Below are 70,163 nucleotides of genomic sequence, written 5' to 3' on the forward strand. Positions count from 1 at the left end.
TGGTCTTGAACTCCTGGGTTCAAGTGATCCACCGTCTTGGTCTCTCAAAGTGTTGGAATTGCAGGTGTGAGCTGCCTCGCCTGGCCATTATTATCTCTTTTTTTAAAATTTTTTTTGTTTTTTTTGAGACGGAGTCGCACTCTGTCACCCACGCTGGAGTGTAGTGGTGCGAACTCGGCTCACTGCAAGTTCCGCCTTCCCCAGTCCACACCACTCTCCTGCCTCAGCCTCCCAAGTAGCTGGGACTACAGACACCCACCACCACGCCCGGCTAATTTTTTGTATTTTTAGTAGAGACGGGGTTTCACCGTGTTAGCCAGGATGGTCTCGATCTCCTGACCTTGTGATCCGCCTGCCTCAGCCTCCCAAAGTGCTGGGATTGCAGGCATGAGCCACCGCGCCCGGCCATTATCATCTTATTAACAAGTATTGTCTAACCTCTCTGGTTCTTGTAAAAGCATAATGACAATATGCATCTCATAGCAAGGATCAAATGAGGTCACGGGCTGGAAAATGCATTTTGTGCTGGGTTTGGTGGCTCATAGCTGCAATCCCAGCACTTTGGGAGGTCAAGGTGGGAGGATTGCTTGATTGCCCAGGAGTTTGAGACCAGCCTGTGCAACATAGTGAAACCCCATATCTACAAAATACTTAAAAAAGTAGCTGGGTGCAGTGGTGCATGTAGTCCCAGCTACTTGGGAGGCTGAGGTGGAAGGATTGTTTAAGCCCAGGGTGTGGAGGCTGCAGGGAGCCGTGATTGTGTCACTGCACTCCAGCCTGGGTGACAGAGTGAGACCCTGTCTTAGACAAAAAATTAATGGAAAGTTCATTTCAAAATGCAAAATCCTACAGAAATGTGTTAGGTAATAGTCCCTAATAACATTAATCATGGAAAGTCCTTGTAAGCAAGGAAATGTGTCCTTTCAGGGGAGGCCACAAGCGGGCACCCCTCCCCCTGCCAGGGCCATGCCTCCTCACCCACTCCTCCAGGAGGGCCTGGTCCACACCTCCCTGTAAGTAAAAGGAGGTACAGCCCCTCCATCTGGGAAGAGCCTGGGCCTGAGGCTCTGTCCTGGGGACTTTTCGCTGGACTAGTCACATGGGGTGCCTAGTCCTTCTCTATAGAATGGAGGCCCATGGGATGGCATTGAGGGATGTGGTTGAAAGTGTTACTACTTGTAGAGCTGTGCTCAGAAATGGTCTCAACCCTGCATTTCTCCAAGTGGGGTGCAGGATCTCATATTTACATGCGATGATGGAGTTTCTTCTCTAACACAGGAGTTCTCTGGCTGTTTTTTTCACAGCTGTCTCTCCAGCCTCAAGCACAGGTAGGCACGCAGTAAGTGCTTGAGTGGCACTGGGTGAGTAAAGAGGCTACTCCTTTACATGGATATTTGCCATTATTCGTGTCCACTCCCAACCCCGAGACCCCCAGGAACCTCAAACCATGGTGTGCTACCTGTCTGTGGGAGTCGAGAAGCCCCATCTGACTTGGCGATCCATTCCCCAGGTGTGTGGAAAGGGAGTTCTAGAAGGAACCATGGCAAGGACAAGGACTGTGAGCTTTGAGAAAGCCCCAGTGTCTGGTTGGGTCCTGTTTTGAAAGCTGAAAAAGGAAGAGGTGCAGCGGCCGGTGGATGGCGCCTGGAGCGCCCTGGTCTGTCCCTGTACTCCCTCCCTAGGCTCCTTCGTGGCCTGTGGCCTTGTGGAATCTCAGGCCCCTCAGTAGGGAAGTGCTGCTACCCAGGCCTCCTCTCAGCAACTTCTGGGATGCACAAGAGAGATGCAGGGACGCCCTTTGCATCAGGTGACAGGCAGTTGATATGATTTGCCTCTGTGTCCCCACACAAATCTCATCTTGAATTGTAATCCCCAGGTGTCAAGGGAGGGGCCTGGTGGGAGGTGATTGGATCATGGGAGCAATTTCCTCCATGCTGTTCTCATGGTAGTGAGTGAGTTCTCATGAGAGCTGATGGTTTTAAAGTATGGCACTTCCTCGCTGTCTCTCCCTTCTGCCGCCATGTAAGACGTGCCTTGCTTTCCCTTCCCCTACTGCCATGACTGTAAGTTTCCTGAGGCCTCCCCAGCCATGCAGAACTGTGAGTCAATTAAACCTCCTTTCTTTATAAATTAGCCAGTCTCAGGTGGTATTCTTTATAGCAGTGTGAAAACAGACTAACACAGTGGTTTTTCAGGTGGTGGTTTTTTTTTAACTCCTCAAAATATGGCAGAGTTTGGAGGATCACGCCAAGGCAGATAACCATGTGAAAAGTGTCCTCATGTACTGGTCCCACTGCCTATGGCACAGCTAATGTCCAGTGTTACTGCAGGGCCTGGCTAATGTCCAGAGGCCACTGTGAATCCAAACACCTGTGTGAGGTGTGAACTGGCCTCACATTTCACACTCTGTCTTTCCTTTTTGACCTGGTCAATCACACCATTGTGACTGACAGAGAGGGTTTGCCACATGGCTAGACCCCAAGTGCCCCTTAACCCTCACCGCGCTTCAAGGGACACTCTCCGTCCCCTAACCCTCCACACCAGGGAAGCATCCCCAGACATGGCTGCTCCCTGGGGCCTCCAGCTGCCAGGATGTGGGTCCTGACTACTATCTGTGCGGCCTCTGAAAGTGTCTGGCAGCGCGGAGGCACTTGGGGATGCTTCAGCTGGGCCTGTCAGGTTCTTCCCCTGCCTTCTCCTCCTCCCGCCTTCCCCAAATTCCCAGAAAGAAACAGGACAGGAGCCAAGGGCCAGGACTTTATTATTGTCACAGAGCACAGGAGAGACCACTTGGGTCTCAGTGAAGGTTTGCTTTTCCTCTTCTTCAGGGGAAGCTACTGTGAGAAGGGCCACCAGCCAGGCTAGGTCAAATGGGGTTGGGGCCACAACATGATAGTTAAACCCATAAACACAGACTTGATTTGATCCCAGCTTCACAACTTCTTAGCTGTGTGACCTTAGGTAAGTCTGTTAACCTCTTTCAGCCTTGGCTTTGTGGAGTGGAGTGAATGGCAGGGCCTGCTTCACCGAGGTGGAATGGATCAGGATGGAGGGGTTCAAGGCCTATGAAAGTGTTTAGCACAGCGCCTGGCAGATCGTGACCAGTCACTGAGTGGAAGCTATCATGACCAAATCTGATTTCTCCATGGTCTGGCCAGCCCTGTCGCTGCAGATGAGGAAGAGGGGGTCTCATTTCATAAATGTCTTCAATGCGGCCTGTGAGAAAGATGGCTTGGGATACCTGTGGGAGCTGCCTGGTCCCTGGCAATGTGGGAGTTGGACCCAAACATGAGGGTTCTGGGGCTTTGGCATTTACTACCATTTCTACAACCCCATGAAAAGCCCTAGCCAAGAGTTCAGGGAAAGTTCTAATTTTATTTTATTTTTTGAGATGGAGTTTCGCTCTTGTCACCCAGGCTGGAGTGCAGTGGTGTGATCTCAGCTCACTGCAACATCTGAGTGGTGTGATCTCAGCTCACCTCAACCTCTGCCTCCTGGGTCCAAGCAATTCTCCTGTCTCAGCCTCCTGAGTAGCTGAGATTACAGGCGCCCCCCACCATGCCTGGCTAATTTTTTGTATTTTTAGTAGAGACTGGGTTTTGCCATGTTGGGCAGGCTGGTCTTGAACTCCTGACCTCATGATCCACCCACCTTGGCCTCCCAAAGTGCTGGGATTACAGGCGTGAGCCACTGCGCCTGGCCGGAAAGTTCGGATTTTGTACCTGGATTACGTTAGGTCTTTTGTCATTCAGTCAGTTAGCATTCTCTACAGGCAGTCAGAGAGGCTGAGTTTTAAAATTATTTATGTATTTTTTAGAGACAGGGTCTCCCTGTGTTGCCCAGGCTGGAGTGCATTGGCTATTCACAGGCACAATAATAGCTCTCTGCAGCTAAGAACTCCCAAGATCAAGTGGTCCTCCCCGTCAGCCTCCTCAGTACCTGGGACTGTAGGCACTCACCACCGTGCCTGGCTTTTTATTTTTGTAGCTTTTGCTTTTGGCTAAGAAATTGCCATAGGCCATTGGACTTGAAATCAGAGCTGGCGCTGCCTTTTGCTGTCTGGGCAACCTTGGGCTGGCCACTTTACCTCTCTGAGCCTCACTGATCCCATGGATCTATATAAGGAGGGCTTTGAGGATGAACCAGCCTGTGGAAGCAAACGAAAGGAAGTGATGGGGGCACTGCTGGTGGTGCAGCGATGGAGAGGGTTTCATTAGTCGCTGACTCAAAAGTGAGGGGGCAAAATGAACCTCAGTGTGTGTGTGTGTGTGTCCAACGTCTTGTAGCAAGGTTACAGATCACCGTTTGTAGGGGAAGAGCCATAGTGTTCCTGGGGGTGGCTAGAGGCGCCACAAGAGGGCGTTCTGAGTTTTTATATTCTCTACCTTGAAAAATTTTCCATTTGTTCTCTGGCTGCACTCCAAATCGAACGAAGACTTATGGTTTTTAGTTTACCTAACTGATTGAATACGCTTTTAAAATGAGTTCATGTGTGTTTACTAGTTTATCAGTCATGTGGATGCAATACGGCGGCCCCTGTCTCAAGGCACATTGGGAAGTGGGTTTAGGGTGTGGTGGAGACAAGAAACGCATGCCTGATGGTGTCCTGGTTCAACCGCTGCTCAACTGGGTGGCCTTGGACAAATTTCCCAAGAGCACGGCAGTGCTGAAGTTCCCACATCCAGCCTCACAGGGATGTTACGAAATAGACAAGATGGAAAGAAAAGCAATGCAAAGGTTTGGAACATGGTTCATAAGCCCTCTTACCTCCAGGGACAGCCTTCTTCTTGAACCCTCATCCTGTGCTCCAGCCGAGGCCCCCATGGGAGTTGGCGGGGGCAACTCTGGGGTGGGAAGGAGGCGAATCCAGCTGTGAAACCATGACCTCAAGAACAGTATTTCCAGGAATCCCCATCTTAGCATTTAAGGGATTCCTGGGAAAACTGGACCGTGAGGACAAGGTGGGAGTGCGTGACCTTCAGCACCAAGGCCGCCGTGTCCCTAAGGACCAGCTGTAGTTCTCTTCTGCATCCAGGCCCATCTGTAGCAGCCAGTGTGGGGTGCCACACGTTGCCGGATGTGGCTCATTGCTCTGGGGGGAGTAGTGACTGGAACTTCAATTGCCCTGGAAAGTACCAGAAACCCTCTGGCGCCCCCGCCCCCAGGACTGCCCTCTGCTCTCTGCCTGGCTCATGTGTATTCCCCAGTCTCCTGCTAGAGGGGTGAATTTAAACCAACCATTCAGTTCCTAGGCTGGGTTTGGCAATTTCCTCTCTGATGACCTCCAGTAAGTCACTTAACCCCTGAGCCTTGGCCTTCTTTAATTATAAAATGCATGAGTCTAGGACCTACTGGAGAGGTGAGATGAATAAGATTAGGGGGAAGAGGGGAGGAGGAAGGAAGCCTGTAGTATTAATGGCAAGTGTCCGGGTCTGTCTTTGCTAAAAGTGACCTGAGATGTAAACACAAGATGGGAGCAGGATTTGGAATGTTCTCCTCCTGCTCCCCGGTCCCAGGTTCCATAATCATGTGCAATGGGTAAACATATGGATTTGAAGGCAGATTAGGGTACAATCTCAGCTCAGCACAATCAATATGTGACCTTAGGTGAGCTGCGTAAATGGGCCTCAGTTTTTCTAATCTGTAAAATGGGGCTATAACACCACCCACTTTCCAAACTTTTGGGGAGGTTAGATGAAACTGCTTGACTCCACGACTCTCCTCTGCTGCTCATTCATTGCATGTCTGAAGCCTCTGGGAGAAGTCAGACATTTGTGAGGTGCCTGGACTGGTTTCGGCAATGCCCCAGAGCCAAGGTTAGAAACAAAGAGTGAAGACCCTGACCTAAAGGCCAGAATTTTTATCTTCAGGGCTGGAAGGGTTTTTAGGAATTGTTTGATCCACAAATGATGAATGAGTTTCAGCTGTGAATCAATAATAGTGGCTTTCCAGGGCTCATTGTTGAGGATTCTGAAGCTGCATCTGAGCGCTTCAAGAATGGATGCCTGGTGGGGCATACAGGCTCAGGCCTGTAATCCCAGCACGTTGGGAGGCCGAGGCAGGCAGATCACCTGAAGTCAGGAGTTTGAGACCAGCCTGACCAACATAGTGAAACCCCATCTCACTAAAAATACAAAAATTATCCAGGCATGGTGGCACACACCTGTAATCTCAGCTACTCGGGAGGCTGAGACACGAGAATTGCTTGACCCTGGGAGGAGGAGGTTACAGTGAGCTGAGATCATGCCACTGCACTCCAGCCTGGGTGATAGAGTGAGACTGTGTCTCAAAAGAAAGAAGGTATGCCTTTACTGATTAGCTGTGTCTGCCATGGGCTGAGAAAGAGAAAGCCGAGTCAGGGTGCTGGGGAAATGCTAACACCTCATGCTAAGATGGACACACTGGAGTACGCAGAGGAGTCAGGACAGGCCCAGACTCGTGAAACAGATTGTGGCACCAGGGGAACTTGTGTCGAGGAACTTCCCCAGCATCACAAGTGGCTGACAGTATGGAGTCTGGAAACACTCTGTCCTTCCTGGTAGGGCCCCCACAACCCCCAGCACTTACCACTTCCAGGCTGATGGCTGCAGAACAACTTCTCTCTTCCTGAGCTACAGTGCTTCATCTCAGACTCCCAACTGACCAGAGATGCAGCACTGCACCTCAGGCTGGGAGACAGGGCGCTGCGCTGCTCCACTCTGGCGACCTGTGGCGGGCTCCAACCTGGCGAGGAGAAGGGGCATTACAGGGGACCTGGGCTCCACCCCTCCAGCTCTGGTCAGGAGGCTGTTGTAATTCCCCACAGCTGTGTTTCCTGTCTGTGGCCTGCCATTTGAGCACCCAGGACCAAACCTTGACCTTTTTTTCCTTTTCTTTTCTTTTCTGTTCTTTTCTGTTCTGTTCTTTTCTTTTTTTTCCTTTTCTTTTCTTGTCCCAAACAGCTTAATTTAGGAGAACATTTAATGAGTATAATTAAGCAGTTTTTAATACATTCACAAAGAAGTTGTGCAAACAATGGCACAATAAATTTTAGCTTATTTCACCACCCAAAAAAGAAGCTCCTTATCCTTAGACAACCCCTCGTCCTGGACAGACCAGTTTCTGTCTCTATAGATCTGTCTATTCTGGATATTTCAATAAATGGAATTATTTAATATGTTGACCTACCTTTTGATGCCATGCTCCATGTTTATGCTTGGTGCATCCCAGCCAAACAACCTCATTCATGGTACTTAACATTTTATATCATCAAACAATCAATTGTCTTCAACCTATTTTTCTTCTGCCACTCCTGTCTTCCCAGCCATCTTCCCAGAATGATTTTTCAAGATGTAAATATGGTCATATCTTTTTCAAGTTTAATATCCTACAAGGGCTCCCCATTGCCCTCAGGCTGAATTCTGGAGCCCGCCCCAAAGCCTGCAAGGGCCTGCCGTATCTGGCCCCAGTGACTTCTTCCTCTTGGGCTACAGTTCATAGATGTCCTTACATTCTCGCAGGGAGCCTGTGCCTACCCACTTCAGGCTCCCCAGGACTGTGCTGCTCCCCCTCACTTTCCTTGCCCATCTCCTCCTCCTGTGCTAGGTCTCTAATCAAGTGTCCACTCTGGGAAATCCTCCTTGACGTTTTTGTTTTTTTGAGACAGTCTCCATCTGTCGCCCAGGCTGGCGTACAGTGACGCGATCTCAGCTCACTGCAACCTCTGCCTCCTCGGTTCAAGCGATTCTCATGCCTCAGCCTCCCAAGTAAGTGGGACTATAGGCGTGCACCACCATGTCTGGCTAATTTTCGTATTTTTAATAGAGACAGGGTTACACCATGCTGCCCAGGCTGGTCTAGAACTCTTGACCTCAGGTGATCCACCCACCTTGGTCTCCCAAAGTGCTGGGATTATAGGCATGAGCCACAGTGCCCAGCCCCTCCTTGACTTCTTTAGCCATCAGCACCCCCTGCTCTGTGTTCTCACCCACCCTGTTCCCTCTTTCTAACCCTTTACCATGCTGGTAATGTGGTTTTCACTTACAACCACCTCCACTTGTGGACCACGTGGCTCACCAGCGAGGGGAAGGGACCTTGTCAACTGTGCTCACTACTGAAATCAGGGACAGGTGGTGTAGATGCCACCTAAGCCCAGGTTGAATGGCTGAATCATAGTTCCCAATCTCATTATCTCTAGTATCAGTGTTATTTCTGTGTGTCTCACCTGGCTAGATCTCCACTTCCTGAGGACAGTGCCTGTGTCTTGTTAATTTGGGGGGCCCTGGCTCTGACCCATGGCTTGGTACATGATGATGGACCCAGGTATTGCCATTTGGTGGCTGATTGGATGACCATGTAGATAATTCATTTTGTTTTCTGGGCCTGGCTTGGGTGGGAACTTTCAGGTGAGCAGGCAAAGCCCCTCCTCATTCTTCCTGCCCTGCCAAGATCCCAGGGCACCCCAGAGGACCTTCTTGCATTGCTTAGTGGTCACTGTGGTGGCCTTGATGTTGGATGACATGCATTTTCAGGAATGTCTGAAGGGGATGGGTAGCCTTTCTTCAGGACTGAGAGAGAACAGAAAAAATATATCTCCTTAAAAAAACAAAAACGGACCTGGGAGCAGTGACTCACGCCTGTGATCCTAGCACTTTGGGAGGCTCAGGCAGGAGGATCGCTTGAGCCTAGATTTCAAGACTAGCCTGGGCAACATAGGGAGCCTTTGTCTCTTAAAAAAAACAAAAACAAAAACAAACAAAAACAAAAAACAAAAACGATAGGTGCAGTGGCTCACGCCTATAATCCCAACACTTTGGGAGGCCAAGGCGGGCGGATTACCTGAGGTCGGAAGATCAAGACCAGCCTGGCCAACATGGTGAAACCCCGTTTCTACCAAAAATACAAAAATTAGCCAGGCTTGGTGGCAGGGGCCTGTAATCCCAGCTACTTGGGAGGCTGAGGCAGGAGAATTGTTTGAACCTGGGGAGGTGGAGGTTGCAGTGAGCCGAGATCTTGCCATTGCACTCCAGCCTGGGTGACAGAGTGAGACTCAAAAAAAAAAAAAAAAAAAAAAAAGTCTGTCTCTTACACCTCTGGCAGAATGCTGAAGTCAGGCCTCACTCCGGGAAGAGTGGAAAGAGTATTTCCCTCTGGTCTATCATGCCGGTTAGGTCAGCAGGTCAGTTCTGACAGCCTGTGGAGAGGACAACCTCTGTCTAAGGTATTGCCAGCCAGAGACCTGCTTTCCTCTTCTGTGGAATTCTCTTGCAGGAACTCTTTTCAACTGCATTTGGTTGCTGGGCACTGTGACTCATGCCTGTAATCCCGAGCACTCCGGGAAGCTGAGGCCAGTGGATCGCTTGAGCCCAGGAGTTCAAGACCAGCCTGGGCAACACGATGAAATCCTGTCTCTATCAAAAAATACAAAAAATTAGCCAGTCTCATAGCCTGGTCTCTACACGAATAAATAAATAGATTTTTAAAAATCCTGCATTTGGCTGGGGAGTGATTCCAACATTGGACTCCTTTGGGAGTCACAGACAGCTGGTCTGCTCTACTCTCCACGGCTCCCACTGCCCCTGAGAGAGAAGAGCTTAGCATGTTCAGCAAGGAGATTTCGGTAAGAATCAGGCAGGGTTATCCTGAAAAAGAGATGATTTGCTGCCGAGAACTAAGCTGACAAGGTGTGTCCTCCGCCTTCACTTGGTGCGTGATTATTTCCAAAGCCCTTTCAGATAAACTACCTTTGGCTTCTCACGTGCAGCAGGTGGGTAAGTGATGTGGGGGGGTTTGTAGCCTCTGCTGGGAGACAGGACACAACAGAATGGAAAGCAAATTGTCAGGGAGAAATTGATCCATTCTGTTGTGGAATGGATCAGTTGCTCCCTGTCAATTTGCTTTCAGTCCTATTTTCTGTGGGGTAGAAAGCCTCAGTTTGCTGCTATCATGTCTTTGACACCTTTCTAACTCTCACTAATTGCCCAGGCTTCAGGCCCAGGGCCTTGCAAGGCAAACTATTAGGTTAAAGTATAATAACATTGTTTCATTTTTACTGTATTTATGGTTACCTTTATTTGCTAATTATGTACAGTATCAGAGTTTTCTATTTACAGTAGCTATTTCTATTTGTATTAAAAAGGACTCATCTTACATTTAAAAATATTATAATCGTTTGCAGACATAGAAGAAATAAAATAGAGGGCATCTGAATGACTGAGTTTGGGAAACAGTGTCCGATCCCATTTAATCATCAGAACGGCTGGTGCCGCTGGCAAGGGAATGTTATTGCTTCTACATGGAGGACCAGGAAGGGAAGGGGATTGTTCCAGGGTCACAGGGCCTGAGCTTGGACCAGGGGAGTTGAAGACCATTTCCACCAAGGCCATTTCCACTCCAAGATGTAGGCTAAGATTATTGCAGCAAAGATAGCATCTCCCCTGGGTTTAGAATCAGGAACTAGATGGGAGGTAGTCCCATGCTTCTGAAGGAGAAACTGATGCAGGGAGAAGGGCTAAGGCACAGACTCTGACCAGGGGAAGGTGTTTGCCTCCATTTCCTCTGTGGTCCTTGAATCTGCCCACCCCTGGCTGTTGGTGCCTCATTCTGTTCCTTTGTGTCTGGAATAATCATCATGATTATGAATCTAATAAGCATGGTCATTTGTGGAATTTTATAGTCCTGGATATTGAATGTTTTCATTACGCAAGTCCCTGTGCGTCCACAAAGCTCCCCGGGAATGGATTTTTCCAAGGGTACAGAGCTGGGAACTGAACTGGGGTTCGTAACCCAGGGCCCCCATTTTAACCTCTACACTGAATGTCTCATGCCCTGACCAATTGGCCAGACCTTAGGTTTGGGGGCAGGGTCTAATCATTTCACCTCTCCATTCAGCACACTGCCTCTTCTATGGGCCAAGGGGAAGTGGGACTGAGAAACACGCCATCCTTGACCTGGAGGACCTCAGTCAGATTGAGTAGAAGGAAAATGCCCCTCACAAGGTGAGCAGGGGACAGACTCAAGTGGGATGAGAGAGAGAGAGACAGAGAAAGAGAGAAAGAGAGAGAGTGCGTGCCCTAGAAAGGACAGCCAAGCACATTCAGAGGACAAAAAGGTTCCCACCCCTGGGGAAGCTGAGAAGGCTTCCCAGAGGAGGAGTCAGTGCAGCTGGGCTGAGAGGAGGGGCAGAGGGGCCGGGAGGGAGGGGCTTCTCCTGGCTCCAGCAGCTCTTCCCTGGAGTCTTGCACACTTAGCACTTGTCCCAACCCCTGCCTCCTTCACCTGAGGGCCTCACTGAGAAGAGGGGTCTATGGCCACCCCTCCCCCATTCCACTTACCCCACCAAAGGCTCCCTCCTACTCTGGATCCCCAGTCAGGATGAGAGCCACCGCTTGGGGGTCCCAGGTTGCACTTCTTACCAGGCCCTTCTCTCTGTGGCTGTTTCCCCTTCTGTGAAAAGCAATGTTGAGCCAGGTGGCCTCAGTTTTACCTGATGGCTCTGGGTGCTGGCTGCCGGCAGCGTTGGGGGCCGCTCCTGGGTGGATGGGCTGTTTCCGCCTCTGTGCTCCCCATGTCTTCAGGAAATGTCTCTGGGCTGTGGGGGACCTCTGTCTTCTGTCGGGAGGCTTGGGGAGGCGTGGGTGAGCTGGGGAGGAGAAAATAAACAGTGGCTGTCTGGGTTTTCTCGCCAGGCCTGAGCCAGGAGGCCTCCCTGGGCTCCTTCCCTTATATGGCCAGGCTGCTCTGGGCTGGGAGCTTGCCGCAGAGCTCCCCCACCCTCTACCAGCACTCAGAGGGCCGGGGGTCATTGCTGGTCACCCAGGACTCTGCTGTTGCAGAGGCCAGAGCAGGGCTGAAGGTGGAGGGCAGGCCCCAGGACATGTGGCAGGAATTGCCTGGACAACTTGGGCAATTGGGGAGGATTTATGTTGAGATAAGGGATGGGAGAGAGGAACACCCAGAGAAAGAGGGGACCTACCCCATACTGACTTAACCCCCAACTCATGGTGTGATCCTAACCAAGCCCTTTCCCTCTCTGGGCTTCTGTTTCTCCCCCTCTCAAATGAGGGTGTGGAAAATAAGAATTAATTCTCACAGTCACTCTGTGAGGTGGCAGCTTGTATATCCTCATTTTGCAGAAGGGAAAACCAGCTTGGAGAGGCTAAGTAATTTGACCACAGCTTTCCAGCTGAAAGAGAGCAAGGCAGGATTTGAACTCCGGGCCGTCCGACATTAAGGTCTGTGTTCTGAATTGGCTGGTTGTCAAGGCTCCCGTTGTGGGTGACAGTCCCTTCCATGTGCCTTATGGAAAAGGGATTCTGTGAAGTTGCAATCCTGGAAGACCAGGGACGCCCCAGCGCCCAGTGACCCAGCCTGAAGGAGGCTGTTCCGCGAAGGAAGGGGGACAGGGACTGTAAGTATTCACCCTGGTGTCCCTGGCACATCACACAGGGCATGGCACAGGCTCAGGGATCAGAAATGGGTGTTGTGGAATCACCAAGAAAGGAAGTTTTGGCAGTCACACCTGTCCCCTCACCCTCAGCCACATTCTGAGGATGAAAGAAAACAAGGCATGAGAAAGCACCAAGATGCCACCTTTTTTTTTTTTTTTTTTTTTTTTTTGAGACGGAGTCTCACTCTGTCGCCCAGGCTAGAGTGCAGTGGCCGGATCTTGGCTCACTGCAAGCTCCGCCTCCCGGGTTAACGCCATTCTCCTGCCTCAGCCTCCCCAGTAGCTGGGACTACAGGCGCCCGCCACCTCGCCCGGCTAGTTTTTTTTGTATTTTTTAGTAGAGACAGGGTTTCACCGGGTTAGCCAGGATGGTCTCGATCTCCTGACCTCGTGATCCGCCCGTCTCGGCCTCCCAAAGTGCTGGGATTACAGGCTTGAGCCACCGCACCCGGCAAGATGCCATCTTTAAGACCAGCATTGCCTGTTCACAAGCTCTTTCTTCCCTCTGAAGCATTCCCTGTGTCTCATCCCCAGGCCAGTGTCTTCTGAGCTGACCACTCCCCGTTCAGCCCAGCTGCAGGACTGAAAGATGAGGTGAGTCTGCTCAAGGACGGGGCTCTGGTTGAAGCCTCAGGCTGGGCCCAAGTCCCAGCCAGCAGCAGTGACCATGGGAGAGGCTGCCGGAGGGGAGGGTGAGGGGGGAAGAGGGGGTGCGTCTGGGAACTGTTCGGAAATGTGCCTCGCAAAAGCACTAACATCCTGTGCGCTGTTGAGCTAGCCCTGGAACCTCCCTCACCCCATCCATCATTGTGGCATCCTCTCGGACCCCAGCCCCCTTCCTGAGGCCCACGGGTGGGGTGAGGGAGCAAAGGACCGACTGTCAGTGTGTCCGAGAGACCACAGCTGGCAGTTCTGCAGGCCTGTTTAGTGTCAGAGCCGGGCAGTCAGCGGGAGGAGGCGCCTGCAGCCCTCCTAATCCAATTTGTTTAAACCCAGTCTCTGTGGCTTATTTGCTAGTGAGGGAGGCCTGGGTGTGTGCTGTGCTGGGGTGCACGTTTGCACACATTTGTGGGGCATGCAGAGGTGAACAGGTGGACCATGTTATGTAAGACAGGCCTGCGACTTGTCCCACATCCCTGAGCGTCAGCTCCTTTCCTAGAACCCTGCCTCCTCCTCCCTTCTCCTCTGCTCACCTCCAAATCTTCCTGCACTTTTTCCATCCGCATGAGAACTGGTGCCAGAATTCTCCTTTGCAACTGACCCTACGTGCAACTCTGAGTGAATGCTTTCACTTCCACAGGCCTCAGTTTCTCCACTTGTCTTATGGAGCTGGCATCTCGCCTCGCCCTACCTGTTCCACCATGAGCATGAAATTTAAAAATTGGCAAGTGTGGGAATAATGTGATGAATGGTAAAAACTGCTCTGTGTTCTTGAGTTTCACCATGTGCCAAGGGCCGCGCCTGGGGACACCAGCCCGACCTCACAAACCCTCTCAAAGTCCTATGAGCTGGCTCTTTATCACTAGGCTCAGAGAGGTTGAGTGACTCATCCAAGATCACACAGCCCCAGGTCTTCCTGCTTTAGGAGCTCACTTTCTGGGGAAGATTACTATTATTTTCCCACATTTCTCTCAAGTCTATTATTCACCAAATCAAGTTGAATAACAGAGGCTTTATGTCCAAATCACACAGGCTTTGCATTGCTATTTTGTAAGGAGAATGGGGTAGACCGGATTCTTGGCTCCTAGTTGGATTTCCCTTCTTGGGTTCCATTTCTTTTTACCTACAACCCAGACTCTGACAGCCCTGAATTGTCCACACTGCCACCAATCAGTGGGGAGCCTTCCTTTACCAAGGCCCATTCTGCTTCTCATCATCCTGAGGCCCGGTTTCTTGGTCATTCTGAGGTTGGGGTGGGGAGTTTATCCTGAGAGACCCAGGTTACTCCAGGAGCCGCCTGCAGGTGGGCTGGGGTGGGGAGTGGCTGTGGGTGCCGGAGGGGTGGAGGTGGGGCAGGCTCACAGTTCTGTCTCTGAGCTGCCCGCTGCTGGCCCTCCTCTGGTCCCAGGAGGCTGCTTCTCCAGAGTTCTTGCTTCTCCAACACCAGCGTGGCAGGGGTGGCTCCCACCAGTCAGTGCCCTTGCCTGAAAGAAACAAAGATCTCACCTGTCAGAAGGACACCAGGGTGCCCTTTGGCTACGGTCGTGGCCTCTGAGGGTCCTGGCCAGGCTGCCAGGCTCTGAGGGATGGAGGATGGGTCTGGGCCACTTCTGGGTACTCTTAGGCTGAACCTACTGAGATCTTCCGGGCCTCAGAGATCCTGCTCCTTGGGCCCTGAGCAACCATTATCCCTTCTTGGCCTGCCTGGCTTTTAAGGGAGAGTTTCTGAGAAACTCCAAGCTCCAAGAGCAGGAGGAGCCACCTTCCCTTCTTAGCACACCCAGGCCCCTTAACAAAAGAACTGTCCTGAAAGGAAATTTCCCAGAGGCTCCTCTGACCAATGCCCCCAACTCAGCCTCACACATAAGAAAGGAACAGGTAGGGTTTAATCAAAATCTGGGGTTAACATGATGACCAAGACCAAAGGGACAGGCTTGTGGCTGTCTTTGATGCCTCCCATGTACACAAAGCTTTCAGCCTGCAAAACACTCCCATAACTCAAGGCACATTCACTGATGTCGCCAGAGGTAGGAATAATTCTTCCCCTTTCTGAAGTTCCAGGAGCCTGTGCGATTTGCCCAGGGTCACCTGTGGGACAGCATGAGAGGCAGACTTGAACCCAGGCTCCTGATGCTCAATCCAGCTTTCTCCTGGGCGTGGGCAGTAGCTGGCTGGATGACCACAAGTCAAAGTTATCATAGCCATGGTCATCGCAGAAGCCCCTGTGCCCTTTCCTGCCTTGCTCATTTCCAAGAAACATGAGGGGCTGGGAATGGGCCACATCTGTGAGCCAGATGGCACCTTAGTGAGAAGGCTGAGGCCAGGGCTCCAGGCAAGCTCACAAACTCATGCACACACCCAGCTCTTTCTGGAGGGACCTCTTTGCTCACAGTTCCCCTTCCTCAGCTCACTCACGCCTGTGCACTTGTTACAGCCCTTGCTCTCCTTGGGCTTCAGGGCCCTAGGGTTTCCACCATATGTCTGGAAAGAAAAGACACAGGCTTTGAGTCATTGCAGAACTGCGTTTGAATCTCGTCTCTAGCACTTCCTAGCTGTGTGATCTAAAGCCGGTGTCTTCACCTCTCTGAGCCTGTTTCCGACCTCACAGTCTTGTTTGTGAAGGTCAAATGAGGCAGATGTCAAGCGTGAGCATATTTCCAGGCACATCATAAGCCCATGATAAATGGCTGCCATTTCTATTATTAGCATGGGGCTGGGGCCATAGCAAAGCCCAGTCATGGGAGGAAGAGCAGAAGCAGGGAGAGAGCAAAGGTCTGAAGAGGCATCTGGGGAAGCTGTGGGAGCCCCTGCGTGTCCCTTTCCATGTCCCCTTTGTCGCACAGCTTCCCTGGGCCTCTGTTCCCAGAGTGCCCTCCCACCCCCTTGACACCCCAGCTGAGTTCACCAGCCTCACACGCTCCGCACTTCCTCCCCAGGGAGGGTTGCTCCGGGGAGTTTTGAGCAAGCCCTGGGAACGCAGTTTGAGGCTGAAACAAGAGCATTGCAGGGAAAAGGGAAGAGAGGGGGAAAAAAAAAGACCTGCCCAGCCTAGAATCCCAAGCCTTGCCTCGAGCAGCTCAGGCCCTGGGGATGGGTGGGGCATAGACACCAGGATCCCTGTGAGTCCCTGTCACTTGGCCCTTTGGTGAGGGCAGAAACTGGGAAAAGAGTGACAAAGGTAAGAGCCATCACCTGTCCGGCTGACTGTGCACTAGGCACGTTGGGACATGCTGTAATCATAATGACAGCTAACATGTCATTGGGTGCTTCTGATGCACCCCACACTTGCTAAGTGCTTTATTTTACACAGCTTTTCTCATCTGATCCTCAAAGTGACTTATGAGTTAGGTACCAATAATTTTCTTTTCTTTCTTTTCTTTTCTTTTTTTTTTTTTAAACAGACAGGGTCTTGCTCTCCAGGATCTTCCTTTCCAGGGCAACACCTGTTGCCCAGGCTGGAGTGCAGTGGAAGAGCCAGTTCACTGTAACCTTGAACTCCTGGCTCAAGTGATCCTCCCACCTCAGCCTCCTGAGTAGCTGGGACCACAGTCATATGCCACCATGCCCGGCCAATTTTTTATTTTTTAATTTTTTGTAGAGATGGGGGTCTTGCTGTGTTGCCCAGGCTGGTCTCGAACTCTTGGCTTCAAGTGATCCTCCTGCCTTGCCCTCCTGAAGCACTGGGATTAGAGGCATGAGCCACTGTGCCTGGCTGAATTAGGTACCATTCTTTTAATTTTTTGTTTCTTTACTCAGAGATCCTTGTTTTAAAGAATTAGGTACCATTCTTATCTCTGCTTTACTGAGGCTCCAGGGGTCACAGCACTCCCTCCTGGTTACACAGTTAGTGAAGATTGGCTCCAGGCAGCCCTACATGCATTCTCACAGCTCCTTTGTAAGACCAACTACTCATATCATTTTTACAGAGTGATAACCAGAGTCAATATCTCTTGGCAATATTTCGGTGTATTGTACGTTGTTCTTTCTGGAGAGGTGTTTGTGAACAGAGAAAGCATTGTCAGTATAAGTAAGACCATCTGAGCCCTGGAAAACCATCTGTCTCCAGAAGCAAGGGGGCTTCTCCTTTTGTTGGTGGTGGTGTTCTGCCTCTTTCCCATGGCATTTCTCCCCTCTGTGCTGTTTGTTAAAAGAAATTCACATCATGTTGAAGGCATTGGTTCTCGGCGGGGCACAGTGGCTCTCACCTGTAATCCCAGCACTTTGGGAGGTCAAGGCGGGTGGATCACCTGAGGTCAGAAGTTCAAGACCAGCCTGGGCAACATGGTGAAACCCCATCTCTACTAAACATACAAAAATTAGCTGGGCACAGTAGCACATACCTGTAATCCCAGCTACTCGGGAGGCTGAGGCAGGAGAATTGCTTGAACCCCCCAGGAGGCGAAAGTTGCAGTAAGCAGAGATCACACCACTGCACTGCAGCCTGGGTGATAGAATGAGACTTTGTCTCAAAAAAAAACAAAAACAAAAACAAAAAAAAAACAAAAAAGGCATTGGTTCTCCCTCTGTCCTATAAGCTTTGCAAAGAGCATGGACCTCCAGGGTTCCAGGGGCTTCGCAGGGACTGGGCAATGCTTTCTAGACAATACAGATGTTGGTTTCTTCTGGAATGTGTTGGGTGGGAGGAGCTGCAGGCTAGGTACCAGGTTTTCTGTAGATATGCTGTGTGATGGTGGACAAGGGTATTCCCCTCTCTGAGCCTCAAGGGCCCGCATCTACATGATGTGGGGGGGATAGGACTGGACTCCAGAGTGTCCCGAGTCCTTCTAGGTCAGACACGGAGGGACGGTCTGACCCCACCCCATTCCCTGGTGTGAGTGTGCGTGTGAATGCAGGTGAATGGCCGGCATAGATCTCCATGGAGCGAGAGAGAAACTGGTGCATCTGGGAATGAGGATGGCACTCGCTCAATGCCTCCCACTCCCTTGCCCCCATCCTACCCTTTATTGCTCAGTCCCAAAGTAGGCCCCAGTGATCTGGACCAGGTGGATTTTCTGCACCAGGACTTGAAGTCTTGGAACGTCAGTGCTGGAAGCACCCTAGTCTTGCACCCATTGTTCAGATGAGGAAACTGAGGCATGGAGAGGAGAAGCAAGGAACTCAAAGTGATTCAGCCAGTCACAGGTTCAGCTGGGACTCCAGCAAATGTCCTGACCTCTTCTGCTCACTGGGGGATCCTGATCGGCCAGATGTTAAACAAAGGGGCCTCGGGAGGAAGGTGGAGAGAAGAGAGCCTTTAAGTTCCTTTTGCTTTGAAGATGGAATAATCATGACTTCCTTCTCCAAATATCTTTTGGCCCTTCCTAGAACCAGATGGCGGATGTTTGGAATTTATGTTGTAAATAGTATTTAAGAAGGGGTGGGAGTGCAGATGTGTTACTTTCTTCCACCACCAGAAAGGAGATCTGAGGGAGAGAAGTGGGGGAGGGAAGCTGACTATGAAAAGATTTTGGGAGAAGGAAGAAGTGAGGGGGAAGGAAGACAGAACAGCGATGCGGGATGGGAGGAGAGGGAGCGAAAAGGGAAGAGAGATGGATGGAGTGAGACTGAGAGCAAGACAGATAGGAAGAGAAAGGGAAGGGAGAGAGCGATGGGAGAAGAAGGAGGAGGAAGAAAGATGGGGAGGGGGCTCTCAGGGTGCAGGCGCAGAGACGCCCCATCTTGAGTTCAGGAGCAAGCCCTTGAGTTTTCTAAAAATAGCTCAGTCTTTCCCCCAGCAGGGTTGGCAGCAGGGACCAAGAGAGGCACGCTTGCCCTTTTATGGTAAGAAAAAGTCCAGATCCTTAGAGCGGGAGCTGGGCTGGGGCCTGTAGTTCTGGATGAAGTCCAGCCCCAGGGTCTGGGGTGGGACAGGGCTGAATCGGGGGGAAGACTTGGTGGGATTTCCTGGCCTCAATGGCCCTACCCTTGTGGAAGATAGGGCTGAGGTAGGTGTTGGCAGGGGCCTCCCAGGAAGGCACTGGGGTCCTGGTAGATCCTTAGTGTTATGGCAGAAAGTCTTCTAGAGACATCTGGTCCACCCTGTGTCTCTGTTTTCACTAAACCATTTTTTTTTTTTTTTGAGATGGAGTCTCACTCTGTCCCCCAGGCTAGAGTGCAGTGGCGCGATCTCAGCTCACTGCAACCTCAGCTTCCCAGGTTCAAGCAATTCTCTTGCCTCAGCCTCCTGAGTAATTGGGATTACAGGCGCCTGCCACCACGCCTGGCTAATTTTTGTATTTTTAGTACAGGCAGGGTTTCACCATGTTGGTAAGACTGGTCTTGAACTCCTAACCTCAGGTGATCCACCAGCCTTGGCCTCCCAAAGGGCTGGGATTACAAGCATGAGCCACTGCGCCTGGCTATCTCTGTTTTATAGAAGAAGAAACTGAGTCTCAGCCAGGGGAAGAGATCGTAGCTCCCTGTGTGGGGGTTTAAGCCACCAAGCTAAATCGCTGCCAGGGTCCACACAAGGACAGCTTATGTGCCTGTTATCCTGGAGAGCAGTGTGGTCAGTGGCAAGAGCACTGTTAGGAGTCAGGAAACCCAAGGCCCATTCCCAGTTTGCTGTGTGACCTTGAGTCATCTGTGGACTCTCTCTGGTCTCAGCTTTCCTCACTGGGGTGATCTTAAGGGTTTTCTTAGCTTTTTGTCTCTCTGGGAATTTCACAGCTAGAAAGCAAAGCCTGGGCATAGAAGATGCTGCTATGAGGTGAAACGGAATCCCTGAGCTGCTATTTTCTTTCTGTGCCTCACTCACTTACTGTGCCGAGCCGGGCAGGTAAAATCTGCCGATGGACCGAGACTGATGGAGAGGAGTCCTTGCAGGAGACAGGAGGCAGATCATGGCTGGAATACCCCACTGCCCAGCTGGTTGGGTCTAGCCCCTTTTTTTTTTGGAGACAGTCTTGCTCTGTCGCCCAGGCTGGAGTACAGTGGCGTGATCTTGGCTCACTGCAACCTCCACCTCCCAGGTTCAAGTGATTCTCCTGCCATAGCCTCCTGAGTAGCTGGGATTACAGGCACCCACCACCACACCCAGCTAATTTGTTGTATTTTTAGTAGAGACAGGGTTTCACCATGTTGGTCAGGCTGGTCTCAAACTCCTGACCTCATGATCTGCCTGCCTCAGCGTCCTAAAGTGGTCGGATTATACGAGTGAGTCACCGTGCCTGGCTGGGTCTAGCCTCTCACTGGACACACTGAGGCCAGAGGAAGCTGCATGCTCAAGGTCACGTTGAAGGTCATATGAAGAGTTAGGGCAGAGCCAGGAATAGAACCAAGGGTTTCCATTCCCAGCTTTGGGCTGTTTCCTCTGCAGGAGGCCAACAGCATTGGGGACCATCTCTGGCCGTTCAAAGGGACCTCCTGGGCAGAGCAGCCAGAACTCAAGATAGGCTGCCATCCTAACTATCTCTTGGACATAGCATCCTGCCTGGGCACCGCCTCTCCTCTGTCCCCTGCCCCTGATTGTGAAGAATGTACCATAGTCTCCATCTTTGGCTAGAAGGCAGAGAAGAAGCAAAGGATGTGGTCAGTCTGGCAGCATGATTTTGGGCATGTCTTTCCTTGTCACTGGGCCTCAGTTTCTGCATCTATAACACGAAGAGATAGGCCCTGATCCTCTTTAAGGTCCCTCAGCTCTAAAAGGACTATGATGCGATGAGTATGGGATTGAACACCAGGAATATTTATTAAGCATCTACCAGGGGCGCCAGAGTGAATGTGATGGATGCTGTATGACTCTGAGCTCTGCAGTCAATGTGAGGTCGGGGCACATTGCCTGAGATTCCTGGAAGCCCCATTCCCAAGATCCTTCTGTCTCTATTCTAGAAACCCCTGGGCTGACTCTCTGAACCCAACTTGAACCCAGGTTCTGGCAGCTCTGGTCTTGAGTATCTAGGGAGGGCTGCTGGCCTGGGCAATGTAGTTGCCCACTGCTCCAGGACCCTCACAGGTGCTTGGCCATGCCCTTGACTTCTAGGTCCTCTCCATCATCTCCCACGCTGCTGTCCACTTCCCCAAGCCCTGTCTGGTGGGCCACCCAATCTACTCCACACCCTCCGTCTCTCCATGCTTTTTCTGTGACTCAGCCCAAGAGGATTCTTGCTTTCCTTTCCCAGCCTCCTAGGACACCCCCTCTGACCACTGAGGGAAAGGATGGAACAGAAGAGGAAGGGGGAAAAAAAGAAAGCATCGTGGTTCTAAATTTGAAGCTTTCCTGTGACCCTCCTGGAATTTCCACGCAGACTCTCTGGAGCGTGTGAACAGGGCTCCCAGGGACCCTGGCCCCCTTTGTCTCATTCCTGCCGGGCGGAAGGCCATCAGCTGAATGTTCCCCGGGGAACTCCATCTCACAACCAGGCTCCAAGTCTCTTTGGTCAGGCCTGGTGTCCCCTGGGAAGGCAGGAGGCAGCAGTGGAAAGGAAGTGGGAGGTAGGAGGTAGGAGGTCCAAGAGGCCCTTGTGCAAAGTTAGGGCAGAACTGATGTCATGTCTGGCTGGGAATCTGACATCCAGGCTGCAGGAAGGCCCAGCTCATGATTTTCCCAAAGCAGCTAGAGCTGGCATGTGAGATCCGAGGCTGGTGGTAGGAAAGGCTATGATGCCCAACCTCTTCTGATGTTTGACTTCTCTCTATGGTGTCTCTACTAAGCTTACATACCTCTGGTGATGAGGAGCTCACTACAGATGTTCCTTAACTTATGATGGGACTACTTCCTGATAAATCCATCATCAATGGAAAGTATTGTAAGTTGAACGTGTTTTTTCTGTTTATTTTGTGAGACAGAGTTTTGCCCTGTTATCCAGGCTGGGGTGCAGTGGTGCAATCTCGATTTACTGCAACCTCTGCTTCCCAGGTTCAAGGGATTTTCATGTCTCAGTCTCCGAGTAGCTGGGATTACAGGCACGTGCCACCACACCCGGCCAATTTTTGTATTTTTTTTTTTTAGTAGAGATGGGTTTTTGCCACATTGGCCAGGCTGGTCTCGAACTCCTGAACTCCTTAACTCCTGATCTGCTCGCCTTGGCCTCCCAAAGTGCTAGGAGGACAGGTGTGAGCCACCACACTTGACCCGAATGTGTATTTTTGACTTGCGATATTTTCAATATAGAATTGGTTTATCCGAAGTAACCTTATAACCCCATCACAACTGCGTTATAAGTTGAGGGGGGTGCCACATGCATATAGCTTTCATAGCATTTTAAAAGAGAAAATTGTAACTCAGGATATGTCTGTACTTCCTAATCCCCTCACCCTCTTTGGACAGACTATTGGAGGTGTCTTCCTAGTATTCTGCTGCCATCTGCCATGTCCTCTGGGGCTGCACAGAACAAGTCCTTGCTCCCCAGGAAGCTCTGGAGTGGTCTGAAGATGGTGACTGCAGCCCTCGGGCTTCCTACCCCTCCTAGTCCCACCTGAGCTCTCTTTTCCCCATTGCCTGACATCTCAGAGTTGCCCATTATCCAAATTCCTAGGTCTCTGCCCTGCACTGGGGTTCTTGGCTGATGGTATTTTGGGGAGAGGGACAAATAGGCTAAAGAAAGGCATTCCCCGCCGGGCGCGGTGGCTCAAGCCTGTAATCCCAGCACTTTGGGAGGACGAGACGGGCGGATCACGAGGTCAGGAGATCGAGACCATCCTGGCTAACATGGTGAAACCCCGTCTCTACTAAAAAATACAAAAAACTAGCCGGGCGGGGTGGCAGGCGCCTGTAGTCCCAGCTACTCAGGAGGCTGAGGCAGGAGAATGGCGTGAACCCGGGAGGCGGAGCTTGCAGTGAGCTGAGATCCGGCCACTGCGCACCCCCCTCGGGGACAAAGGAAAAATCCCTCTTATAAAAAATAAAAAAAAAAAAAAAAAAGAAAGGCACTCCCTCCCAGGGACAGACAGAGGACAGACAGATACCAAGGAGAACTTTCCCCAAGCTCTGAGGCTTTGGTTTCTGTTGCCAAAGCTACCGCACACTCTAGGCCTTTCCTGTTTCTCCAACCTGCAGCCTCTCTGAGCTTCAGACCAACTCTCAGTTCCAGCCAACTGGGCTTCCCTACTGTTCTCTGAAAATGCCTCTGTAGTCCTGCCTCCATACCTTTGTACACAGAGCTCTCCACCTAGAATGCCGTCGTCTTCTCTGTCTATCCAGGGCGTGCCCCAGCTCCTTAGATGTTCCCTCTCTGAGAATCCAGGTGTCTACTGTCACACATGGAATGACCTCAACTGTCCCCTCTGTCCCAAACCAGGGAACATCATGGCCTGAGGCCCCAGAGGAGTAGGGCACTTACCCAGGTGTGCTGGCTGCAGAGCCAAGGCCTGGTCCTAGCCGGCCTCTTTCTCCTTCACTCCGCCTTGCTTAGCTCATCTGGGCAGATGCTGTCAGACTCATTGGGGTTGTGAGTCACCTGCCTGGTGGCTGGCAGGCTCTGGGCAGGCTGAACGGGGTCTCTGAGCCCAGCAGCCCAGCCAGGGGTGGTGTCATAGCCTCTGTGGATGCCATCCCCAGGCTAGCAGGCAGACTCCCTCCAGACACTCCACCCCCATCCTGCCTCCCTGGAGGGAGAGGAGGAGTAGAGTATATGGCAGCAGAGCAGTTTGGAGCTTTTTTTTTTTTTTTTCTTTTTGAGAGAGAGTCTTGCTCTGTCACCCAGGCTGGAGTGCAGTGGCGTGATGTCGGCTAACTGAAACCTCTGCCTCCTAGGTTCAAACAATTCTCCTGCCTCAGCCTCCAGAGTAGCTGAGACTACAGGCATGCGGCACCATGCCCAGCTAATTTTTGTAATTTTAGTAGAGATGGGATTTCACCTTGCTGACCAGGCTGGTCTCGAACTCCTGACCTCATGATCTGCCAGCCTTGGCCTCCCAAAGTGCTAGGATTGCAGATGTGAGCCACCGCGCCTGGCCTGCAGCTTTCTTATCTCCCTTGAAGCACAGCTAAGGTCAGAGGAGGAGACTTTAAGGAGGGGGCTTAGGCTTGTGGCTGGTCGGGGGTTCTTGCAGAGGAGCCATGGTGGGATGGCTTTCTCAGTCTGGACCTAGCCAACTGCCCCTTCCTCAGAACTCAAGTGGGCTGTGCAGGGCACGGGGCAGCCCAAGACTGACGAGGTCTCCAAGGTTACTCAGCCCACCCTATGGGGTGCTTCTGGGTAGAAAGGACTGTTCTGCCAGGGTCTACATTTTTGAGCCTGAGCAGCGGTGGGGGGGTCGAAGGGTCTGTCTCTTCTCTTACTGCAATCATGCCTAATCTGGAAGGAGGCTTCGGACTTCCAATGGCCTCCTCCCCCAAACACCCAATCCAATGGCCTCCTCCCCCAAACGCCCAAGCCCTACTAGGCAGGTCAGAACCAGAGCTAGTTCTGGTTCACAGACCCATTGCGGGTGGTCCTAGAGTGCAGCAGCTAAACACACGATTTTCGAATCAGTCAGAACTGAGTTTGAGTCCCAGCTTGGCCTCGTACAGGCTGTGTGACTTTGGGCAAATGACTAAACCTTTCTGAGCCTTTGTGTGCCCAGAGGGATAATGGTATTTATCTCAGAGTGCTGGGTAAAGGTCCAGGTACTTGAAAGGACTTGATAGATGGCAGGTGATATTTTTGAGGGAATAAGGGCAGTTTATCCCCCAAAGTCCAAAGAGTTGGCACCCAGAAGAGCATCTCTTTGTACTGTGAAGAAGCTGTCTTTAGTAATCATATTTTAGCAGTTATTATTATACAAATTTAATTTAAAAATTTATAGTAGAGACAGAGTCTCCCTATGTTGACCTTCAGGCTGGTCTCGAAATACTGGGCTCAAGGGATCCTTCCACCTTGGCCTCCCAGAATGCTCAGATTACAGGTGTGAGCCGCCATGCCTGGTCTTAGCAGTTATTTTTTATTGAGTACTTACTATGTGTCAGTCACTGTTCCAAGGGCTTCATGAGTTTTAGCTCATTTAGTGAGTTAATCCAGACAACTCAATAGACCAATGAGACAGGTACTCTTAAATCATCTCTATACTACAGATGAGGTCACTGAGGCATAGCGTACCTATGTAAGTCGCCTGAAGTCCTACTGCTGTTGTGAGGCAGATGCAGGATTCAAACCCAGCAGCCTGGCTCACATCTGGCACCTCTAAGTGCCAGCCTATTATATCTGAGCCCTACCCAGCCCTGCTCCAGACCCGCCTGGTACCCTCGTCACCCGGGCACGGGGACTCACTCCACATTGGAAAGGCCCCAGCCTTCGGAGTCAACTTCAGTTTCCTCATCTGAACAAACGGGGGCCTGAGTGAGTGGACCTCTGTGGACCATGAGAGTGGGTCATTCACACAGTGCATTAAGGCATGTTTCGAACTAGAGTAAAGGTTTCTGGTGGTGCAGTGTTGTTGCCAACAGCCTCTTTTGCAAGTGGGCAGGGGGCTGGCCAGGGCTCCCGCAATGTGCAGTGAAGCCCCATGGGACCTGTCTAGACAAGCTGTTAGCAGCCAGCAGCCACCTTGGGCTCTTTCCCCCAAATTCCTGCAACTCACCCTCCCAGGCGAACTTTGATTGGACCCCGGCCACTGCATACTGCTGGGCTGGGGAAGGACCACAAGGCAGTTCCCATCTCATCCCATCCCAGGGCCTTCGTAAATGTCCTGATGAGGGTGCTCTGCAACTTGTGCGTGGAGGGCAAACTTCTAGACACCTTTGTGCACAGGAGCATAGCAGCCTACAGAAGGCATACCTATGTTTTTATTTCCATGGCTTCCTTACATTTTTTATTACACAAATTTGATACATGCAAAATGAAGTGTGCAACCTATATGCTTCAAGGAATCTGATGACTTCAAGTGTGGTCAAGGAGATGGGGATGCTCAAACACTGCTGATGGGATCATTACCTGGTTCAGCCACTTTGGAAAGCAATCTTGTGCTCTCCTGTAAAGTTGATAGGCCTGCACCCCGGGACCCAGAACCCCTTCTAGGTATTAAGCTCTGGAGAAAGTCTGGCTTATGGGTACTAAGTGATGTGGACAAAAATGGTCATCATGACAATTTGAACCAGACTTCATCCACCCCATCCATGGTGCTGAGCGCCCAGGAGAGTTCAGTTGGAAAATTGCAGGAAAAGCCCAGCAGTGAGGACCTCAGAGATCACCTCCCCGAAACCCTCAGGCTCACCCAGGAATCAGACACAGTGATGGTGTGTGGTGTGGAGCCTGGATCTTTCTATTCCTCAAGCATAGGTGTTGGCTGGGTGCAGTGGCCCACGCCTGTAATCCTAGCACTTTGGGAGGGTGAGATTGGGGAAATCGCTTGAGCCCAGGAGTTTGAGGCCAGCCTGGATAAATGGCGAAACCCTGTCTCTATAAAAAATACAAAAAATTAGCCAGGTGTGGTGGCACACGTCTGTAATCCCAGCTACTTGGGAGGCTGAGGTGGAAGGATCGCTTGAGCCTGGAAGGCAGAGGTCGCAGTCAGCTGAGAAGCGTCACTGCACTCCAGCCTGGTTTATAGAGCGAGACCTCATTTCAGAAAAGGAAAAAAAAAAAAAAAGGATAGGTGTTGGGTGTCATTTTCCCCCAGAACTGGCCAGGCTGGGAAGGGGCTGATTTTGCCCAAAGGGCTGTGGCGTGGCTGGGAGGGACCAGTGATAAACTTTCTGTTGTGGGGAAGCAGCAGGGTTGCAGGGAAGAGCAGTGGCCTCAGAGCTAGAAGGCTTGGGCTCAGGCTCCGGCAGAGCCTCCCTCCTGGCCTCCGTCTCCTCTGCGAGGTGGGATTCTTCGTTACTGCCCTCAGAGGTGTTGGGGTGGGCAGCCCAAGAGTGTGCGTTCTACGGATGCATAGACTGGGTTCAAATCCCCTTGGCCACTTTTTAGTTGCGTGACATTGGGTGAGCTGCAGTGGCTTCCTTCTCTAGAAAGTGAGGGCGAGGGAACGATGCTGATTTCTGCCTCACAGGAATCCTGGGAGGATTAAATGGTAATGCAAGCTGTTCAGCACAGTGTCTGACTCCCAGAAGTCTCCCATACATATTCTGCCCCCTTCCACGAGGTCTGCTGGAGGGTCCCCAGGAAGTTTTGAGGTAGCTAAGAGGCAGGGCAGGAGGTAGGAGACTCCTGGGGGAGTTAGCACCCCCAGGGGCAGCTGGCACACACGACTTAACTACTCGTGAGCTGTGTGACCTCAGGTAAGCCGCCTAACCTCTCTTTACCTCAGGTACCTCATCTGTGGAGTGGGGATAATAATTGCCCCTTCCTCACTGGCTCTTGTGAGGAATAAATGAATTAGTTCATGTGAAGATCTTAGGTAATGCCTGGACCTCACAAGAACTCCACAAATAGTGTAATCTATTTCTCCTGATTTGTACCACCTTACGGAATCCCTGGCTGGGCAGAGACGTAGGTTCTCTTCCAGCTCTGCCATCAGCTCGCTAAATAACCTAAAGCGGTGCTTTCTCTCTGTGGCTTCCATTGCCTCGGCTGTTTGTGAGAGTCCTAGGCTGCCCTACAGCCTGGCATTTCCCAAACTTCCATGTGCATGGGAATTCGTGGGGAGCTCGTAATGCAGATTCCTAGGCCCTGCCCGGGGTCCGCTGTCAGCAGGTCAGTGCGCAGTGGTTCAGATACATTGCTCACACAATACCCGAGAAAGGCAGGAAAGGAGGCCCCCCAGTCCTTCAGGCATCTCAAGCTGATCACCTTCCTGTGTCCCACAGCCTCAGACTTTCGATTCCTCCTGCCTCTTTCCAGAGCCTGTTCCAGTGCCCCTCAGCAACTCTGGGCATTCCCTGGCTGGGTTCCATTCCCACTTCTCCCTCAACATAGCTCAGGGTATCTTGCCCGCAGGCGGTGTGGGCTCGGACTGCGATGTCACATCAGCCCCATTCATCCTGCTCTATGTGCCTGCATCCTTCACTCTTCATGACGACCATGCAATCTCAGAACTGTACCCATTTTACAGAGGAGGAAGCTGAGGCTCACACAGCAAGCAACTTGCCCAGAGTCACTTGTCCACTAAGTAAACAAGCCATAGTTGGACCCAGGCAGTTGAATTCAGAGCCTCCTTCTGAACCATGTTGGCCTTGGGCCTTGTGTGACAAGAAGCAGGAAGGTGAGGGTACCTGACAGAGGCCGGTGCTAGAGGACTGTGTTCTGTTCTGGGCTCCGGACGTAGCCAGAGCATGTTCAGAGGAGCCCGACTCCACGTCGTCTGTACATCTTCAAGTTCCAAACCTAAGCCTCTGCCTCTACCCAGCCCTGCCTCCCATCACAAGCCTCCTGCGTTTCTCTGAATCTCCTGGTCCCACCGCTTCATCCTCTGAAGCCCTCTGCTGTCTTCTCCATCCTTTTCCTACTTCCACGTCCTGCACTCCTGTGTGGTCGAATCCAGAGATCAGTCCTTTCCCCACCAAAGGCTGGTTGCAGTCAAGTTCATCTGGAGGGCTCGGGGCAACCCTCTGGCCAAGCCTTCAGTCACAGAACCTTCAGCTACTCTCCCTCACTCAGGCTCAAATTCCAAAAGCTCCCACAGGGCTTCATCTGCTTGGATTCCAAGCTTGTGGTCAAAGGGCAGACTCGGCTCAGGGATCTCCTAGGGGAACTTCCCAACACTGGCTGTCCCTCAGGCACAAACAACTCAGAAGCCACATCTGCAGAGGAATCATTTTGTCCAATGGCCTTACTATACAGATGGGGAAACTATGGCCCAGAGAGGGGAAGGGGCCAGCCCAAGACCACACAGCCAGGCACTGAAAGCAGAGCTGGGGCCGGAGCCTAAGTGCCCGCGTCTCCTCTCGCCAGCATCCCTTCCCACTGCTCCATGTGCAGTCGGCACCCAGCCTTCCCAGGATCTCTGCCTGCCTGCCAGAGCCTGAGCTTACATTGCTTCTTCCCCAGCTTTGTTTCTTGAAACCATTATTTGAAAACCGTTTTCCTTGCCGGGAGCCCCAAGCTCTTGGAATTGCAAAATCAAAGCCCCATAGAATGAGGAAGAAGCACTGCCTATGTAGAAGCTGGGGAGACTGCCCCAGACTCGGGCGCCATGGTGAAGCTCGGGCTGATAGGATGTTAACTCTGACTGCTCCCTCTGCCCCTTCTTCCCCCAATTGACTACAACAACAAGGAATCCAAGAAGCCAACAGGACCACAGAATTAGAGCCGATGAGCTGGATGGATGCTTAGAGATCATTGACTCCAGCCCCTGTGCAGATGGGGAAATTGAGACCCAGAGAATCTGTGTCCAGAAAGGGACAGAGCCAGTTAGCAAGAGAGCAAGACCCCCAGATGCAGCATCCCGCTGGGGAAATGTCCCAGAGGCCCCCATCCACGGATCCCAGGTCTACTGCTGGTGCTTACCTTTCCTGGGGTCTGGTCCAGGTGTGGCTCCTTGGGGCCTGGAGATGGGAACCAGCCTGTTTGGTGAGTGGTTGGGGTTGTCACTGCTTCTCAACTAATTAGACCCAGCCTCGGGTGCCCCTCGCTGCCACAGGGGCATTTTTAAGCAGCTGGCACTGAGCCCCCCTCCCCTTAGTCCCTTGCCTGCGGCTCCCTGGCCACAGAGGCCACTCTGCCTTTTACCTTATATGAGCTGAAGAGGCGAGCCCCGTGTTGGGGAGAGGCGGGTGCTGAGCTCTCCCAGGGCCCCCCATTGGCCCAGGCGCCCCCCACGTGACTACCTCGCCTTGACCTGCCCCCGGTGCAGAATGTTGCTTTTACCCCCTAAGGAAGGAGTGGTTGACAATTTTCATATTTCTTCTAAATTTGGAGATTTCAGACAATGCTGGGAGGCTTGGCTCCAGCCGCCAGAGGCCCATGTGGAAGTCATTAAGCCTGAGAAGGGGGGCAGGGGAGAGAGGGAGGCAGGGAAAGGAGGAGGAGGAGGAGGAGAAGGAAGGGGGTGGGGAACAGAGTTCTGAGGGTTGCCAGTTGTCAGCCTGGGAACAAGAGCAAACTCCCTGGGAGAAAGCTGTGTGAGAATTTCCTTCCTCTCACCCAGCCCCTGCGTCCCGGGACTGCAGTGGGAGTCCTGAGACCTTCTGGGAACCTCCAGTGGGGGAGACACCAGTCCTGGCTCCCGGAATCTGGGTGATGGGAATGAGGGGAACAGGAGAACATGGGGAAGGAGAGCCCAGACCCTGAGAAGCTACCCCCATCATCATGCAAACGAGGCCTGGGCCTGACAGGGAAGATCCTGACCCAGCCACTTGGCAGGGTCGCCACAGGGCAGGGGCTTGAATTTAGAACGTCCTTCAGGGGGATCTCTTTCTCCTGCCGTCGCAGTCCTGAGAAATGCCCATCTCTTGGTGGAGTCCCTCTTTCTCCTTTTGCTTGGCCGCCTTGGCCTCCTACAGATTCTTTAGCGTTTTTCACGCCTCAGGGCTTTTGCACTTGCATTGCTCGCCACCAAAAATGCCTTCTTGCCAGAGCTTCCCATGGCCGCTCCTTCCCCTGCTCCTGTCTCCGACTCAGAAGTGCCCTCTGGAAAAGCCATTCCCTGGTCCCCTCAGTATTCTGTCACACCCTCTGCTTGCTTCCGTCTTAGGACTCGCCACTTGTGTGCCTATCTTACATGTCCACGGTTCTAGTTTCTTGCTGGCTAGCTCTTTCATGAGAGTGTGACTTCCCCTGGCAGGCCCAGGCCTCGTTTGCATGGCTTGTAGATGTATCACTCTGATCTCTGCCTGTCCCCAGACTTCCTAGGGTATCTGTGAAGAAAGGTCAGAAAAGACAAATCAAGGGATCACGGGAACCAGGCCTCAGCTGCCAGCCTAGGAGTGTCGTGCTGAGGCCCATGGAGGGCTCCTCCCAGGGGCCAGTGGGGCCTGCTCCCGGGACTGCCACCCAGTCCTGCCTTCCACTGTGCAGAGCTTCCCTTCTGTGGCCAGGCCTGCTGGACCCCAGCGGTCTCTGTTCACAGCCTCGTTCACAGTTCCTCAGACCCCCAGCCTGGATGGGCCTGCTAACCCCTCTCTCCTCCTTCCAGGCCAGAGGCTGTGGTCTGCCTGTCACCGACCCCAGGACCCCCTCCAGTAGCACGCAGGGCCTTGTGACATCCTGAGTGCGGCCAGTTGAGGGCCCGAGGGGGTGGGGTGCTGAATCAGACACTGTCCCTGACCTTAAGAGGCTCCCAGTCCAACAGGAGGATTAAAAATGCCATGTCCTTACCCCTCTACCCTCCCTCATTCCTTGAGGAAAGAATTCTGTTGGTGTTGAGAGGCTGGTGGGCTTCCTCCTGCCTTGGCCACTTCCTAGCTGTGAGGTCTGGACAGGTTATTAAACTGCCGCTCCCAGCGTCCCTTTCCCGCTGGTGCCTCCCTTTCCCCCTGGGTAAAATGGTGAGAATCACACCTGCCTTCAGCATTGCCATGAGGGCTGGGCGAGGTGGCCCGTGCAGTCCTGGGGGAAGGTGAGCAGGACTCAAGTCAGACTTGGCTCAGCCCTGCCCCTCTTGTCCCAACGGTGGGGCTGGGAAAAGCCCTCCACGAACTAACTTCTGTGAAGATCACTGTCTCCTCTGTAGCACAGAGTGAATAACATGACTGAGACAATGGTTGTGAAGGTTTAGCCCCGAGCCTCTTCAGAGTGAGGGCTTGATCGATGTAAGCTATGACTCAGAGTTGCGGTGCAAGAACCCGACACAGAGATTTCACCACTAATGTCATCCCCTTCTTTTCCAAACCAAGAAGATGAATTCCATTCATGTGCATGCCCTGGGGTGCAGGTCAGAGATGGTGCGTTAGGGAAGGCTCGTGACACCACTCCCTACCCCTGCACAGTGGCCCAGTTGAATACTCCAAAGCACCACCGACAGATTCTAGGGGGAAGATAAAGCCAGCCTAACAGAAACATCGTGTTTATGTAAAGTCCACTCTGGAGGCTGTGAAATACAAGTTGTGCTTCTGTGAGTTCTGCTACTGTATAAACAGTAGAGAGTTTGTCATCAAGAACGAAGAGAAAAACTAGCAGTGCAAGCTGTGGAGAGAGCTCCACCATTTCAATGCCTAAAAACCGCACCTGGCTGAGTGCTTTGGTTGGCTACGTCTGTGAGTCAACAGGCTTGGTCAGCAGAAATCCCATTGCAGGAGGTCAAGACAAGGAACTGAAGCGACCTGGAGACAGGTCCTTGAACATCAGGAGAGAGGTGTTCTGGCACCAAACTAGCTCAAAAGGTGAAGTATATGGCAGCCATTTGTGACTCAGTGTCCATAAATCTGTCTTAAATATTTGGAAGCTGTTTCTATTTCCTGCCCATACTATCTCTTGGGAGTTATGAACACTTTACATTATGAACCGGTCACTGTGTGAAGTGGCTTTTCTTTCCAGACAGGGAGAGGCAGCCTTGAAATCCCTCCATTCCTTGAGAAAACCGGTCGACAGACTGCGGCTTGGTATGTGTGAGTAAGGCTTCTTGGGAGGTGAAGGGAGGTTCCTGTTAGGAGCTGACTATGAGAGTGAGTTTGCATCGGTGAGTCCTGTGTTTTCAGAGGGTGTGTTTAGTCAGGGGGAGGGGGATGCTGTCCAGGAGAACAGAGGACTCATGGGCCCTGGGAGAGCCGGCTCTACTTCTCTACAGAGTGACCAAGGGAGACCTTGAATTGGTACCTTTAGTTGGAACCTTTAGGAAGATAGAATCTAGATCCACATGGGAAATACTTTTTAAGCCAGTGGAACTAACCAAGGATGAAGTGGGCTAACAAGCTGTCTTGGTAACGTGGTGAGTTCCCTGTTACTAGGGGAATGCAAGCAGGGGCTGGACAACTTGGCAAGTCCCTTCCAGCCCTGAGATCCTATGGACTTTACTTCACCCCTTCTGTTCTCACCTCCCAACCTGTCCCTAATCTCCAACCCTGAATTCACACTAATTCTACCCAGAAGGCTCATTTCGGAGGTGGCCGGTTGGGAAATCATTTTACATTGAAAAGGCCCATAACCCCTGGGTTAAAAATCAAACTCCATGTATTCTCTTCAATGAACATAAAACTTTTGTTGTTGTTGTTGGTAGAGTTGTTATGTGGGAGGCGGGAACATGGACAATTAGTGATGAAATGCCTATAATTATTTGCCTTGCAATCCAACCATTTTCTCAAAACATCTTACCATGGAAAGCTGTCCACATGGCTAGGCGCAGTGGCTCGCACCTGGAATCCCAGCACTTTGGGAGGCTGAGGCAAGAGGATCTCTTGAGCCCAGGAGTTTGAGGTCATCCTGGGCAACATGGTGAAACCCCATCTCTACAAAAAATACAAACAATTAGCTGGGCCTGGTGGAGTGCGCCTGTAATCCCAGCTCCCTGGGAGGCTGAAGTGGGAGGATCACTTGAGCCTGTGAGGCAGAGGCTACAGTAAGCTGAGATTGCATGACTGCACTCCAGTCTGGGCTATAGAACAAGACCTTGTCTCAAAACAAAACAAAACAAGGCAAAACAAAACAAAACAAACAAAAAAACTGTCTACAACTTGCTATTGAGTTTTCTTTTTTTGTTTGTTTGTTTGTTTTTTTGAGATGGAGTCTCGCTGAGTAGCCCAGGCTGGAGTGCAATGGTGCGATCTTGGCTCACTGCAACCTCTGCCTCCCAGGTTCAAGCGATTCTCCTGCCTCAGCCTCCCAAGTAGCTGGGAATACAGGCACCCGCCATCATGTCCAGCTAATTTTTTGTATTTTTAGTAGAGACGGGGTTTCACTGTGTTAGCCAGGATGGTCTTGATCTCCTGACCTTATGATCCGCCCACCTTGGCTTCCCAAAGTGTTGGGATTACAGGTGTGAGTCACCGTGCCCGGCCCAAGTTATTTTTTATTTTTAAAAGCATGGTATTGAAGAAGATAAATTGTATAATCCCTTTTAAGTCAACTGATGTGTACGTATGTGAGTGTGTCAGGAGAGGGTAAGTGTGAGAGTAGCAAGGTGCCCTGCTGGAGGTTGAATTTGTGTGTTGTCTCTTCCTTTATCTACTGCATAGCTAGGCCAGGATAGGAAGTCACTGTGGAGTGCCCAAAGGTAGTATCTTTGGGAATGGCAGGGGAGGGTGAATTGATTCATTGTCCTGGGAGAAGGATGTAATACACCTTTTGTGTTGATTGCCAGGCAAGAATGGTTATGGGAAGGGGAACAATGGTGTAGCCCAGTCCTCCCAAATCTTTGTGGGAAAGACTTGCATTGAAGGGCCTTGGGTGGTTGGCTTGGAGCCCTTCTCTGGTCTAGGGAGAGCACCAGCTTCCACCACTGTGTCTGCTTTGGGAGTAGTGAACCTGACTGACAACTCGAATATTACTCACCAGGATTAGCTTCTGCTCGGTTATTCATGTCCTTCCACCATGGTCAGTGCATTGATACAGGACCACGTGGGACTGGACACCTCCTTCCAAGATGCCTGTACGGGAACCCTCTGTGTGTAAGCGGGAGGCAGTGAGAACCCTGTAGAGAGCAGGTGGGCTGCATGTTGGACTTCCTGCTATCACCAGCACATGGGGCTTGAATACTTGAAGTTTCGAGGAAAACCAGGCCACACTAATTGCACCCTGAACTGTGCAGGGGAACACATGTGACTGTGCATGTAGAATGCACTGTGCGATGTGTGAAAGAATGTTCAGTGAAATAGGAACAGAAGTTATCTCCGCGTGGTGGGAATCTGGGGTGATTTGGGCTTACTTCAGTATAGTTTTCTGTATTTGATTTTTGTCTTGATTTTCATTGAGCATTTCTTGTTTTTAGCGATTAGAAGAAAAGACAATTATCACATTTATTTATTTATTTGAGAAGGTTTCTTGTTCTGTCACCCAGGCTGGAGTGCAGTGGTGCAATCTCGGCTCACTGAAACTTCTGCCTCCTGGGTTCGAGCAATTCTCCTCCCTCAGTCTCCCTCAGCCCCCTAAGTTGCTGGAATTACAGGCACATGCTACCACACCTGGCTAATTTTATATTGTTAGTAGAGACATGCCACCATACCCGGCTCATTTTGTATTGTTAGTAGCGATGGGGTTTCACCCTGTTGGCCAGCTGGTCTCGAACTCCTGACCTTAGGTGATCCACCCGCCTCAGCCTCCCAAAGTGCTGGGATTACAGGCATGAGCCACCACACCCAGTCCAATTATCACTTTTAAAAAGGCATGCAACAAGACCTTGATAGCTTACTTTGTTTTAGAATTTATGTATGGCAACTGTGTAAAATTGAAAATTTAATTCAGTATCCATTGTCTAATTAAGTCTTACCAGTCAGGGTCCATGTGTAGGAAAGCAACTATTCCTGCTCATTTGAGCAGAAAGGGATTTACTACAGGGAATTGAAAGCTTACGCAATTAGGAAAATTAGAGAAGCAGGCCCTCGAAACGACCCTTGGAAATGACTTTGAAAACCACATGATTATTCTGTCGGGGCTGTTGCTACCTCTGCTGCCATCAGAAGTGATGTGATGGTTAATTTTATGTATCAGTTTGATTGGGCTATGGGATGCCCAGATAGCTGGTAGGGCATTGCTCCTGGATGTGTCTGTTGGGGTGTTTCTGGAAAAGATTGGCTTTTCAATGCAGATCGCTTTTTGCCAATGCAGAGGGGCAACATCTAGTCCGTCGAGAGCCTGACTAGAACAAAAAGGTGGAGGAAGGGTGAATTCTCTCTTCTTGAGCTGGAACATCCATCTTCTTCTATCTCCAGACATCAGAGCTCCTGGTTCTCACTCCATGGGACGCTGGGACTTATACCAGTGGCACCCCTGGCTCCAGGCCTTTGAACCTGGACTGAGTCATACCAGCAGCTTTCCTGGTCCTCCAGGTTGCAAATGGCAAAACGTGGGACTTGCCGGCCTTTGTAATCATGTGAGCCAGTTTCCGAGATAACTCTCCTCTTCTATGTGTCTGTATATCCTGTTGGCTCTGTTTATCTGGATAACTCTGACTACAGTGGGCTCTGGAGGGGGAGCTCCACTGTTATGTGAAGAACACACCGCTGCAGCTGTGTCCAGGGTTAGGAGGCCACTTCTGCCTCTGCCACACCCACAAAGTCAGCGACCGATGGTATCAGTCAGGCAGGGCTGCTGTAACCAAGTACTCCAGACAGGGTGGTTTAAACGATGGGAATTTATCTCACAGTTCTGGAGGCTAGAAGTCTGAGATAAGTGTCAGCGGAACTGGCTCCTCCTAAGGCTGTGAGAGAGAATCTGTTTCAAGCCTCCTAGATTCTAGTGACTTGCTGGCTATCTTTGGTATTTCTTGGCTTGTAGATGTATCACTCTGATCTCTGCCTTCATCTTCATGTGGTGTTTTCCCTGTGTGTGCTGTTTCCAAAAGTCCTCTTTTTATAAGTCATATTGGATTAAGAGCCCACCCTACTCCAGTCTGAGCTCATATTAACTAATTAGATCTGCGGCAACCCCATTTCCAAATAAGGTCAAGTACTGAGGTGTTGGGGATTGGGACTTAAACATAGAAATTTGGGGATGGGGGACATAGTTCAACCCTTAACATGGGTAAGGGACCACTGATGTGGCCAAACTCATATGGGGTGCTTGCCAGTAGCCACTGTGAAGAAACAGGAAGGTAACCTCCCTCCAGAACCCTAGGAAGTCTGGGAAATGTAGCTTTTAGCTTACAAGGCTCTGCAGTAATGAAGGTTGGAATGAATGCAGCACCAATCCACCAAATCCCTCACCTAAATCCAACATCCTCTGTCTGCCACCCTGCCCTGGTCATTTTGCAGCTGGCAAAAATTCCTGCCACTGAGCACATGCCCCTGGGGTATTAGAAACAGCACTGCCCTCAGAAACCAGGAGGTGAGGACTGGAGGAGCCCCGACCCTATTATTAACTCATAGGGTGACAGCCACAGCTAATCAAATCCACCTAACACAAAACCCCACCATCCACAATTCACTCAACAAACATGGTAGTGCTCACAGTCAACACACTCAGGAACCTTGTGCCCCATGCTGGGAACTAACTTCGCAAATTTGTCCCACAAGGCTGTCCCACCCACTCAAATTTGTTTCTTTGTTATTTCTTACTGAGATAAAAAAAAAAAAGATAATTGTCTTCTCCCAACCATAACCAACTTCCCACCACTACCATTTTTCTTGTTTATGTCCAGAGTATTGTGTGCAATTGTGTGCATGTGCAGTCCAAACCCAGCATTCTTCTTGGATGATAGGTAAAGGATTTAGAAAGGAACTGAATCAGGAGGCCAAGCCTTTGGCCCAGTTGTGCCACTAACTTGCTGTGTGGCTAAGATTCCTGATGCTCCAGCTGTGAACAGGGTTGCTACTCTCTGCCCACCTGACAGCACCCGGGAAGGGCCCTGGAGAATGTTAAGGGAGTGATATGATTTCTCTCTGTCCCCACTCAAATCTTGTCTTGTAGCTCCCATAGTTCCCACGTGTTGTGGGAAGGACCCGGTGGGAGATAATTGAATCATGGGGCCAGGTCTTTCCCATGCTATTCTCATGATAGCGAATGAGTCTCACGAGATCTGATAGTTTTAAAAAGGGGAGTTTCCCTGCACAAGCACTCTTCTCTCTTGCTGCCATGTAAGAAATGCCTTTCACCTTCTGCCATGATTGTGAGGCCTCTCCAGCCACGTGGAACTGTGAGTCCAATAACTACTTCTTCTTCTTCTTCTTCTTTTTTTTTTTTTTTTTGAGATAGAGTCTCGCTCTGTCACCCAGGCCGGAATACAGTGGCGACATCTTGGCTGCAAAGTCTGCCTCCCAGGTTCAAGTGATTCTCCTGCCTCAGCCTCCTGAGTAGCTGGGATTACAGGTGCCTGCTACCATGCCCGGCTAAGTTTTGTATTTTTAGTAGAGATGGGGTTTCTCCATGTTGGCCAGGCTGGTCTCGAACTCCTGACCTCAGATGATCTGCCCACCTCAAGCTCCCAAAGTACTGGGATTACAGGCATGAGCCACTGGGCCCAGCCCCAATAACCTCTTTGTTTTGTAAATTGCCCAGTCTCGGGTATGTCTTTATCAGCAGGGAGAAAACGGACTAATACAGTAAAGAATTGTTCTGCTTGGGTCTGCCCTCCTCCATCACTAGCTCTGGAAGGGCTGTGTCTGTGTCTGCTGCTCTCTTTTCTCAAAAACGTATGAGTGTTTATTGTGTACAAAGTGCTGTGCTCAGCAACCAGGTGGCTAGGAAGGGAAATCAGACCCCTTCCAATACAGTTAAGGGGAAGTGTTAGTTCACTGGAGTTTGGATCATCATCTTGAAAGATACATGATATCTCAAACATGATAATCCTGAATGTTAAAGTCCTAAAAGATTAAAATCCCTAAAGTCTAAATCCCTAATATCTAAAGTCCCTAAAATCACAATCACGGGATGGTTTCATCATGTTAGGCAGAGCTTTTACCTTGTTGTTGTCTTTATTTGGAAATTAGGTATGGTTTCTGCAGGTGTGTCTTGGTGCCGACTTGACAAGGGGTGGACTTATGGACTTAATTTTAGATATCGACTTGACTGGATGAAGGGCTATCTAGAAACCTAATACAGCAATATTTTGGGTGTGTGTGAAGATGTTTCTAGAGGAGATCTGTGTGTGGGTCTGAATGAAATAGGTGGGGAAGATCTGCCCTCAGTGTTGGTGGGCATCATCTAATAGGCAGGGGGCCAGGAGAAAACAAATACAGAAGGCAATTGGTCTCTCTCTGAGAGCTACGACAGACATTTCTGCTGCCTTGAGCATCAGAACTCCAGGCTTGCCAGCCTTTGGACTCTAAGACTTATACCAGTGGCCCCTGGGTCCTGGGGCTTTCCGTCTGAGTCATGCTACCAGCCTCCCAGGGTCTCCAGCTTATAGATGGCCTGTTGCGAGACTTTTCAGCCACTGTAATCATGTGAGTCGATCACCCTAATATATCTCTCATATATCTACATGCACATCCAATGGGTTCTATCTCTCTAGAGAACCCTGACTAATACAGATTTGGTACTAGGGAAACAGAAGAGCATTTCTTTTTATTGTGTTTCTTGCAACACAATGGAAGAGATCTGTGAAATTGTTCCCTCACAAAAAGGCTGTGATAGTGAAGTGTATAAGGCCACTTAAGGTAAAAAATACAAGTTTAAAAATGGGCCAGCCACGGTGGCTCATGCCTGTAATCCTAGCACTTTGGGAGGCCAAGGCGGGCGGACTACCTGAGGTCAGAAGTTTGAGACCAGCCTGGCCAACATGGCGAAACCCTATCTCTACTAAAAATACAAAAATTAGCCAGTCCTGGTGGCGGGCACCTATAATCCCAGCTACTCCGGAGGCTGAGGCAGGAGAATCGCTTGAACCCAAGGAGTGGAGATTGCAGTGAGCAGAGATCGCACCACTGTACTCCAGCCTGGGTGAAAGAGCAAAATTCCATCTCAAAAAAAAAAAAAAAGAAAAAGATTAAAAATGAGTTATTATTGGTGCTGCAAAAGCCAGAATATCACTTAATTGCAATGGCCGAGCAATAACCACTCAAATGGACAACATACACTTGCACAATGTGTAGATCACAACCACTCTCCAAGTACAAGTGCGGTGAGTATTTCAAATATCAAAGAAGTGAAGACACAGGCGAAAAATACAAGAACACTCTGCTGCCAAATTATTCAATTGTGTACAATTTCTCCCCTTCCCATATAGCGCCATGCTTGCCTTAAAAAAACGCCCTTCGTCAGAGAATGAGAAGAGTTCGACCAGTTCAGCGACCTTCTGAACCAAAGGCACTTGCTGATATCGAGGTGTTTTTCCTCCAATATTACAAAACACATTACATGGTGAACTATTCTTTTTTTTATTTTTATTTTTTTGAGTCAGAGTTTCACTCTGTCTCCCAGGCTGGAGTGTAATGGTGCGATCATGGCTCACTGCAGCCTCAATTTTCCAGGCTCAGGTGATCCTCCCACCTCTGCCTTCTGGAACTACAAGCATACACCACTGAGCCTGGCTACTTTTTTTTTATTTTTTGTAGAGATGGGATTTTTTCCATGTTGTCCAGGCTGGTCTCAAATTCCTGGACTCAAGCGTTCCACCTGCCTCAGCCTCCTAAAGTGCTGAAATGACAGAGCCACTGCACCCAGCCAAACTATTCTCAATAAGGGGTTTGACTGTCAAAGAAGATAGACTTCTTATATTAACTCTAAATCTAGCAGAAAAACCAGCACATGCTTCACTTTGGCCAATGAATGGCACTTTCAAAATGTCCTTTTTTGTTTGTTTGTTTGTTTGCTTTTTTTTTTTTTTTTTTTTTAAAGATCAGCTATATACAATTCATGTCTCTGTTAGATCTGAAATTTCTGGAATGTATCTGCTTATGTGTATATTAATGACTAGAAAATGTGAAGGACTTTATCAATGCTGATTTGAAGATTTAGTGAACTTTGCAAAAGAAAATGGGTTTCAACTGAATCCTTAAACCATACTGACAGATTTGGAATTAGGTGTGATCAAGCTTCTAAAAGTGAATTTCAAGGTATTAGCAATACAGTTTATGTTTTTCATTCAGCCCACTGCATTTGGCAGAAAATTCAGATAAGTGGATTGGCCACAAGATACGGCAACAACGACAACTTCAGTTTAAAACTGCGGGCCGGGTGTGGTGGCCCAGTAATCCCAGTACTTGTAATGCCAGCGCTTTGGGAAGCTGAGGCAGATGGATCACTTGAGGCCAGGAGTTCAAGACCAGCCTGGCCAACATTGTGAAACCCTATCTGTAATAAAAATACAAAAATTAGCTGGGTATGGTAGCATGTACCTGTAGTCCCAGGTACTCAGGAGGCTGAGGTACGAGAATTGCTTCAACCTGGGAAGTAGATGTTGCAGTGAGCCGAGATTGCACCATTGCACTCCAGCCTGGGCAACAGAGCGAGACTCCTTCTCAAAAGAATAAAAATAAAAAATAATTAAAAAATAAAAATGCGTCATTTGACTGCATTGGCATTCCTTCCAGTTGATAACATTTAAGGAGCGTTTAATGAATTAAAGTCACATTTGCCTGAAGAAGCCAGTGAAATCACTGACTGATTCAAAAGTAATTATGTGCACAGTCAGATAAGAAGACACTTATATAACGGTGGTGGTGTTCAATCACCAGCATTATTTCCACCACATCTGTAGTCTGTATATGAGTGGGTGTGGAATGAATTTCTGTGAGCCAAAAACACCATGAAAACATGGTACAGAAGATGGGAAAATCTGGAATATAAATAGTTCTACCATGAAGACACATGCATCATTGCAGTGTCATTGCAACACTACTCACAGTAGCAAAGACATGGTATCAACCTAAATGCCCATCAATGGCAGACTGGATAAAGGAAATGTAGCCCATATACACCATGGAATACTATGCAGCCATTAAAAAAAAAGAGATCATGTCCTTTGCAGCGACATGGATGGAGCTGGAGGTCATTATCTTAAGTGAACTAATGCAGGAATAGAAAATCAAATACCACATGTTCTCACTTATAAGTGGGAGCTAAACACTGAGAACACATGGACACAAAGAAGGGAACAATAAACACTGGAGCCTGCCTGAGGGTGGAGGGTAGGAGGAGGGAGAGGATAAAAAATGTATCTATCAGGTATTATGCTTTTACTTGGGTGATGAAATAATCTGTACACAAAATCCCTGTGACGCTAAATTTACCTATATAACAAACTTGCACCTGTACCCCTAAACCTAAAATAAAAGTTAAAAAAAAAGATGGGAACATTTAATAGGGAAGGCTCATGGCTATGCATATAGAATCACAGAGGAGTTTCAGAAAGAGCCGTGCCACGTAGAAAATGAGTGTGACGTATTCTCCAAGCAGAGCCATACGCTATAAGAAAGAACAAAACAGCTTTTCATCTTCATGCAAGACTTCAAAATATAGTGAATGATTGTGAAAGTTGGCCAGCTCTTATGGACTATCTCTGTGTAATTGTCCACAATCTATCCCTGTAATACAGTTTTCATGTCATCTTCACATCATTTCCAATACTGGAATTCTGTAAAGACTTTTAGAGAGTCCTAATTAGTTTCATGCGTTTTTGCAAATCGAACTCCACAAAAGTGCATTATCACAAGGTGGACTTTGTAAGCGTAATGCTTGTATGTAGAGGCATTGAAACTTCCTCAATAAATGAAGAGAAGTCCTTTTTGTACATGTGCATTTGTGAAAGATAAAATTTCTCAAGATCTCAGTTCTTTGGGTGACTGTATATGCAGTGGTGACCCATTGCAGTTTTTTATTGATCTCATCAAAAGACTTAGATTGTTTGTCATGGTATTTCAGATGGCCACAGTTAGAAAGTTGGGCGCACACAATTAACAACCATAGTGATATGCATTTGTACATTTCTCTTTTTGACCTATTTCTTCATGAACACAGTTCATCTGCGCATGACTGTGAGACTCGCGCGACTGTCGTTAGTGTACCTGAGTGTTTGTCTTGCAAAAATGTGTATGTCTTTATTGCCTATCTTACTGTGTAAAGTGGTCTGCAAAGTGTCCTGACATGTTTGGATATGTTTCTCAATTAAACTCCCTTTAAATCTATAAATAAATATCTTTTAACGCATTTTTAAATAATTTTTTCAGAATTCTATTTTCAGGATTTTGATTTTTCAGGATTCCGACATTCAGAGTTATTGAGTTTGGCATTGTGTCTTGTAGGATTATGATCAGTTCCCAATTCACTACATTCCTCAACACTCTTTTTCAGAGAAGAATGGAAACTCAAGTCTTAGTGGCGTCAAAGCAAAAGGGAATTCATTGGCTCATGTGACTGAAAAGTCCATGGGTAGTTCAACTTTAGGTATGGCTGGATCCAGGGGCTCAAATAATGTTCTCAGAATCTCTGTCTGCCTAAGAATACATTCTGGAGGAAGGAAGGAAAGAAGGAAGGAAGGGAGGAAGAGAGGAAGCGAGGGAGGTAGGTAGGAAGAAGGTGTCCACTGCAGATATGCCCAGAAATAATTACATTATAAGGAAGACAGTGTTAAGTGATATGAGAGGGCTCAGTGAAACAAGAGGGTTTCGGAAGATGGAGGAATTAATGCACTCATGCATTTATTCATTTATTTATTCAGGTCTTAAACACTGAAGTTCTAGGCTTCACACTGAACTAGGCCTGGGGCTCCACATACAAAGACCAAGTCCTTGCTTTCAGGGAACGTCCACCCTCTGTTGGGGAAGGCAGGTTGGTAAAGAGCCAATTGCTAACTTGGACGGAGCCACAGGGATGCATAGGGCACACCGAAAGCTCATTTCCTACTGTGGAATCTGGGGGGAAGCCGTGCACTGAGACCTGAAGAGTAAAAATGGCAAAAAGGACACTGAAGCAAAGGGAACAGCGTAAGTCAAAGCCCAGAGGCCGATTCAGAGCCACTCAGAGGATGACTTACTGGGTGACATTGGGTGGATAATTGGACCTCAGTTTTTCTATTTGTACAATAAAGGGGTTAGGTAACTTGCTGCTGAGGAAGGAAAGGGGAAAACAATCTCTCCCTCATACACACAGACACACACGCACACACACACGTATACAGATGCAGAGACTGTGGCTGTTTCAGCCTTAGAGGGGTAAGACATGACTCACTTCTAGGTGACCTTATTGACTCAAAGGTAAGGCCTCTTGGGCCCGGCCTCCAGAGGGAGAGAAAGAGAGAGAATGAAGTGATCCACAGCATATGCTAACAGCAATTTATGTTTTCATTTAAAAATAGTATTTATTGTTTGAATAGATAATATCTATACATTGTCACCATCACAGAGGTACAAAAAGTGCTCTGTGAAGAGTAACTTCCCTCCTAACCCCACCCCCTTATCAACCCAATTCCCCTCCCCAGAGAAAATCACTCAACTTTTTATATAGACTTCCAGAGAGTCTATGCAAATACAAGCACATACACTTACAAGTGTACGTATGTACAGTCCCTGCATTTTTGGGGTACAGATTGGGGTATACCATTCACATTCTTATGCACCTTATTCATTTGCTTAATAACAGCTATTGGCTATTGGAGTGTATCATTCTACTGAGGGCTGCCTCATTCTCTGAGTGGTTGGATAGGGTTCCACAGCATGGATGTGCCATAAGTCATGCAACGCTTCCTATAAGGATGAGCGCTTTGAGGATGCTATTGTGCTAATAGATTCCTTTAACACAAATAAAAGATAGAAATTAGAAAAGATAGATGTAAAAGTCCTTTGCGATTACAAACAACGCTGCAAAGCCTGTCCTGGTCTTTGTGTCATTTCCACATGGGGCTGCCTCTGTTGGACAAAGGCATAGAAGAGCGACTGTTGGATCAAAGTCCTTGTGCATTTGTGATTCTCATAGATATCGCTCTATCCCCTGTTACCCACCTCCCTCATGGAGGTTGTAACCATTGTGTACTCCCACCTGCAATGTACAAGAGGCCTGTGTCACAGAAATTTTGAGTTTCTCCAGGCAGCCTGGGAGAGAGAGCAAGGGGATGAGAAGCTGGGAAAGAGGGCAGGGCATGGGGAGAAAGGAGGACATCCTTTGAAGGAGGAGGCCTGGGAACTATAGGAGGCTGAGGACTAATGTGAGACAAGGCCAATGAGAAGTTCCCGGGGTCATGACAGTGACCTTTAGGCTTGCAGAACTTATAGTCAATGGTGAAGTCGTGCACACCGGTCAGTCCCTCTCCTTCACTGCACACCGGTCAGTCATCCTTGTCCACTGCACACCGGCCAGTCACCCTCCTCCACTGCACACGGGTCAGTCACCCTCCTCCACTGCACACCGGTCAGTCGCCCTCCTCCACTGCACACCGGTCAGTCGCCCTTCTCCACTGACAGCTCAGTGATGGGCCTGCCATGCTTACAGCATTGCATTCCCAGGAATGACACTTGGGAGATGAAAGAGAAGTGCTTAGGGGGCCCTGTGGGTGGCGGAATGGGTAGTAGCCTCGGAGACAGGAGCCCCAATCAGGAGCCAGCACTGTGAAACAGCAGGCTGTGCCAAGGACTAATTTAGGAGAAACTTAAGCCCCCTAAAACTCTAAAATTGGGAAGAATTCCCTGCACTCTCTGATGGTGTGGGTTGGGAGCTGAAGCCATTTTATCTTGGTGTTAAAGGAAAGAGACTTTGTGCCTGGGGCAGACAGTCACTTGGTGACACCCCCGTGGCCGAGGTTCTCCGTGCCTCTAAGCCTGGGTGTCTTTCTCCCTGCTCTTCCCAGTCCCGACAGGCTGGGACCATCCCACCTAGAGTTAAGAGGCTTTGAATTCAAAATCCTGGTCCAACGCTGGGAGCAGTGGCTCACTCCTGTCCTGTAATCCCAGCAGTCTGGGAGGCCAAGATGGGCAGATCACCTGAGGCCAGGAGTTCAAGACCAGTCTGGCCAATATGGTGAAATCCCATCTCTACAAAAATACAAAAACTAGCCGGGGATGATGGCAGGTGCCTGTAATCCCAGCTACTCAGGAGGCTGAGGTGGGAGAATCACTTGAACTCGGGAGGTGGAGGTTGCAGTGAGCTGAGATAGCATCATTGTACTCCAACCTGAGCAACAGAATCAGACTCTCAGAAAAACAAAACAAAACAAAACAAAAAAGCACAAAGAAAAAACTCCCCCCAAAAAACACAAAATCCTGATCCAGGGGTCCCAATCCTTTTTTATCATAAACCCCTAACAATAAATAACAGTTTTAAAACATTTTTTAATTTAATGCTATTTTTAAAAATAAATCTTTATTTATAAATTCTATAAGGTGCTATTATACTAATACGTTCCTTTAACACAAATAAAAAATAGAAATGAGAAAAGACAGAGGTAAAAATAGAAGACCTGACAGTCTTCCTAAGCCTCAAATGACATCCTACTTTGGAAATCACTTACCTAGCTTTAAGCGTTTACGGAGCTGGGTTGGCGAAGGGACTTAGAGGGCCTTGTGGATTTCTGTGCATGCGTGTGTGTGTGTGTGTGTGTATTAACTCAGGAATGGAGGTTCTGTGAGATTTGGAAAACTTGGGACATAACAAAGGTTTTGGGGGGGGGTTTCCTTAAGCAGTGGGGGCCCAGGCTGAGCTTGCAACAGAGCCCTGAATGAGGAGAGGGATGTGACTATGTGGTAGCTGGGCTGGACCTTAAGCATCTGGGCGTGGGAGAGTCTTCACAAGACCCTTGTATCCCAGATTGGCGGCATGAGGCTGGGAGCCTTTCATCTTCATAATGATCCCATTCTGCCCCGGACCAGTCCCCACCTGTTGCCTCCATAGATCATGAACTTAACTATAGTGACAGACGAAGAGATGGAGCCAGGCCCCTGAGCCATCTTTCCCCAGGGACAGGGAGGGGGTCACTGCATTGGTCACCACCATTGCAGGGGAATTCAATTTGACATGGATGACTAGAGTAATATGATCATTATTTCACCTACTTCCCGTAGAACAAATGCATATTCACCACCCATGTATGAAAGGGTTGTGGCACCAGAGACGTTATTAGAAATGATTTCCAACTGGGAGCAGCTCGGTTAGATTAGGGAAAATTACTTAAATATCCTCTTCCAGGCCTTGGCTGAAGTTGACTCTGTTTGTCCTCGTCTCTCTCCCTACCTTGAGGCCCCAACCCCTGCATGCGTCTCCTGGTCTGATACTCCTCAGCCACCCTCAGGACTGCAGGCTGACTCCAAGCCTTCATAAACCACCGAGAACTGTTAAACAAATCCTATAATTAGAAGCCAGGTTGCATTAACGAAGTGAAAAATGTAACATTACCATCTGTTTGTTCGCTGGATGCTCAGCTCATGTCCCATGATCCAGAGGAGTTGTGACCTTGGGTTTCCAAGAAGCCTTAATAAGGTAATGTTTATAGGACTCTTAACTTTACAGCTCTGCTGGAGTACAACTCTGTGAAATGAGGACAAGCTATAATTCCAGGAGATTCCCTCCCCACCCAGTCCCAGTGCTGAAGAATGTTGTCCTCTTATGTAGTACATGGAAAGCCCCATGGCTGGGATTAAAGGAAGTAGATTCTGGTCCCAACTCTGACACTGAGTTGCTGTGTGACACTGTATCGGTCTATTTTCCTCTCTGGACTTCTGTTTTCCCATCTGTAAAAGAGAGGAGAGGATGGGTCTCGTTCTAAAAGTCCCCTCCAATTCTGACGTTCCAGTTTGATTTCTCTGTCTATCTGCCATTGAGTTTTATATCAAGCAAAGATTCTTTTCCAAATTTGATCTTCCTTCTTGGGACTTCTCAAAAAGACTTGGTAATGAAAGTTGAACGGGATAAATCTAGTTTGGGGTTAGCAAGACACATAGACTTTTTTCTGCCTCAGCTTTGTCTGATGGGATAAAATGCATCAAAAATAATACGAAAATGACAATTAGGAAGAGACAATTCCTTAACTCCTCAAAGAAATTAAACTGGTTAAAGCAAGGAACAGTGGAAAGAACCAGGGTTGTTCTCTCTAGAGATGGTAGCCACAATTAAGTGAACAGAATATTCTGCCAACTTCCTATCAGCTGACATTTATTGAGTTCTTCCTATGAACCAGACTTTATGTTATGGGCTTACACCCATCCTCTCAGCCTCACAGCAAACCTGTGAAGTCAATACTTTCTCATTGTCCTCATTTAACAGATGAGAAACTGACAGTTAAGGAGATGAATTTGCTCAAAGGAAATATGTGGCTGGAGCAGAGACTCCAGAGCCTGATTTTTGACCTCTGCAGATCTGTTGTCTACAGATCTCTGACTCTATTTTGGCACTTGCGGAAGCATGTTGTGATGAAGCATCCACCGCCATGTCCCTGCATAATTCTGATAAGCACAGCATGCCCTGCGAACCTGCACAGGCTATGTAGCATAGGTGATAAGGACACTTTTGCTGGGCTGAGCCTCTTAGATTTGGGGATTGCTTGTTACTGCAGTGCAACTTGGCCTATACTGACTAATACTGCTTGCCTTAGGGCAGAGGGAACAGTTTTGCTCTGTATATTTGCAAAAAGCCAGTTTGTAGTCAGCAGATGGCAGAAGCAGGGGGACAGACATTTAAAACAACTAATAAAAGGCTGGGGAGCACATACGATAGTATCATTGAGAAGCCCGTACAATGATCCTGATGGTCCTGTTGAGCTTGAGAGTCTAAGAAATTGACTAAAAAATGAGAAGATTTGTAGGTGATTCTGGAATGCCAGGGTCAGAGCTAGCTCTGTGGTTGAGATAATGGGATAAAATACAAGGGAATCCCAATATGGAAGACAAGAATTTATGAACATAGCCATGTGTTGGCCAGACTGAAGGGCCGAACAATCCTAGGTTTTTCTAAGAGCACATTACTGGGGAGAAAAAGATCAGGGTCAGCTTGACCTGACCCAGCTCTCCAGAGCTGACTCAGAAAACTTATCCCTCTGGCATGGAGCCCTCTCACCAGACACATTTCTCTCCAATGTAGATTTCTCCATAAAGGACAGCTGACCATGGTAGAAATAACTTGGATAACCTTTGGTGCTCTGTGTCTGCTGCCTAATGACAGGCACCCACCTCTAATCACTGCTGGTTCCAGTGCTCATTCACTTTCCCTAAGCTAGGGCAAAGGTTAGGGTAGCTGAGGTTAAAGGGACCTCAGGGGCTCAACTTTCATCCCAAGCTCTGTCCCTTTTCTCCTCACTGTATGGCTATAGACAGGTTACTTCTTTTCCCTGTGCCTCAGCTTCTTCTTCTGTAAAATATTTACATTCACGTGTTGATCCAGGAAGTAAATAAAGTCATAGATATACAAGTGTTCTTTTTCTTTCCTTTTTTTTTTTTGTTTTGAGACAGGGTAATGCTTTGTCACCCAGGCTGGAGTGCTGTGGTATGATCTCGGCTCACTGCAGCCTTGACCTACGGGGATCAAGTGATCCTCTCGCCTCTCAGCCTCCTGGGTAGCTGGGACTACAGATGCATGCCACCATGCCTGGCTAATTTTTAAATTATTTTTTGTAGAGACAAGGATCTCGCTATGTTGCCAGAACTGGTCTTGAACTCCTGACCTCAAGCAATTCTACTGCCTCGGCCTCTCAAACTGTTGAAATGACAGGCATAAGCCATGGCGCCTGGGTTAAAAGTGTTTTTCAAATTGTAGAGTGCTTCAGGGGTAACCCTCTTACCATCATGCAATTGTCATCAGCATCTGCATGGGTCCTTGGCTGGACGCCTTCCATCTCCCACAGCCATAAACCCTGAAGCTGCCTTCTCACATTAGAGCAATTACCGAGGCTTATTTCCTGGGAACCAGACTTTGGAAATGGTCAGATTGCACACTAGCCATTTCTTCCTCTTTCCTCATAATATTTATGAGAACTGACCTTCCAGTGGAAATTTGGCAAGGTTTCACATTCTGGAGACATTGTACCTTCCTCCACATGCCCCGAGGGCTGAGGTCATGGGCTTCCCAGAAGATCCAGCAGTTCCCCATGCATGCAGGAGGTGCACAGGACTGAGAGGAGAGGGGCCCAGCAAGAGCTCCTGAGCTGTAGGCTTGTCCTAAAATATCAGTATTGTTAGAGTCCCCATCCTGCATTAGAACATAAGTTCAGGAATAGGCCAGGCGCAGTGGCTCATGTCTAATTCCAGCACTTTGGGATGCTGAGGGGGGTAGATCACTTGATGTCAGGAGTTCAAGACCAGCCTGGTCAACATAGTGAAACACTATCTGTACTAAAAATTCAAAAATAGCCAGGCATGGTGGTGCACACCTGTAACCTCAGCTACTCAGGAGGCTGAGGCATGAGAATCGCTTGAACCCGGGAGGCGGAGGTTGCAGTGAGCCAAGATTGTACCACCATGCACTCCAGCCTGGTGACACAAGAACCGTTTTAGTTGTTCACCACTATATCCCCAGTGCCTGGCACATAGTAGGTGTTCAATATATATTTGTGCAATGACTAGAATGAACCCACCTCAATAACTCTCAAAAGGTCTTCATTGTCCATAGGCTAATTCCTTGAAGGTCACAGCTCACAGAAACTTACAGAACATCCTAGGCCAGATATTTAAACCTCCACCGGAAGCAGCTTCTCAACATTGCCTCCTAAGAGTTCAGGCCACAGAGATGAGCTTCTGCAGGGAGGCCAGGGGGAGATTTAAGCCTGTGAGTTTTCTAGGGGTCAGGAGGATGAGGATAGAGGCCTTGGCTATGGCCATCAAGGGTGATGTGATGTGTCTCAGAGTTGCCGCCTGTCCTCTAAGTGTTGTGTTGTGTGTAGCTCTCAGGACATTCTTCTGCTAATCCTGCCCTAATCGCAAGCTGGCCCCAAGCTCCCTGAGCCAGGTGCAGAGAGCAGCATGTGAGAGGAAGACATTCATCCTGTCTATAAGCAGCTCCTACCCGATGGCTCTTAAAACAATAACAAAACACACCCATACAAGACACCACCCACAAATTCACACTCACACAATGCACCAAAACAACCACAATAAAAACAGCGGTCTCTGACCCAGTAACAGAAGCCAATATGCAAGGCAGACTTTGATAAGTACCATCGGTGTGTAGCTTAATGTTTGGGGTGCAGGCCTTTGAACCCAACCTGCAAAAGAAGTCCTTTCTGCCCCATGATCCCCTGCAGCCCATGAGTCCCCAGAACTCCTCTCCCTACGCAGCCGCTGGGAGACGTTGACTGTTTTCTTCTCACGCCCCCACAGATGTGGCCTTTTCCTCTGCCAGGAGTGGCTCTCGGGGGCTGAAGAGGACATTTCTTGTTCTGTACCTGTTTCCTGCTTCTGCTGAGGGCAGGGCTGGGGCCTTCCACCCAAAACAGACTCAGACCCACCCAGCCAGAGGAGGGGTTGACAGCTTTGGGGGAAAAGTCAGAATTCCGGATCTTGTGAATCCAGACGTCCTGTAAACTCTGAGCAGAGGATAAACATCCCCCGGGACTGAGGGGAGGACACTCCAGTGGGCAGGGGGCCTGGCGCCTCTGTCTGCCCTGGAGACAGGCTGTTTATTCCATGTCCCCACAGGCTCTCTTGCACTCCTTCTTGTCCCAGGTCTGGGTGAGCTACAGCAGGCCTGACAGCCCCGCATGGGAGCCTGAGGTCTTGGACATCAGATCTGGACCTCTCAAGGCTGGAAGGGAATTTTAAAAGCTCAAAAACCGGCCACGTACGGTGGCTCACGCCTGTAATTCCAGCACTTTGGGAGGCCGAGGCGGGCAGATCATAAGGTCAGGAATTTAAGACCAGCCTGGCCAACATGGTGAAATCCCATTTCTACTAAAAATACAAAAATTAGCTGGGCATGGTGGCACATGCCTATAATCCCAGCTACTTGGGAGGCTAAGGCAGGAGAATTGCTTAACAGGGACCTGGGAGGCGGAAGTTGCAGTGAGCTGAGAGCACGCCACTGCACTCCAGCCAGGGCTACAGAGCGAGACTCCATCTCAAAGAAAAAAAAAAAAAAAAAAAGCTCAACAACCCCTGCACCCCGCAACACACACCTGGGCCACTCCTTCCTCTTCCAGAACCTCCTGGCTGGTCTTCTGGTCTCTGCTGATAGATCACTCTTTTCCAGGGCAGTCCATTTTATTTCTGGAACTCTCTGGCAGTTAGAAAGTGTTAGAATTGAGCTTACTAGAATTGCTCTGTGCCACCTGATTGGGAAGAACTAAGAACAATGTATATGACAAAATAATAGCAGGGCCATTCCCTGTGCCAGGCACTTGCCACACATAATCTTGTTAACCCCCCACCTCCCTTTCGAGGACACAGGCTCAGGGAGGTTAGGTCACTTGGCCAAGGTGACTTAGCTGCTGCGTGGCAGGGATGAGGTTCAGGGCACTCTGGTTCAAAGTCTGTGCTTTAAATATTAATCTATACTGGCTCTTCATAATCAAAAAGCAAAAATAGCACATACACCCACAAAAACACTATACGACAAACTCAGGCACATATAAAACCAAACCAAACGAGAAAATATCAGCCCAAACTTGCCAAATATTAAGTACCATTATGTACCAGGCAAACAATAATTTTAATGATTAATGCATTTTAACAACCCCATGAGGAAACAGAGGCCCACTGAAGTGAGGGGGGTGGACATGACCACATAAGGGGCAGGGCAAATGTCCAACCACGATTGCCTCAAGTCTGCAGTCTTTTCCCCACAGGAGGAGGGCTTCTGCAAAATAAAAAAGAAAGCTTTTATAATTATAATTATTTTCAACAACCAGAGTTTTAAAAAATGGACTGTGCATCCTCAGAGAGAAATGATATTCCTGGATTGATGGTTCCCAGCAAAGGCACTTAGTGTTCCCGTTCTGGTAGGGGCTGGATGAGGTATCCCCTACCCCTGATGGCCTAAGGGTGGTGAGTGCTAACAAGAGACTTGGCACAGTGTGGAGTCAGTCTGCAACCCAGAAACACAGACTTGGTGTTTTCAAGTCTGGATGCTGTGCAGAAGAGAGGCCTCGGCAACCCAGTCACCAGTGAACAAGACCACCTCTTGGAGTCCTACCCCAACTCACATTTCTTTCACATCCCCCTGTGGGGAGGAGATGCTGGCACCTGGCCTCGGCAGAGGGTCTTGTCGACGTGGCAGCCCCTCTGCACACCCCAGGGGCTGCCCATTCACCCAGGCCTTTCCTTTTTTTGAGAACTGGGAGCTTGCTGGCTGGGGCTGTTCCCACCAACAGTGTTCCCGTCCAGGGATCCTAAAATAGCCCCTCTTGGCTGGGGCTCCGGAGTGAGCAGTGAGGCAGGCATTTGTGCAAATATGGGCCTGGGAGAAGAACTCCTACCAGGGAGGGAGAGGAGGGCAGCATGGCAAGAGAGCCAGGACCTCCCCAGGGGGCTGCACCCTCCTGGCCGCAGCCAGCAAAGGCGCCGGCTAGCCTCTTCCCGTCTTCCCTGATCTTACTGGGTTCACTTGGGCAAGTTCTTAGACCCAATCCTTCGGGTCCCCCTGGCCTTGCCAACGCTCTAGGGTGGATCCACTAGAATAGGCACCTTTGCATTCTTCTGCTGGTTCTAGCCGTGTCCCCACTTCGTAATGCCCTTCCTCCCTAGGAACATACTAGAAGCATTCCTGAAGGGCCAACTCAAAACTCGTTTTAACTGTAGGAATGACGGTTGCAGCTACCATTAATGGGGTACTTACTTTTGCCAGGCACTGTGCTAAGCACTTTAACATGCATTATCTCATTTGATCCTCACAACAATCCACTGAGAGCCAAGTTATTATTATCCTCACTTTGCAGAAGAAACTAAGGCTCAGAGAAGTCAATTAACATTCCCAAGATGACACAGCAGTGAAGGGACAGGGCTGAAACTCAGGCCAGTCCATCTGTGGAGCCTGACCTCTGCCCTTCTGGCTGCATTCCTTCTCCACGTCCTTCTGCTCTGGCCTCCTCCTCTGTCCCAGCATGGCCTCCCTGTATTATAGTCAGTTTGATTCAATGTATCAATATTTTAGTTCACATACCAGGAATGCTGTTGGGTGCCCCACGACCCCCCGGCAGCTCTCGGATCCCCTTGATGACTTGGGCTTGGGCGTGGGTCTAGTGAGCACCCGAACCTACTGGGTTCAGGTTGTTTGAGGCCGTGGATCAAGGCTGAGGCCATCGCACACTGCGTTCAATGACCAGCTGACCAACTGGTCATTCCCCCTCCACCCCTGGCTGCCGCCCCTCTCCTTACCCCACCGCAGGGAGCAGTGTGCGCAGGAGTCAGAAAAACTTGCTGTGAATCTTCTGTGACTGTGGGCAAGTGACTAACCACTCTGAGCCTCAGTTTCCCCATCTGTAATTCAGAATAAAACTAGAACCTCACCCAGTGTTATTTGGAGGATTTCATGAAGGATTTAGCTTAGGGCCTGGCAGTCAGTAAGTGGATATTAAGCAACAGCTATTATTGTTACTGTTATTTTCTGTAAATTAAGGTGTCCAGGTGCCAAATGCCTGAGGCCTGGCACACAGCAGCTGCCCAAAGTAAAGGCAATCACTCACTCAGCAGACAGAAGCCCCCACCCCACCCCTGGCCAGCTCTGATGTCTCCTAGGCTCTGGTCCTCATCAACAAAAGGGTCACTCTGGAAGCCAGGCACAGGCGCAGGGCCCCACCCACTCGCCCCATCCCCTCATTCTCAGTCCTGGGCCGCTCCTGAAGAGGTCGGCACATTTTTCAGGGTTGGCTGGCTTTCTAGTGGCGCCACCTGCTGGTGAGTGCAGCACTGCTCCTGACGGGGCCTGCCGTAGAGGGCTCTGAGTGAGACATTGGTCACTCACTGCTCCTTCTCCTGTAGCTCATCTGCCAAGTCCTTCATTCACGCATGATGGCCATCCTCTGCGTGTAAAGACCCAAGGAACCCAGCCTCGCTTGTGGGGTGGGAGCCCCGGAAGCCCAGTTCCTGTGCCTCCCTCTCAGGCCTGGCACTGAGTCCTGGGGCTGGGTACCACAAGCCTGCCTGGGTGCACACTCAGGACATCGAGAAGGGCAGATGACCCTCCAGGGGTTTCTAGAAACCAAGGCTGGAAGAAGGGGTCTCCCTCCTGGTCTCAGATGGCCAGGAATGGGAAAACCAATGACTGTTGCTGGGCCCATGCCTGACTCCTCACAGCATCTGCCAGGAGACCCCAAAGCTCCCCTCCCCACTGTGAAGGATCTGGGGCCCCCACAAGGACTGGCCTGGCTCTTTGGTCTCCGCCAGACCAGCAAGGAGGCCCAGCCTGGCCCGGAGCTGTTTGTATAAAGTCTGAGGGAAGAGCGATGAATGACTTAGGAGACGGAGTTCTGCTCCCAGCTCTGCACAAACGCACTGTGTGAGCTGGGGTAGGACCCTCCCTTACCCAAGTCTCCTTGTAGTGAAATGGGTGGGAGGAGGGGGCCAGATGATGGGTGAGGACCCGTGTCGCTCAGACTGGGCTCGTGCTAAGATGCAGATTTTTGTGCCGCTACTTCAGCATCTCTGGGGCTGGGAGCCTGAAATCTCAAGTAGCAAGCTCTGCAGCTGGAGCCGGGGAAGCTGACGAGTAAGTCCTGGCTTGGGGAGGCAGAAGTGAAGGGTGTGTATTGCCAGCAGGTAAGGAGAATGTGTGGGTTTCAGGGGTCTCCCATACCCCAGGATCCATCTTTTAATTTGCCACTGTTCTGTGGATATGGGAGGGTCACCCCAGTTGCATGTCTGTGGGACCCCACTGCTAGCAACAGCAGAACGCGTGCAGAGCCAGCGCAGAACACAGCCAGGCCGCCCCGCCGCCTATGGGGCTGGGGCCGGGACAGCCTGCGGTGGGGGCGGGGCCCTTGTTGCCTGAGGAGGTATTTTCAGAGTCCCCCTCCCTGTGGAGTTTCCAACGATAGAATAGAGCCCTGTCTAGTATTTGACCAAATATGGTGGCATCTCTCATGCTCAAAGCCCCAGCCAGCGTCTCAGTTATGCTGTGGAAGCCTGCCCTGGACAGATTAATCTTGTGACATTCAGGAGCGCCTCTCACCCTGCGTTCTTCCCCTCAGACGATTCCTGTAAATGGCCAAGACCGGCCCTCAGCACGACAGGGCCATCCTCAGTGTCTGTTCACAATGCCCCTCCTCTGTCCTCCTCACATTCCCTCCCGCCATTCCTACCTCCCTGGGTGGATGTGCCCACTCACGTCGGGCTGGACTGTTCACTTGAGGTGAGAGACACTGGCCAGAGGAGCTGGTCAGTTGAGCATGTGATTCCAGGACCTTTGACCCTGGGGTCATCTGACCTCACAAACTTGTGGCCTGAGTCTTGGAGGCCTAGACCTCTCTCAGCAGCCAGGAGGGTGGGCCTGAGGGGGTTGAAGGGAGAGTCAGTAGAGAAATGAGAACCGTGCTACCTCTAATGCTAATTAGAACAGCTAATATTTATAATAATCATTAGACAATTATTTTATAATAATCTCTATAATAAACAGCTGCTAAGTGTTTATTGAGCACTTACTATGCGCCAGGTACTGTTGCCGGCTATTTAACATAGGTTATTTCCTTCATTCCTTATAGCAGCTTTAAGAGGGTGCCATGATTCTTCCCATTCTAGAGATGTGGGAACTGAGGCTCAGAAAGATTTCAGGAGGGAATGGGCCAGGCCACCTTCTATTTCTGGTACACCCACCATTTTACGGAGGAGGGAACTGTGGCTGACGGTGAAGCTCACATGTAGCCACACAGGCTCTGAGAGTGGAGACCACCCCAGGAGGGAGAGTGCTGTGTCAGGAAGGCCAGAACAATCAGCCATAAGTCCTCATGGATCTGAAACTTGGCCTTAGTGAGGGCATACAGCTTCAGAAATATGTTCACAGCAGGCTGAAATTGTGCAGAAAATACTCCAAGAAAAACAACATGGGGTGGTGGATAGAACCCTGGATGGGGACAGGGTGGGAATAGCAGCTCTGACACCTCTAACTCACTGTTAATAGTGACAAGTCCCTTTCTGGCTCCAGCCTCAGTTTCCCTGTGATCTAGAGGGGTTGGGCTTTGGTCTCCTAGGGCTGCTGAACTCACCTGGGGCCGGCAGAGGCTGGAGCGCCTCAGGCTGTTTCCCTGGGAGATGGGGCCTGTGTCCCGCTTCTGGCCAGCACAATTTGAGAACATTTGCTCTCCTGACCAACCAACGGCCCATCCCTCCTCCACCCTCAACCCCTTGCCATCCCCAAAGCAAACGAAGCTGATTGTCTTAGCTGGCCCTGTGGGTGCTGGCTGGGCGGCCGGCCGCAGGCCACAGGCGGAGGTGCCACCAGCCAGAGCCCCACCAGACACACAGGGCATTGTCCCTCGGTCAACAGCCCCTGGGCACCTCAGCCCAGCTCCTGGCCTGCCCCCACGCCCCTCACTGTCTGCCACTGCGCTAGGCTCAGCCAGCTGGGGGCCCACCCACTCACTCCCCCAGCAGCCCCCAGTTGAGCTATAATTGCTTCGCTCCATCCTGTTGCTGCCATTTTCTCGGCGGCATCTGGGGTTCCCGGCGGGCAGCAGCTGCAGGCTGACCTTGCCGCTTGGCGGAATGGACTGGCCTCACAACCTGGTATGTGGAGCTTCCCTGCCGCACCCCCACCCCTTTTTAGAGCCCAAATATGTCAGTTTTTCTTTCCTATTGATTAATGGCTGCCTCTATTTGGTTTGGAATCTGCAGAGGCAACTTCTCTGTCTTCTCCCCCAGGACTAGAAAGAAACAAGAGACTGGTCACTGTAGCCATGGCGAGCAGTGCAGGCTCCTGAACGGGGCTCAGCCGGGGCACACTGAAGCCTTTTCAGACCAGAGGCGTCTGGGGAGATCCCGGCAAACTCAGTCAGCCGGGTTTTTCCAAACAGACCTGGCTTCTGAGGTCCTGGCTGTGTGACCTTGGGCAAGTCCTTCTATTTCTCAGTGTCGATCTGGAGAGTGAGCGAGGGGGACTTTGATTCTATTCTCTGTTTCTCCGAGTGGAGAGCCAGAGTTTAAGAATGCCCTGTGAGAAACTCTGATGAGAGAGCCTATTGTTAGGGAGACATTTTTTTCTGCACTAGAATCTAGGACCAAAAAGGAAGAATTTAGCAACTGGCATCTCTGTTGCAGATTTTGTGCCAGCAAATACCTCTGCCAAGAGGGGCTCTGCTGAAACTTGTTTCCTAGGGTCAAGACTTGCTGGGTAGCCTGGATAAAGCAGGCATGGGCTAGGGCTGTGGAGTGTGAGCTGAGGCATACAGGAAACATATGGCGCCTATCTCAATTTAGGAGGAGTCAGAGGTGCCTCCATCCTGGGAGCTCTGCCTCTCACGCAGGCACCGTCCCTTCTCTCTCTGGATTCCTGGGGAGTCTGGGTTCTGCCGGGCCTGAGTCCTCTTCCTTGTGAGCCAAAGGCTTTCCTGATGCTGTGGTGCTGGGAGGGAGAAGTGGATGGCAATGGGTGGGGTGTGTATGTGTGAGGAGGGCTTGGGGGATGACTGGAAGAGGGAAGGCTCAGGGGAGGAGGGCAGTGCAGGTGGACAGGACGTCCTTAGCCCACAACTTGCCCATCTTCCCAACTTCATCTCATCCCCTTTCTCCCACCCACTCTTAATCAACATTCCATGCCATTCCGCAAAGTTTTTCTTTCTCTTTCTTTCTTTCTCTCTTTCTTTCTCTTTTCCCTCCCTCCCTCCCTCCCTCCCTTCCTTCCTTCCAGACGGAGTCTCACTCTGTTGCCCAGGCTGCAGTGCAGTGGTGCAATCTCTGTTCACTGCAAGCTCCACCTCCCAGGTTCACGCCATTCTCCTGCCTCCGCCTCCCGAGTAGCTGGGACTACAGGCACCGAGTAGCTGGGACTACAGGCACCCACCATTACGCCTGGCTAGTTTTTTTGTATTTTTAGTAGAGACGGGGTTTCACCATGTTAGCCAGGATGGTCTCAATCTCCTGACCTTGTGATCCACCTGCCTTGGCCTCCCAAAGTGCTGGGATTACAGGCGTAAGCCACTGCGCCTAGCCTCAGCAAAGTTCTTAACCAGTTCAAATCTCCTCTCTCATCTTCCCCAACCCACCCCTCCCACACCTGTCATACTTCAACTCCCTCAGCCCATGCCTGCCATGCCTCACCTGACAAGTCCCTTACCCAGAAAAGTTTCCCAGGCCATTGTCCCTGCACAGCTAAGCAGGACGCCCCACTCTTCTCCAGCCACACCCTGAATGGGCCCATCCTGGACTTGTCACTAGTGAGACCTGAGTGTTTGTCTTCTTGTTCACTGTCTTCCTTCTTAGACATAAATGACAGAAGGGCAGCGATGGGGACAGCCATTCATTTACTCAGCGAGTGTTCACTGAATGTGCTATGCAGACACGGGGGATATGACAGTGTGTGGAAACAGACACATGCTCTCACGGAGTCCATGCTGAGTTGGGTGCAGACACATAAAAGAATCGTACATACAAACTGTAAGACTGAAGTCATGCAAGAGGCGTGTGGGTTATGAGAGCCCAAGAAAGTCCAGAGACATCCCTAAGAAAGCAGCGCTAAAGCTGACACACGAGGGGTGGAAGGTGTCCAGGAGGTGAAGAGGCAGAATGCTGCAGGCAGAGGCTGTGCAAAGTCCGTGTGGCAGGAGGGAACATGCTGGGAGTAAGACTGAGAGAAGACCAGAGGCTGGAGCACACAAGAGAGAGGAAACGGGGTAATTTGAGGAGGGAGAGCTGGGGGATGGTGGGCAGAGTCAGACTGGAGCCTGGGAGACCCCTAAGAGCAATGGGAAAGGACCATGGATCCCAAGTCTTGGCCCAGAAAGAGACTTGGCTCTCCTACCTTTGACCTGTGGCTTTCCTCCCCAGCTGTTCCTTCTTACCATTTCCATCTTCCTGGGGCTGGGCCAGCCCAGGAGCCCCAAAAGCAAGAGGAAGGGGCAAGGGCGGTCTGGGCCGCTGGCCCCTGGCCCTCACCAGGTGCCACTGGACCTGGTGTCACGGGTGAAACCGTACGCCCGCATGGAAGAGTATGAGAGGAACATCGAGGAGATGGTGGCCCAGCTGAGGAACAGCTCAGAGCTGGCCAAGAGGAAGTGTGAGGTCAACTTGCAGCTGTGGATGTCCAACAAGAGAAGCCTGTCTCCCTGGGGTTACAGGTAGGCTGGGCAGTGGTGGCAAGCTGTCTTTGGGGGGCGGGGGCCTTTCCCACGTCCCAGTCATTGTAATGGTTGAGATTTCAGATTCAGAGGTCTGGGTGCTTGGGTTCGGATCCTAGCTCTGCCTCTTACTTCCCTGCGAGGCTTTGGGCAAATGGATTAGCCTTTCTGGGCCTCAGTTTCCTGGATGTAAATGGAGGCAATAGTAGTACCTACTTCAGAGTCTTATTAAATGAGAAATCCATGCATAGCACTGCCCTTATTGTTCCTCGAGTCTCCGTGGAAGTGCCTGCAAGGCTTTCCCCAGATGTCACTTCCTCTGCTCTGTGGGCCTCTGACGCCCTTCTCAGGTGTGGCACTTCCATGCATGTTCCCGTCTGTGTCTCATGCTGGACCTGGGCCTTCCCAGTGCCAGCATCAGAATCACCTAGGGATTCCCACGCCCAATCCAAACCTCCAGCAGCGAGGCCCAGAAAGTACTATTTCTTATAGCTCCACGCGGTCAGGGCGCACAGCAGGCTGTGATGTGGGAATCAAGACCCGCTGCCCTGGATAACGATGGCAGCAGCGTCCTCTCTTGGTTGTAGCTCCGCTTCCTCGCTCAGTGCCTAACCCACAGAAAGGACCACAGATGAAGGAATGGGTTGACCCTGAGGTCCTCACTCACAAACCCAGGCCGGAGATTTTTCAGCCACATGACATACACCCTGAGACTTTAGAATAGTACTGTTCATCAGAACTTTCTGTGATGATGTAAAGCCAGTACGGTAGCCACTAGCCTCATGCGGCTACTGAGTCCTTGACATGTGGCTACTGTGACTGAAGGATTAACTTTGATTTTTTTATTTTTTGTTTGAGACAGGGTCTCACTCTGTCACCCAGGCTGGAGTACAGTGGCATGGTCTCAGCTCACTGCAGCCTCTGCCTCCTGGGCTCAAGCAATCTTTCCACCTCAGCCTCCCAAGTAGCTGGGACCACACGCATGCACCACCATACCTGGCTAATGTTTTTATTTTTTATTTTTGTAGAGATAGGATCTCACTATGTTGCCCAGGCTGGTCTCACACTCCTAAGCTCAAGCAATCCACCTGCCTTGGCCTCCCAAAGTGCTAAGATTACAGGCGTGAGCCACCGTGCCCAGCCTGATTAATTTGACACATGAAACTAGTGGCGACTGCATTGAACAGTGCAGCTCCAGAATATGACCACTGGAAGGGTCGGTAAAGATCCTCCAGAACGGAGCTTTTCACATCTGACTGTGCCCATGAATCACTCAGGGATCTGATAAAAATAATGCAGCTTCAGATTTAGGAGATTCTGCATTTCTAGCAAGCTCCCAAGCATAAGGTGATGCTAATGCTCTGTGTCCACAGGTCCAGTTCACCCACTTCCTTGTCCCGTATTTAGCAGATGGGGAAACCGAGGTGCAGAAAAGGACAGGTCACAAAGCAAGTCCCTGTATGTGAGGCTCCGTGAGAGCACCAGGAGGGAACTTGCCTGCTTTGTTCATCAATGAACACCTAAAATCTAGGACAGAGCTGCTCATGTGGTGAGCATGTAAGTGTTGAATAAATGGAGATTAAGTCAGAATAGAACCCAGACCTCCTGACTTCTTTGCCAGTGGAAATTAGGCATCAATAAAAATAATGCACATTTTATTTCCGTGGATTAAGTTTCCCAACAATATAAACACAGTGGGGGTGGGGCAGGCAGAGGGAGGCCTTAGGCTACTTCACGATCCCCACAGCATAACCTAGTGCTGGGCTGGGCATCTGGCTGTGTGAAAGAAGGAAGCTGGGTGACTGGTGACCTTGAAGCTGGATAACCTTGGGGCTCTCAAGTTGCCTTCCATGATCTTCAGTTTCCTCACGCGGACCATGGAGTTGATTACTGCCTTTCCTCCAGCCCAACACAGTCTTGCTGTGGAAATTAAAACTTTGATTAGGCAAGGCAGGGGTGTGGGGTATGGGTGCTGACTGCCCCTTTCCTGATCACCTTCCGCTCTGCTCTTTCTCCTGCTCCCTACAGCATCAACCACGACCCCAGCCGTATTCCCGCAGACCTGCCGGAGGCACGGTGCCTGTGTCTGGGCTGTGTGAACCCCTTCACCATGCAGGAGGACCGCAGCATGGTAAGCGTGCCGGTGTTCAGCCAGGTGCCTGTGCGCCGCCGCCTCTGCCCGCCACCGCCCCGCACAGGGCCTTGCCGCCAGCGTGCGGTCATGGAGACCATTGCCGTGGGCTGCACCTGCATCTTCTGAAGCACCTGGCCCAGAAGCCAGGCCAGCAGCCTGAGACCATCCTCCCTGCACCTTTGTGCCAAGAAAGGCCTATGAAAAGTAAACACTGACTTTTGAAAGCAAGACTTTGGGTTTGCTTCTTGTGGCTTCGAAGTCAAAACCAGGGCCAGGGTAGGAGGTTCCTGGGAGGTAGATTTCAGATTAATGTAAAGGAGGATTTTTTCCTCACTCTGAGTTCTCCAAGGTTCTGAGTTTCATCACTCTGAGTTCTGAGGTGGCCTATTAGAAAATAATGTGGTCACCTCTACCACTTAGGGCCATCATGTGTTTCCTTTATTTATTTGAGATAGGGTCTCACTCTGTCACCCAGGGTGGAAGTGGCCCAGTCACAGCTTACTGCAGCATCAGCCTCCCCGGGCTCAAGGGATACTCCCACCTCAGCCTCTCAAGTAGCTGGGACTACAGGTGTGTGCCACTCCACCAAGCTAATTTTTGTCCTGTTTGTAGATACGGGGTTTCACCATGTTGCCTAGGCTGACCTTCAACTCCCCGGCCTCTTTGCAGATCAGACTTCTGCCCGCCTCAGCCTCCCAAAGTGTTAGGATTACAGGTGTGAGCCACCATGCCTGGCCCATGTGTTTCCTTTAATCTGGGTTTATAAGTCTATATTTCAACCATGTTAATGTGACTTGGTTGCTATAACCAATATAGGAGTTAACAAGAGTTAACTCTACCCACTTAAGGGTCACTGGAAACAAGCTCTTTTGAAGTCGGGAGCTCCCCATCTCTGAAAGTGTCAAGTTAAAGCCAAGCTTCTTAAAGGTATTATGGAGCAGACACCTGCTCTGGTTGGAGGAGATGATCTAAAGTATTTTTCAGCTCTGAGATTTCTCTGCAGATCAGACTTAGACCCAAAGAAAGGCTTCCGGGTTGCCAAAGAGCAGGTGCTTTTCACCTGGGATTGTGCATCCTTGAAATGTTTATGTATGTACTTTTTCAGAGCTGAGGATTCCTGGTTTTGAACAGACACTCTTAAGTTGAGAAGTGTCATCATTCTTTCTTCCAAATCTCCTGGGAGCATCAGAATCTCCTGGAGGGATGGTTAAAACAGCTTGCGGGGCCCCACATCTAGAGGTTCTGATTCAGGTGGAGGCTGATACTTTGCGTTTTTTTTTTTTGCAGTGTTTTTCTTGCATTTCTGATATATAAATGGTGGTTCCCAGGTGATGCTGGTGCTGCTGGTCTGGACACTGGCTTATATTAAGATACTCTGTTGATCAAAAATGGCAGTGTGCTGGCTTAGTCCTGTCATACCAGCACTTTGGGAAGCTGAGGCAGGCAGATTTCTTGAGCCTCAGGAATTCGAGACCAGCCTGGGAAACATGGCAAAACCTTGTCTCTACAAAAAAATACAAAAATTAGCCCAGCATGGTGGCACGCGCCTGTAGTCCCAGCTGTTAGAGAGGCTGAGGTGGAAGGATCACTTGAGCCTAGGGAGGTTGAGGCTGCAGTTAGCCATGACTGTGCCACTGCACTCCACCCTAGGTGACAGAGTGAGACTGTTAAAATAAAAAAAAAAAACAAAAGCCAGAAACAGCAGTGTGGGCTGATATATCCTAAAGTCTGTGCTGTGCTGACTCGTGACCCCTGGATGCAATTCCCCACTTCCCCCTTTGTCCCCTAGCAATTCAATCCTCCCCCTGGGCCCTCTAACCCCTGCAGCAAATCCCAAATCAGCTGTTGTAGGGTCTAAAAATACCTTCTCTCCCACAAGACAGCTGAGGGGCTCAGACTATATTCTGAGGGTAAGAATAGCTAGCACTTTAGAGTTAACTTTAATAAAAGGGCCAATGGCCCAGGACAGGAACACTTGGCTTGGCTGCTCTAACTTTAGTGCTTAAAGCAGTTTTAGCTCTGAATGTCTTAACGGTCTAATTCATGAAAGGCCAATGATTAGGTATGTGCCTGCCTGGGGTGGTAAGTAACTTACCTTTTTTGGTATTGTTCTAGAGTGGATACTGGTTAAAATTACCCCAGGAAGCTTCGGCTGGGTTCCAGACACATGGAAAACAGACTTCCTGTGCCAGCGCATGCTGATCCCTTCAGCAGCCGCTTCTCCACCCTTGGGGCTGCTCTCCAGGTCTTAAGACTTAGCCCCACATGAAGGGCCTACAGCTTCCAAGCCCTTTCTGTGGGGTGAGGGTGTGCGAAGAATTGAGCTGCAGGAGGGTTGCTTGTAGTCCTGGGAGACCCTAGGTGCTCTGGGGCATAGGGGCTGGTGGGGAAACCCCTCATTGTGGTAGGAGGCAGGTGTCTTACTTCTACCCAAGCATCAGGAGCCCCCAAATGCTCCATGAACACCAGCTACCTTCATACGGATGGATGATGCCTTTTCCTCCTTCTGGGCTTTAGATTCCTCATCTGTGAAATGAACAAGTGGGATTTGGGGATCTCCAGGGTCTTTTCCAGGCTTACCATTCTGTGACTTAGAAGCTTGGCCTTGGTGGCTGGGCTGGCCACTGCCGGAGCTCCGAAGCCCAGCTGGCTCTTTCCATGCTCCCAGTTTAAAGGCAGCAAGCAGCAGGAAGCTCAGATCCATCGGAGAGCTGGCTCTACACAGCACCCTGGAACTTCCTTTGGTCTGAGTCTAAGTGTGTTTCATGTTTGCCTCCTCTAGTGAGAAGCTCACACTCCATGAGACAGGGGCCTTATCCCTTGCTCAGCGCTGCACCTCCAGCACTTGGCAGTGTCCAGTGCGCATAGGGGCGCCGTGTTTGAATGAGTGCACAGACGCCTCTAGGGGGAGCCCAAGATCTGCCTCCTGCTTCCCTCTATTATGCCTTCATAGGTGGGTCAGAGCCAAGAATTCCTTACCAACCTCCCTGGTTCGCCACTGCCAATCACCCACCCCCATTCTACCCTCTACAGCTGCCCCTTATCCCCCAAAGTCCTGAAATTTTGCTTGGGTCACCTGCTCCAGGAGGCAGAGTTCCCATGAAGGGTATTAAACGTCTACTGCGCTGCATCCAGGACTGAGGCTGTGTGGCCCTTTTCCTGTTTTGTTTGGCTGTCTTTGCAAATGCTCTCTTCTTCCAGGGGTCCGTGAGCTGCTGGGGGCTTATGTCCAGGCCTGAAAAGGCTGGGGTGAGCCCCGGGGCAAAGGCTTCCTGTTGGTTCTCGTTTCTGGAATCTGTCCTTTCCTCCCTGCCTCCAAGGAATCAGGTTTGGGCTTGGGGAGGCAGGGAGTGTGGGCATTTTGGCTGGCTTTGGTTCTGAGCTGTTTGGGCCTACTCAGGTAAAGGAGATTTCTGAAGGACATAGCCAGTTCCAATGCAGTCATGCTTGGGCATGGAGCCAACGCCCAGCCAAGGACTGAGGATCGAATGTTAACTGCCTTGGTTTGTGTCTTCTGTGCACATATTCTCTGTAGGGATGCAAGGGAGGGGGTGGTTATCAGGGATAAGTTTTGTATTGTCCAGTGCTGGGTCAATATCAATTATTAATTACACCATGACAGCGCATGCCATCCTCATTTCAAACAGACCATGAAAAGATACCATTACACACTTCGATTTCACTGGACTTGAGAGCCCCATTTGCATGTGGCTGACATTGTGCCTCTCTCTTTCCAATACCCTTTCCCCCTCTGACCTTGAAGTTTGGATGAGACCACTTCTGCTCCAGGGATAGGACCTGACTGCTCTAAGCCAATCAGCTTAATCTCACACCCTCCCTGCCTGCACTATAGTTACTGGTTTTGTATCTGAATCCCAAGCCAATCAGCATGTGGCATTCCCTTGACCACAGGAATTGGTTCGGGGTGGTCCAACTGGCCGAGCCCAAAATCTGGTTCATTGCTTACGAGAGAAGACCTTCTCTTCCTGGGAGGTGTTGGCAGCCATCTTTGACCACGAGAGAAATCATGGAACTGTGAGATTGCACAGTGCTCTATGCCTAGACTTTAAAGCCATGATAACTAACAAAAACTTTTTATTGCTTAAGTCAATGTTTTCTACTTCTTCATCAAAAGTCTTCTTACTTGGCTGGGGGCGGTGGCTCACATCTATAATCACAGCACTTTGGGAGGCCAGGGGCAGGTGGATCACCAAGGCTAGGAGTTTAAGACCAGCCCAGCCAACATGATGAAACTCCATCTCTACTAAAAATACAAAAAACTAGCCAGGCGTGGTGGCAGGTGCCTATAATCCCAGTTACTTGGGAGGCTGAGGCACGAGAATTGCTTGAACCCAGGAGATGGAGACTGCAGTGAGCCAAGATCATGCCATTGCACTATGGCCTGGAGAACAAGAATGAAACTCTGTCTCCAAAAAAAAAAAAAAAAGTCTTCTTACTGATGTGTCAGTTTCATAATTTCTATAGTTATCAATAAGTGCACACTACTTGTACTTTCTTTCACTGCCATTACCATCACCCTGGCACAGTAAAAACCACCTCAGAGCCAGCTTGGGCCTCCACCAACTGGAAGGGTATTTTGCCCCTGCATTTGGCAGTGTTGTTACTCTGGGCACCCAGGCCCTTTCCCTAAAGCCTGACTTAGCAAGTCTGGTAGGACTTCGGCATCTGCATCTTTCCCAAGGCTCCCTCCCCTTCCCCAGGAGATACTAATGTAGTGGTTGGTCCCTGGGCACCTAAGACTTAGCTCTTCCATCACAGAAAAGAACAGGTCCAAAAGGAATGAAAAGGGCTTTTACTTTCTTTTCTAAAACAAGTGATTTTTAAGGGTTTGTAGAAAAAGCAAAGCAAAGCATAATTCTCCTCTTACTTCAAGCTAGTGTCTCATGAGAAAATACCAGGGTAACCTCTGAAGAATCCTACCCTAACACCTTCTTTTCTTTTTCTTCTGCTGGAATGAACATCTAGGGGTGAAATATGACTGCTCCCTACCCATCTGGGGACTTGTCTTCTTTATATTGTTGCATTCCTCAATCTTTGCATAAGGAAGAGAATGGTTAATTCCTGTAGGTGAAAAAGAAAAGCTTCCCTCTTCCTACAGCCTCGCATGTTTCTCTTTTCCCACTGGTTGCCAGGAAGCTTGGAAATACAGTGACGACTGTTCAGGCACATGTCTCTTCCTTGGGTCCTATCACAGTCATCTCCTCCAATATGCAGTGATGTTGACAGGCTTCGAGACGGTGACTAGTGAGTTCTGAACTAGGTACCTCAAATCTAGCAAGTCCACAGTAAACAGGTGCTATGATCATTTCTTAGGTTTTCTGATCTTCCCTTCTACTTTATTTGTAACCATCTGGTTGTAAATGTTTCATTGTAGTTTGCTTCAATTGACTGTCCATTGTGGGAGTAGGTAGTGAAAAAAACAGTAATAAAATTAGACTCACAGTTCTCTGCCTTACATTCCCTCCCGCAGTCTTCTGGTTTCTAGCTAAAAAACCAAGTCTGAAGCACCTTGTGAAGATGAACTTTCTTCTTCTTAAAAAAAAATAAATAACACAAATATACTGGCTTGGATTTCCTTCCCTTTTCTTACTTTCCCCCTTAAAAAAAAGCAGCAGCCACCGTGTGGACCCTTAAGATAGGCAGACAGTAGGCCACCTGGACCCACACTGGAGGGAAAAGACACTTGATACACGAGGGGTCAGAAAGAGGCCTGGTGGGTGAGCATGGCTTATTCAGTCCTGGGCTGCTGTGGGGTGTGATCCATTTTCAGTGGGGGATGAAAGTTCCCAGGCTCTCCCCAGAGCCCTCACAGTTCAGTCTTGACTTTGTGCATCAAATCTTTTTGATCAATCTTGTCTAGGTCCTGGTACCAGCGGTTGTAAGCCAGCAAGGCCACATTCTTGGCAGCCACGGCCATCACCTCCACGGAGCTGGCCGCCCACTCCAGGGCATTGAGGTAGAAGAGCTGGTCATGGAGTGCGAACCTCGGGAGCGTGGGGCGGGAGCCATAGAGGGGATGGGCCTGCCACTCAGCTGTCTGCACTGAGTAATAGGAACGGAAGAGGGTCTTCAGCTGGGTCCGAAAGAGTGGCTTGGGGGACTGGACTCGCCAAACAGCTGCCTCCTGGGGCTGCTTTCGCCGGAAGCTGGCAGAGATGTTGACAGGGCAGATGTTGTCCAGAGTGCAGAAGAAGCTGGGGAAATCTGTGGTAAGGATGTTCGCAAACGGGAAAAGCTTAGGGTCTGGGAAACCGAAGTAGGAAGAGTTGAGGTAGCCGTGGACCAAGGAGACGACAGTGGGCTGGAAAGAGCCCTGCAGGTCATCAATGGGCGGGTGGAAGCCTGCAAACGTTAAGTTGCTGCTGCTGTTGTCCAGGTGCAGGGGGGTGGCAATGACCACGATGTCATAGAAGTCAGAGCTGTTGCCTACCTCATTCTCATACGCCACCTGGTACAGGGCTTTCCCCTCTGGGAACAAAAGAGCACAAAAGTCAACTTTCCTTTGGCTTCTACCCACTGAACTCCCTACTGGGGCCCAGCATTGAGGTTCTACTCCAGGTGCAGCGGGGCTGTCTACATGGTGGGTCCTGGCCTCTCCATGCTGATGCGGCTGCAGAGGAAGCAAGGGGCTTGGAGTCAGGAGACCCAGTTTCTGCTCTGCTTCTGCCACTGGCCAGCTGGGAGGCTTGGGCAAGGCTATCATTCAAAGTCCTCATTTGTCAACAGAAAAAGGCTGGGTTGATAGAAGTCTCAGTTTTCTGGCTCTGACATTTGAATTGGGAAAACAGCACCCTCTAGTGTCACCTGGCCGGGTTGGGGCTTCTCAATGCTTTTTCGGACATACTCCCCAGGGGGATCACAGACCAGAGCTGAGGTACAAAGCGGGCAGAAGTGTCTGTCCACTCGCTGGGAATGGCACACCTGCCCGCTCCTGCCTTGTCTACTCACCTGTGCTGTGCAGGGTCACGGAGGTCACTGTGGCATGGATCACATTGGCCTTGGTGAGCTTCAGCAAACCGGAACAAACCAGCTTATTGCCTCCTTCCACAGACCACAGGCTGCCTTGGGCCCCGGCTAGTGACATGGCTCCTGGGCAAGGCGGGAAGGGGGTGCTGATAGGTTGTCAGGGCCGTGGGGCGGGAGGGCTGGGGAGTCCAGTACTATTCGACTGTGCCTCCCTGCCAGAGCAAAACTCTCCCAACCATGGGCGTGGGGAGATGGCAAACATACAAGTAAGTACAACGAAGTGCACAACGCTATGGGGGGAAGACACCATGCTCAATGAAAGAGCCAAATTCCACAGACCATATATTGTGAGGTCTATTCTATGCAGAATGCCCAGACTAGGCAAATCCTCAGAAACAGAAAGCAGACCTGTAGCTGCCCAGGGCTGGGCAGCTGGGGTGTGTTGGGGAAGTGAGGGCTAAAGGGCAAGAGGTTTCTTTTTGGGATGATAAAAATGTCCTAAAATTGACTGTGGTGATGGTTTGAGAACTCCGAATGTGCTAAAAACCACTGAATTGTGCAATTTAAATGGGTGAATTATGTGGTATGTGAATTCTATATATCTCTACACAAAAATGCTGTGAAGGAGACACACAAGAAAGAGTGGGCAGAGAAGCCACACTGAGGGGACACTGAGGCAGGGCCTGAAGGCTGAGAAGGAGCCAGCACATACAGAGCCAGATGAACAGTATCGAGGGTACAAGGGAGGTGCTTGTTATTGTAAACCTTTGTATCCATTTAACAAAAATATCCCAAGTGTCTAGTATGACCTAGGCACTGTTCTGTGTTTGCAACGTATCAGGGAACAACAGACAAGGATTCCTGCTCTTGTGAAGCCTGCATTCTCCACTCTTGTGGTCTGTGCTAGCAGACACTGAGCTACACACAGGCCCAGCCACCTCCATGAAGAGCTGGGAAGAGGAGGTACTCTAACAGTGGCTCAAAGGCCTCAACAGGGCAGTTCTTGAAACCAAAGTGCAGAGAGCAGAGCATTATCTCAGCTCTAACATTTACATGCATGCAAGGGATTGAGGCAATTGGGAGTGGTAGAAACACACTGGACCTGTGACCTGAGCCTTGCTTTCACTGTCTGTGAAGTGGGGTGATACTATCTCCTGCCAATTCACGGCCAGTGCCAGAATCAGATAGGATGGGGCAGCAGAGTGCCTATGTAACTGTAATGAGCTGGATAAAGGCGAGGTTATCATGGGGACCCGCAGCCCATTCTGAGCACCTTGGGTGGAGGAGGGGCAGGTAGGCAGGTCAAGGGTTGGATGCTCACCTGCAAAGGCGGGCATCGCTGCTGACTGGCCATAGCTGGCCCGCAGGACAGCAGAAACGACGTCATCAATAAAGCGCTGCGTGACGCCCACCTGCAGCAGGGACTCGGCCACAGAGTGCTGGGTCATGTTGACAAAGGTGGACTCCCCCAGTGAGTAGAGCAGCTCCTCCACACCCGAGAAGGCATAGCCATGGGCC

At 50.1% G+C, this 70,163-nt stretch overlaps 2 protein-coding genes and 1 long non-coding RNA gene across 5 annotated transcripts in view; 1 reads left to right on the top strand and 2 right to left on the bottom strand.

The window, feature by feature from the left end:
- Positions 1–2,742: 2,742 nt before the first annotated feature.
- LOC111552648 lies at positions 2,743–29,628 on the bottom strand. The gene is made up of 5 exons (XR_002734696.1): positions 29,395–29,628; positions 14,450–14,571; positions 11,313–11,620; positions 6,568–6,723; positions 2,743–2,861 (listed from the first exon to the last, which is right to left on the bottom strand). It is a non-coding gene; the product is annotated as an uncharacterized LOC111552648 (long non-coding RNA).
- A 27,268-nt stretch (positions 29,629–56,896) lies between these two features.
- On the top strand, positions 56,897–61,886 carry IL17B (interleukin 17B). The gene is made up of 3 exons (XM_023227036.2): positions 56,897–56,978; positions 59,235–59,524; positions 61,553–61,886. The coding sequence occupies exons 1-3, from the start codon at positions 56,958–56,960 to the stop codon at positions 61,782–61,784; spliced, it is 543 nt and encodes a 180-aa protein (XP_023082804.1). The 5' UTR covers positions 56,897–56,957; the 3' UTR covers positions 61,785–61,886.
- Positions 61,887–66,455: 4,569 nt separating this feature from the next.
- Positions 66,456–70,163, bottom strand: part of PCYOX1L (prenylcysteine oxidase 1 like) — an 11,636-nt gene continuing 7,928 nt past the window's right edge. For all 3 annotated transcript variants that reach the window (XM_023227033.1, XM_023227032.2, XM_023227031.1), the window contains 3 exons: positions 69,967–70,163; positions 68,628–68,768; positions 66,456–68,147 (listed from right to left, as the gene is read on the bottom strand). The exon at positions 69,967–70,163 is cut by the window's right edge and continues 15 nt beyond it. In XM_023227033.1, the coding sequence (XP_023082801.1) occupies positions 67,486–68,147; positions 68,628–68,768; positions 69,967–70,163 (1,000 nt within the window). In that variant the 3' untranslated portion in view covers positions 66,456–67,485. The remainder of the gene's footprint in view (positions 68,148–68,627; positions 68,769–69,966) is intronic.

Source organism: Piliocolobus tephrosceles, chromosome 4 (assembly GCF_002776525.5).
Source record: "Piliocolobus tephrosceles isolate RC106 chromosome 4, ASM277652v3, whole genome shotgun sequence".
NCBI classification, from domain to species: domain Eukaryota; kingdom Metazoa; phylum Chordata; class Mammalia; order Primates; family Cercopithecidae; genus Piliocolobus; species Piliocolobus tephrosceles.

Excerpts from the sequence above, each read along its gene's own strand:
- IL17B (XM_023227036.2), top strand. The coding sequence starts at position 56,958 with ATGGACTGGCCTCACAACCTG. Across the intron at positions 56,979-59,234 it reads TGGACTGGCCTCACAACCTG|CTGTTCCTTCTTACCATTTC; the intron begins GTATGTGGAGCT and ends TTTCCTCCCCAG. Across the intron at positions 59,525-61,552 it reads CTGTCTCCCTGGGGTTACAG|CATCAACCACGACCCCAGCC; the intron begins GTAGGCTGGGCA and ends TGCTCCCTACAG.